Below are 70309 nucleotides of genomic sequence, written 5' to 3' on the forward strand. Positions count from 1 at the left end.
CGAGCCTGACGTTTAATTTACCTTAGCAACGCAGAGGCTGGTGCCTGGTTGGCCGGCTCCTGTCGCGATTGACAGGACGCGACAGCCAATCGCATAGTGGGATTTCTTGTCGCATCAGGGCGGATCGACCAATGAGAACGCTCTAGACCTGTGCGAAGGTGAGAGTTGAACTACTGCTGCATTAAATGTACCGTAGGAAATATGAACATTTTAGTTTATTCTGACTTCAATTACCGGGCATTGTAATAGAATTATTATTACTATATTATTGCTGTTGTTGTTGATAAGAGAACAATGTTTTCTTTCAAAATGAGGCAAGACAGTTTTTAGTGTAGTGTGGTTGAAACTGGTTGTAAATGGCAATGAGTTGCAGTAGGATTTGGGAATATTCCTCTCAAGAGTTGTTGTCATTCGTGGCCCAACAGCAGACTCTGGTGGTCAATAAAGGAAATGAAACATGTAATATTAGAACAGCTGCTGCAAGAGAGGACTGTAACTTGCGAATATAACAAATGAAACCAATACATCAACACCAAATTCACATTAAGTCACATTAACGTCCTGTTTATTAAAGATAGAATTGCTTGATGAACGGGACTATATACAAAATCATGAGTGCTCAGATCAAATACATCTTCTGATCAAAACAATGGGTTGGGTCTTTTTTTTTTTATAACTTAGATTGTATCCTCTTCCCATTTTGTATCTTTTTTTTTTTTTCATATAAATAATCAATTTTTTGAGATCACAAATTTAACATGTGGTTTGGACTATACAAACTAAAGTACCTTGTGTATTCATTTATCATACAATGATCATGAGTTATACAGAGCTCATGCTTCCGCTCGCAGTGTATCACTTTGCAGATCCATCCAAGCGTGCACGCAGTGTGCTCCCATTTCGCAACATTTTCCCCAACACATTTTACACAACCATCACTTTGACATGCTTTTCGCCATCGCCAACATTCTCAGAGCTAAAACATCCTCCACCCATTCGCCGTCGGAGTGCAACATCCTCTGCCACAAATTCGCCTCGTCTGTCGTCGAATCCATCCAAGCGACGTCCACCCCGTAACTCTTCCCTGCACAGAGAGGCACAGAAATGATCTCGTTAATCTGAAGGTAATTAAAATGCAGCCTTGTGTGGGCATTGGAAATAACTTTAAAACGCAAACAACCCTCACTGTGATGGAAGTGTGAGTGGATATTCCGTACCATCTCCAGAGGACACGCATGTGTAAGACAATGGTGTAAATGTAATGCCATCTCAGGCTTGTTCATTATCTTGACAAATGAAATCCAAACACATTACACCCACAATTCTAGACCTCAAAGGGGCATTTGTCCTCTCCAGGCTCCCCTACTGTTTCCTCCCTACACCAGCGACTGTAGGAGCCAGTACAAGTACACAGACGACACAGTTGCCATCAGTCCCCTTCATGGAAACGAGTCATCACATGGGGCTTCGTACAACGGTGTGATGGTCCCTTTCTGGGGCCGAACATTTCTCAACAACCAAAGCTACCAAAACCTTCTCAATACCTACGGACCCCTCACCGAGCCGGCTTGCATACATAGTACCAGCACTTCTAATGTCTCCAATTGTCTTACAGCGTGTGGGACAATAAAGATCTGAGCCAAATCGAGTATAATACCAGGTGGAAGTGGGAGCTCACCTGTGCCTAGCCCGAGCCTCAGACCGCCGATGTAGTGGTTGCGCAGTCGGTCATGGTCCCACACCGTGACCTCCACGCAGGCCTCCCTGAGGTCCTCTGGTCGGAAGCCGTCGTACACCATGGTGTGGTTGAACATCGGGTTGGCCGTCCTCTTCACCACCCGCGTCTTCTGCCGGCTTTTCTGGCTCTTGTCGGGAAGTGCGGTGCTGCGGCAGAGGGAAAGGAAGGGGGTTCATTCGCTTGGACAGACTAAATACAGATACAATCTATCTTAAAACCATTTATTCAAGGCTTTTTCATTTCTAAATGTCCTGTTTTTATATCACAATAATTTCCCAATGACCATTCATTTCATTTCAATGTCACTTTTCATTGTCTCAAGTCTTTTGTGCTTTGTTTTTCTTGATTGACAGACATTTTGAAATAAAAAAAAAGTGCTGGAATAGAACAAAAAAAAATACCCGCAAATAATGATGAAAATCTTATTTCATAATAATGAGTTACACTTTAAAAATGTGTTGGATTATTTCACAATTTGTTTGATAATGTTTGATTTATTCACTGAATTTTGAGCACTTTGGGCCTCCGTAAGTCATGGACCTGACCAGTTTGCAGGGCGTCCTACCATTTCACAAACGGGTCAATAACGACTCCTCTGACTGGGGGAAGATTCTTGCAGTCTTTCACCCAAATCTGCACCTCGCCGGTCTCCGTCCTCTTACCTGTGGATGCGGTCAGACCACAATAAGCGATAAAGCTGAAACTATAAAACGTGCGAAAACTGAGGGGTCATCGAGCTCACTGTGGGACGTCTGCGGCAGGAATCTCAGGGCAACTCTCATCTGCCCTCTGGCGTCCATCAGACTCAAGGGAGACAGCGTCGGAGTTTCTGTCGCCGAGACCTGAAGGATTGAGCCAAGGTGAGCCGAACATCTAATCAAATCGCTTCCACAGTACTCACACGGTCAAGCCTTTACCCTGGATTTTAATGCATATTCGTTTATCTGCGTGTTGCTGAAGTCCCACTCTGACAAATCCAGGTCCACCTCGCCCAGGAAACTGTTCCGCCCAAACATGTCGTTGTGCCACACCGAGACGCTCAAATTCTGGGTTTTCAGCACCTCCATTATGACTTTAAACTATGGAAGGAGAAGAAGGCAACAGAGGCGTTTGTAAAATATGTAACACGTGGAATGAGAAACACGTAAAAAGACAAAAAAAAAGCGGAATTCTTACCCTGAGGATTTCATTGTAGGTGGGGTTTAAAGTCTTCTTTTTTACAGTGGTTTTTCTCTTCCCTAACTTGGTTTTGTCGGGAAGAAGGTAACATTTGACATACCTGCGGAAAGACAGTAGAGTTACATTCCTGTTTAAAAACTAGAACACTCATAGCAGAATGTTAAGGAACTCTCCCAATGCCGGCAAGAGGCAACCGTTTGGCGAATGTGACACGTGTTTCAGCCTCTTTTCTGATCTGCCAGTCCGGTCCCTCCGACCTTTATACCGCAAATCTCATTGAAATGCCATTTTGATACAAACAGTATATATATAAAAAAAACACTTTACGGGTCAGAGCGGTTCTTCTTGGTGTCCGCCACGGCCAGGTCCCGGCAATGCACCACAAAGATGTGAAACTCCCCGAGTTTCTGGATGTGGTTCACGGCGAACTGGATGCTTCCCTGGACTTCGACGTCGCCAAAGTCGGCGTGGTAAATGCTGCTGATGCTGCCGCTGATCTGCTCATTCGTAATAAGACGGAAGAGAGAAGAAAAACGCTATTTTATGTATTGTCTTTCTTTTGCTTAAGCAAATTTTATGGCAGCCATAAACCACTACAGTGACGATGTCAAATGTTACCATACTGCTATATACACCCACTTTTTCCATTCTATTCTTGCACCTAAGCTAGTGACTGGGAGGATCACTCCAACTGGATGACCTTTAGAACATGAAGCATTTTTTAAATCAAAAGGACCAGTAGCTGTTTTAGGAAATTACTGCACCTTTTTTTTTTTTTTTTTTTTTTAAATTGTAACTTTTACGTCTTAAGTTGAGGGCCCAACGGGCTTGGAGCTGAGAGCCACAGACAGGGAATGGGCGGGGTCAGCCAGTACCAAGGGATGAACTGTCATATTGTTGGTTTTGGTCTTTTTGCGGGATTTGTCCACAATAAGAAAAATACAGAATATCACCAGCCTTTTCCTTAAAACAGCGAAGTCATCCAATCAAAAAGTCTGACAAATTAAATTTCAAAAAAATATCTTGTAGTGGTCATTCAACTTTCCACAGATGTGCCTCGCAAGCAACACGCACTGTGTATTTTTGTTTTATCAGAAACATATATCATCTTGTGAGCGGCACGTACGGACGACATGGAGGCCATTCCCGAGGAGAGACTCAAGTTAGATGCGGAGCTGCCGGTGTTTCTCCTCCAGCCCAAGTTGGTCTCCAAAGTGCCGTCGCTGTCTGTCTGATAATGTCAGAGGAAAGCGGAAGCAGAAAAGATCAGTCATAAGAGCAGCTTACGTGAGAAGTGAAGTCAGTTTCACCAATCGTTCTCCGCGTGGGTTCAACGTACAAGCGTCTGTTCAAAGTGATTTACCTCGTCCTGCTGAAGGACAGGCACCGACACGCTGGTTTTCATTTGCTTGGAGTTGGAGAGAGCTGATGGTAGAAGAGAAGCAACTGGAAGAAAAGACACGACTTTGAATCTCGAGCGATGACGCTCTGTTTCTGAATTTCAAAAGCACCACATGTTTACCGTCATCGACACTTTGATTCATTTGTTCTCTTGAGTCATCTTGGGTCCTCTCTTCTCCTAAGAAGAAATAGGGCCATGAGACAGTATCATTCGCATCCTACTCCTATGTAAAATCATACCATGTAACTTGAAATGAGGAACGGGCAATGCAATAAAGCTGTGTGCCCGTCAGCTGTGCTAAAGAAGTACAGCATCTGAAGAAGAAAGAGTTACTGTTACTTGAAGTGAGGTTTTCCAGACTTCTGGACGAGGACACGCTCCTTGAAGATAAGCGTTTCAAAGCCAACAAGACGGGACCAGAAGTCTTATCGTAACCTGCCACAAATGAAACAAAGTCAGCTCTGGAGAATAGACTCAAATGTTACAATTTCTGATTCACGCAGAACATTGGCGGTTTATTTTCGGTCAAGTATAAAGCTTAAATGTGTAAATCTGTTATGGATGTAAGAAAGATAGAATGATCATAGTAAACACTGGGAGCATGACCCTACAGTGTTCTGATTTTATTGTGATTAATTAGCAGGAATATCGTTGTTGGTAAAAAAGCGGTTTGAGTCTCTGCTGCTTCTTACGACTGAAACATTACATTTAACAAAAAACTAAACTAAATAATTTTTTTTTTAACATTGGTTCTACAGTTTTGTATAGATACACTCAAAGAGAAAATAGAAAAGACAAATGAAGGTCAATGAACACAGCTGATTGTACAAACATGTAGAGATTGAGGAATTTGTCTGGGCAAGTATACTAACTCGCAGTCAGATTAGACTGTAACGTTAATGTGTTAACTTGATGTGATTGTTTTAAAAAAATAAAATAAAAAAAACATTGCAGTTTCCATTTCGCAATCATTATCTGGAAGAAATATAAATGGATAGAGGATTCAAAAGCTCACTGCCTGAACTTGCCCAAGACCAGGCACCGGTTGTTGTGTCTTGACCGGAGTCCCCGTCTTTATTTTGCACAATCCAAGAGCTGACTGTGGGACTGTCACTCTGGTTTCCCACAAAGTCTCTGAGGGCATTTTGTGGTCTGTGTACCACACCACTCTCTTCTGTAGCAGCAGCAGCAGCAGCAGCTTTCTCTTGGTGAAAAGGAGGAACATGGGCGTTCTCCTGTGGCCCAAGGTAGTGTTGATAATCCTGGGGGATGAAAGATCGGGCAAGGCGAGTAAAGGTCCCCAACTTCTTCACTGAAGCCTTCTCAGATCGAGGTGAAGTCGGGGAGCTTGAACTAATTTGAGCACGAGAGGTGGTGTCTGTGCTAGGTTTGGTGTCTGTCAGCACTGTCTGCTTTGCTTCATGAGAGGGACTCTTCCTCTGTCTTGGCACAGGTGTTGGCTTCCGTTGTTGCTCTTCATCGGCCTGAGCCTGGGGATTGATGTCTATCGGAAAGGTTTTCAAGGGAGAGCCTTCCAGCCTGGATCTCTTAGGACTGGAGGATTCTCTAGGCAGGACCCTTGGGTGGCAGGTCTTAGATGGACTCCTCCTGACTTCGTCATCCTGGTCTTTTGATCTTGGAGTTTGGGATTTACTAGGACTGAGGGGCCTTTCTTGAGACTCTGTATCAGCCTTGAATTGGTATTGGGGACATGTTGACTGTACATCCCCAGTACTACCAGAACTCCTCAGCTGTGACCTGTCTGGACTCTGACTGACAAAACCCTTGTCTGACACTTTTGATGATTTCAAGACAACATTCGACTTGGTTTCGTATGGAGACGTTTGTGCCTCTACCTCAGACTTCTCTCTGCTATCCAAGGATGTTCTCAGATCAGATTGAGGGGAAATCACTTTGTTACTGAGTATTGAACCACTTGAGGCTTCCATGACTCTTGCAGCGAGTACCCTGGGTCCTGTATATTCCTTCTCCCAGAAATACTTAAGCTCACTGATCTTGGCTGGCCTATCCTCCTGAGGACTGGAACTAGACTGCCTGGGAAGGGGAATTGGAATATCCCCCTCTTGCTTATGGGTTTTGAAGGCTACAGAGGAAGGTACAGGAGTGATGCCGTTTTCCTGCTGCTCAGAAATCTGTGACTCGGTCACTGAACCTGTTAAAGAGTCATCTGTGTCTTCATAGATGAGGACTGGATTTGCTCTATATGTGCCATCATCTTTAGATAAATCCACTAAGTGGCTACAGTCAGTCTGCGATGGCGAACTCTTTTCTTGGGACCTGTCAGCAGTATCTTCAACTGCCATTGCCATTTGAGGTGAGAGATTGTTGTTTATGCTCTCCACATCAGAGTTAGTCTGAGGGCCATGTGAAGCTTCTATTCCTGTCCTGACAATGTCTTTGTGCCTTGCCTCTTCTCTGGTAAATATTATTTTGGGACCACTGTTTTCTCTCTCCCAGAAAGCTTTGAGATTCGATAGTGTCTCTGGAAGCTGAACAACTCTGCTTCCTGTTGCCCCCTGCTGAGTGTCTGCATTTACTGAGGTCATTGTTTCCTTAAACGGAGTGTTCTGCAGGGCTGTAAGTTGGAGTGTTCTGACCTCTGTCATCTCAGAGGGTTTCGATTCTTGTTTGACACTTGCAGCACTGTCCACGGTCGCATCTGCGGCACCCTGGAAGACATTTGGGGTGCTGCCTGGTTCTTTCTGCTTCGATATCTGCACCTCTTCTTTCTGTGGACTCTGTGTTTTATCTTTCTCTCTTCTGAAAATTCCAAACAGGCTTTGGCTAGGCTTCGGCGAAACAGCATGAGATGAACCCTTTGGGATGCCATTAGTGGACAGCTTGGCATCTGAGGTGGCCTCAAGAGAAATGTCACTGCTTTGTTCAGGCAGCTTTTGGTGATGAATGCTGCGTCTGGTTGGCCAGTCTTCGGGCTCGGTCTCCCGGTGAAGAGGCTTACCTGACTCCTGCTCAGCAGAAACGAGTCCAGTCACTGCGGTTCTTAGGAACTCCGAATGACAGTGCTCAGAGACATCTGCAAAGACAGCAACCACCTATTGGATCAGTCATTTACACTATATCTGATTAGCACTGCGGCGTATAATGAGTTAAAATTACTTGTGCAGGATTTTTCTTGGTGTATCACTGTGAAATAAAGTGGGGCACTTAGAATTGTAACTATACTCTACATGCCAAATGTGATTTCTGACAGCATTTTAAAAGGGCACTATGTACAGGATTGGAAATTTTGCAACTTTGTTTCCCCTCAGTGACACCGTGCCAAATAGCAATGCACATACTAGCAGGTCAGACCAAGTGACACTGAAATGAAATGGCTGCAACACATAGAGTGCCCCAATTGTCTCATATTTCTACATACACATGTGCTATCAGAATAATTTTAAATATACTATAAAAACACAAAAAAAAACTTTAGTGGCTTTAAGAATGTCCCTTCTGCACTCAATGTACAACTTATCAATCGAGCGGAAGTTGCATTACAATACTTAAATAAGCCATGGCCTCCAATTGTGGACCACATAAAGCAAACTATTATACAGCTCATGCCGCGGGATTAGCGGTGTCACAGTTCATTTCACAGTAAGATAATAAACCAATTGAAAAAAGTTCAACACGTGGCATGAGACGCGAATGGAAACATTGCAGACAAATGTTGACTGAATGAATGAAACTCTTCAGAATTCTGTGACAGATTACCCGTAATGCCAAAGCAAGGTGCAGTAAAACCCAACAGTACAATAAAACAGATTCAGTTTAAAAAGCAGTCATACGTAAATGCACCAATTTCACTGCATGCAAGAACGTGCACAAGCAGGATGAATTATGAATGATTATACATGCTTGTGACTGCCTATGGATGTGTAGATATTGAAGTCACTGGGTGTTAGTTTGACTTATTGATTGGCTGTTTAGTTGACTCACTGGTTTTAAATAAAACGCTTACCACAGAGGACCTGATGTTGGCCAGCGTCTTGCTCTTGGAGGTAGGCCTCATTTTTGGAATTGAGTACGCCTTCCTGAAAATCCACTTGACTTTGACTGAGTAAAGGCCTACATGTGCCAACAGCGGTACTGCCAGTATTCTCCAGGTCGCTATTATTTTCCACCTCAGAGGGAGTGACAGAGTCCACGTCCAGCAAACTGTGCTCTCCCAGCTCCTTCCCATCCTGCCACTCCGCTCCGGCCTGAGCGACCGTGGAGCTGAACCTCACCTGCTTCCTGTCTATCCAGGTCTCAGTGGGGGAATCCAGGCTAACTGGACCCGGCGGGTCCAGGCGGGAGAACAGGGAGTCTGTGGAGCTAGAAGCGGACAAGTGCTTGAGGATGCCGCGCGGAGCAGCAGCGTTAGTCTGTGTACCTCCTGGCCCGTCTAACTCAACAAAACAGACCTGAGAACTGGTGCCGCCTGCTCTGTTTTCAGGCATTGGAATAGATGCATTCTGGGTGAACGGGCTATCGTTAGGGACTTGCTTAAGGTCACTAGCATAAGAAATGCAGCTGCAGTCGGATGAAGGTAAAGGCTCTGAAAGAAACAAAAACAAATGAACACCATTTTAACCAACAACACATCCGCTGTGTGTTTTCGTCATGAAGGTAACTCTGGAGGACAATTTAAATCACTGCAGCAACTCCATTAGCTAACACATCAAACGCAGAATCATGTTCGTAGCCATCAGAGCCTCTGTTTCATCGCGTATCGCCTCATGTCCGAGGAGAATGTCTCGTCTCGTTGGAATATTCTGAATATTAAATGTTTGCCATTAAGTTCTCAAGATCTTCCTGTTTCACGAGCTCATTGTGTACAACATGGACATCGATGAATCCCTGTACATAACACTGGTAACAGAACGGATCGGTGTTAGGTAACCATTTGACCTATTGTGCCGCTTTGTTTCCGTGTCTTATCGCAGAACTTCTCCCACAAAAAACACAGTTTTCATCGCTCCCGTGAAACACTTCCAGCAGCCACAAGTCATGCAGTACAGATTAAGGCTTCGGAATGTGTTTCTGTGTAATCCTCTGGCTAGTCTGGCAAGCCTCGTGTATTTGGACCTCCCTTCGCTTTGACAACCCCTGGGAAAATCTCTGGAGGAAAACACACTTAGAAATATTTGGCAGAAGCGCAAAGACTTCAGCTGTGGAACTTTGATTGAATGATAAGAAACGCCACTGTTACGTACACTTGGCCAATGGCCCTGGTGCTTGGGTTTTTTTTAATATTTTCACACCAGCACTGTTAACTAACTAATTTGTCACTTTTGCTGTACCACTGTGTAAAAATGGCCTCTCTCAAACGGTCCCAAAAGCAAGTTGGAATGAAGCCCGATGATTAAACTGTTAGAAATGACAAGCCAGCACATGTTTTCCACCGCCATGCAACCGCTGCTCATGCCAACATGCTGTTCACAGGGAAAGGTTGAAACAGCTGTAGCTTAAAAAGGACCCACACACCAGGGCCGAACGCACGCCGCCAGAACCAGACTTACGTTGGCTTGTAGTGCAATTGCTTTCACGATTTGTCCATCAAGACGACGTCCTCTCGATTCAAAGCACAGCACACGATGCATCATTAGAAAATCCACTCACACTCACCATACACGTTTAAAATAGCGCCAGCTGACATTTACATAAAAACCTCACCCTCATTCGCTGTCTGGGTTTCATCCACTGCTCCAGCCAACAACCGACTGTCCTTTTCTTCAAAAGCGGGACTTGCGGTGACCTCAAAGTTGAATGGATTCTTCCTTTGCTTCAACCAGAAGGAGAAGATTGATACACATAAAAAAAAAAAAAACCTGCAACACACCGAGCCACAGCCTCGCACCCGACGTTGCCCCAGACGGGATCCTTACCTTTGTCGGTGACTGTAAAACTGGTCTGGGTGTATCACACGCCGTTTCAGAAGGGTCCTGGTTTTGGTACCTAACAGAGTGAGCAACTTTGTGAGACTTTCTGGGGCTTTCAAACGTAATTCTTAATTTTACAATAACAATAATAATGAACTCAATCTATACTGCACCTTTCAAAACAAAGTTACAAAGTGCTTTACATGGTATAACCAGGAGCAGTACAACAATACAAAATAAAATACCCAAAAGTAATAAAAGAAATTAAAATGCAGAAGATTTAAATGAACAAACAGGACACATTAGAAGTGAAATGGTGAGCTTGCACGGATGAAACATTTTGAGAGGTGATTTTAATGAATCAATTCGTTCAATCTTGTGTGTATTACAATCCCTTCAACACAACAGACACATTTTTGGTCAATGGTCAGTGAAAATGATAATCTCATTATCTAAACAAGGCCTGTTCTCTTGTTTTTGTTTTGTTTTTTTGTCACAGCGAGTGGCTGCAGCGGAACAACTCTCATCTAACGTGTTTCGGGGGGAAATAATTACAGTTCTGTATAGTTGCTTTTAAGAACTGGAGGGCAACTGAAGGCGGTGTCGAACGTGTATGATATTATATGTGTGTGTGTGTGTCTGTGTGTGTGTGTGTGTGTGTGTGATCGCTCCTCAGATGCAGTGGAAAACATGAACATGTGAGACCTGACCTTATAAGGCGATTACTGAGAACTCCGGGGGGCCAATTACTAAGAATCCATTTACTGTGTGCACAACCCCACTCACTAGTAATCACACCCAAATAATCTCCTCTCTTGGCGCTTGAAGCAGACAACACAGACCATATGCATGTTTACACTATGTGGAGTTACTGTTTTCGAAAACGTGGACCAGGTTTGAAATTGTTGAGATTATTTAAAGCTGCGGGGGGGGGGGGGTCTTTTGAATATACACTTGTTTCATGTGAACCAAAATGGAGTTTTGAACTCGCTAACAAGGGCTCAGCTGCCACTCTCCATTTAAACCCCCCCCCCCCCCCCCCCCCCCATTACTCTTCACTTGAAAGGGAAAGTCTAGTAATATTCTACATGTCTCTCATGTATCCGGAGCTCAGTATATATCTGTTCCGTAGAGCTCCATCAATGAGCCACACCATCAAGCTCACTGGAGCACCAATTGTGTGTTAATCCACTGCAGGAAGTAGTCCCCTACAAAATGAAACTATTTCTGCACGGGTTTTGGTGTTTCCCACGGCATTTGTAGACAATAAGAAACAAATAGACACGCCAGCGTTATCCTTTAAAACATGTCGAGTGCATTCCAAATATCCTGTGTTCAGCCATTAGCAAAGAATCCCTTTAAAAAGTGAACACCCTCGCCTGCAATAACCTGCAGCAGAAACATTGCATGCAAAGACAACTTGTCAGCAAACAGCTGCTTGTGTACAGATGCAGCAGGCACAAAGCAACACTAACCGTCTTCAGCAGAAGCTGTAGTTTGGGGGGGGGGGGGGGGGGGGGTAGGGGGGGGGGGTAAATGGGTGACTTCCTGCCCCGGTTCTCCGTACTCACCTTTGATTGCTGAGGTGCGAGCGAGGCTCCTGAAGGAGTCCACAGAGCACGGGCGGGACGAACACGTCTTTGCTCTCACTGCTGACAAAACTGGGCCTCTCGGGCAACATCTGGGAGAGCTCCACTGCAGCACACAACACACACACAGCCACTGTTACAACAACAATGACCTCACAGCCTCATGTCAAAGCAACCCAGATGTAGTTACACGTCTCCATCCCGACCAGAGGAAATGTTAGAAAGTCGAGTTTTCAAACGCGGGGTTGAAACAGGTGCTTATTAGCCTCTGTTACTGTAATATTTTATGATGCACCTATATATACCAAAATAATGCACCTTTTTTGTCTAGAATGCCCTGTGTTGATCTTGGGGATTCGTTAAAAGGATTGGGATCGCTTTTGACACATTTTGTCGGGTTTTCAAGGCGAAGAGAAGGTAATTTTTTGGGTCACATGGGGCAAGAACTGCAGAGAGAATGAAATTAAAGAGCCGCATTAAAAAAAGTTACATAGTAGTGTCCAAGAGAGAGAGACTCACGTATAGTCAGTGGTTTATGCGTGTGTCTCATGGAGGCCCTGATGATGTCGGAGCCGTGGATGCGATCCCGGTGGCGGAGCTGCTTGGTCTCGTAGAACCATTCTCCGCTCATGTACCTCAGCCGGCCCTTGTCGGTCACAGTCTTCTGCAGGCTCCTGAGTACCGGACACGTCAGTGGGAAAGGTCAGAACATTCATTTCTGCATGTCGGCATGAGACTTTAAAAACTTACTAAGCACCTCTACCCAGAGCTGTCGAAAAACATGGAACGACTGATGCAAGGAACTCACTGGACTCGCTGCTCCTCAGCCCTCTTCAGCTTGGCATCTCTTCTCAACACGGACAAGATGGTCTCCTGCTCCTCCTCCGTCAGGAAGCTCAGGTCGATCATGGTGACTTGCTGCCGCCGGCCGCTTCCCTCGGCTTCCCGCTGCTTTGAGTTTGATGTCTAGTGGCTGAACATGATCGCCGCTTCACGCGGGTTCTTCTTGAAGCTACCGAAGGCCTTGTCCCGTTCTACCAGGTCAAGTCAGTGTCAGTGGTCTACACAAAACTGGGTGACGGACGTGCTTTATCCATCGTATATAAAAGCGATCACATCGAGATGGCGGTCAAGGCACTCCTTATGGCTTTCACTCTTCTGCAGCTTTGCTGGCTTTGGGTGCGCTTCGCCTCAGCTGGGGATGTTTCCTGCAGCCATGTTGGACCCTTTTCCGGACCAGTTGGAACCTGAAAGAAACCAGCAGCAGCAAAAAAAAGAATCTGATCTGATATTCACAGGAGAAAGTCTGTTTCTCTTACAGCATCCCTCAACATCAATAAGCGTCAATTCTGATAATCGAGTCTTTTGTGATGACATATTTCATACATTTGGGGTTTGGACTGACATAAACTGATTTCACCGAATGAAACCTGACACAGTTAAACCTGTTTCAACCATTCTACCTCTAAAAACTTGTGTAGGCGCACCCCGTTAAGAGTCCAGAGCAACGGTTTGTGGCTTGATATTCAAGCCACTGCGACGAGGCCTGACAAAACAGGAACGCTCCTTTGCCTCGACATGTACTGCCCATTATTCTCAATTCTCACTAAAGAACACTCCTTTCTGTCTCACTCCTTCCTGTCTCACTCCTTCCTCCCTCTGACTACCACCATCTGAAATTCTTCTGTCTGCCAGACAACAATACCTGCCAGCAAATCGCGAGAATATACACTCCAGAACAACTTCCTTTAAGAGAAGATAGAATCTTTCGGAGGAGTGCCTGCATGTTCTAACAATGTTCCCTGTTCACCCACAACACAAGAGTATTGTAAAATTTCACTTGATTGGTTTGAGGTTCACGTGAGCACACTTGTATGTGCTAAAACCAGCTGCTATGGAGAAAGTGGCAGTTATGCAATTGTGACTTTTATTTTAGGGATAGTCGGGGTCGGACTGGCTCCCATTGTTTATTCATCGGCAAAGTTAGGAAAGTTAGTAATCGCCTCTTATTCCCCGAGTACAAGGTCGCATGAGAACTGGGCTGTAAGACGCCCTGAATAAGTAAGGTCATGCAGGTTTATGGGGAAGAATGTTGCAAATCCTGTTGTACTAAAAAGGGGGAAAGACTGGCTGGAGGACAGAGGACTCATTTCCTCGTTGCGATAGCTGTGATCCACCCCATCACTGTCAGACTTCCTTGAGAAAACTGAAGATTTAACAAGCTCCATTATCCCCTGGAAAAGTCTACTGGAAAAGTGATATTTTGACCTGTAAGTGACTGCGGACACCCAAACAAGCTGCAGGGACAACTTCTGCCTGGTATCTCCCTTTACCCACCCCACCCCATGTCTCTGCAGAACCAGGTGTCAAAGATTCAGAGCTGGAGTGGTGACACAAATCCTTGCTTGCTCTCGTTTGCACTGAACTGAATACTATGAGACCAAATGACGTGTTCAAAAGCAAAGAACAACGTTGATCTTAAAGACTGTAATTGTGATTTCACTGGGCAGTTCGTAGGTGTGAAAATGCATTATGCATTATAGATAAATAGGGAGTTTTAACATGATAAACTGATATTATGTCGTAACAGGAGTCCTGGACTGTAGCAGGAATGTATAGCTTTTGCCGGGATGCTCTGATCAGCAGCAGAAAATGATGATGGTCTCTCCCTTTCGCTGTGGCTTCCACTTGCTGCACTCCTCCCGGTTCTTAACCTTGACAGCTGGAGGAGCAGCAACATAAAGAGCGCAGAAAGTGTAAAGTCAGAAAGTAAGTAAAGTCAGCTCACCTCTCGCTGTTGCACCGCGCTGAGAGAAAACTAAAAAGTGCAACCGACTCCTGAGCTGCTGCTGCTGCTGCTGCAGGTGGGAGGAGCTGCAGGAGGAGGAGGAGGAGGAGGCAGGACAGAGCAGGTCGAGGGGGTTCCGCCTCCAGGTGGCTTTCATCAGCCTGCTCTCCAGAACTTCTCAAATCAGCCTGTCCCACTGGAAACACATGTAGTGCTTGACCTGTCACACTGAAACACTGACAACAAGACACCGTTCTACACTGCTGTACCTTTATATGTGAAGTTTAACTGAAGAACGTTGTGCCTGCTCTGTGAAGACGTAGTATTATACCATTATTAGAGGGTAACCATGACAACATATAGTAAAAGGGTCAGATGTTGCACGTAAACATCAGGTTTGATGAAGAAAAAAAAATGATATATGGTCAGTATATAATTATCCATCAAAATAGATAATTAATATTTTATTAATAAATACAATTATGAACAAACGGCAGCTGGGATTAATAGGTAGATAAATCTCGACTTTATTTCTGCATTTCTCCAGATGTACTTTCATTCATGTCTGTATGCCTGCATGTTAACGAGGTAGCGAGCTCACTGTAAAGAGTGTGGTCCTGACCCCCATCATGGGTCGCCAAAGCTCCACGGGGGGGGGGGGGGGGGGGTGAAGCCCTCTTGATTTTGTAAGTGTAAGGATTTTTATATGTATTAAATATCATATACATTTAACTAATTTCTGTGAAGAGGACTGAATTTAAGGGTTATTTTAGAAGTTTATAACTTGATTTATTTATTATAAAGCCAGGCTGCTTGGTCTATTAAAATGTATGTATATATAACGTACACTATTTAGGTTAATTGTACAGTTAATTGTTATGTTCGTGTTTTTTTATGCAATGAATATAATGAAATATATATGAAGATATTTCAAAAGAAGTAGGCTACTTTATCCCCTTTTTATGTGGGTGGGGGGTGGTGGGGGTCGTCAGTTTACATACAGTGGTAAAATAGGGGTCCCTTGGGAACCACAGCAGGGATGTTTGCTCCCAGAATTCATTAAAATTCGGGAACAGAGGCAAGTGGACACAGAAAAGGTAAGAAAAACTATAAACATAATAATAAAGTGTGCATAATTCAACAATTTACAGCCTACGGTTTCAGCTCATTTCTTACTCATCCTGGCATCCTGGTTGACTCTCGCCGCTCTCATTTCAGCCAAAAAGCTGTAAAAAAAACTAACAACAAAGCCACTCAACACGACCTGCTCAGCAGCAAACGGCAGACAGGCACAGTCAGAGACGAGGAGGTGAACACGGCACCTGGCAGCTGATGAGCCAGAGATTTCCCTCAGGGAATGGCCCACGAGAGAAAAACAGGGCTAACAGAGAGAGAGAGAGAGAATACTGGACTTGCACTCATCAGGTGTTCACCATACTTACACTGCCTCCGAGTGGCCCAAAAGAAAATCTGTTAAAATCAATTCAAAAAAGAAATGAACAAATAAACAGAACAGAGCAACAACGCACAGCAGCACGCTTCACAAAGCCACCAAAACCACAGCCCGGCGCAGACCACAAGGTGGCAGAAGAGCTCCATTCTTTCCCAGCCCCACTGTCTGGACTGTCTAACCTGCACAGCCTTCAGAAGCTTCTGATTGATTGTCATTCAAATGACACGACATTTCCCCAGAAATTAAACATTCAATCTCGTACACATAATAATGAACGACATAAATAAGACATCAGACAAAGACCCCATGTAGCTTCACAACCTGGAAGAAGCTGGAAAAGGTACATTAGGGCCCATTGACAGATACTTCAATATCATTTCGCGTCTGGCTCCTTTTGAAAAGGGGCCTGTTTGCCAAACTAGTTTGGTGTTGAGCCCGCCCCGACAGACTTGGGCACAGGGGACGCACCTGAACACATCCTCCTTTGACAGTTGGGATGGGTGCTCTCGCCTCACCGACGTCACTGATGCTTGGTAGGTACATCAATACCCAATGATGCTGCGGAGCACTCCTGTCCGGTTTGTAATGTTTCCAGTCAGGATTCTTTCTGTTATTTCTCTGTAAAAGTTAACAAGAACTTGGCAGGGAATTCTGCCTTCTGAAGTTTCCTTAAGAAATAGTTGTTTCGGAGCTTTCTTTACCAGCGTGGACATGTGTGACGTCCATGACAGGTTCTCTGTGATGCTTCCACCCGATATGAATTCTGTAATCATACAAGGTACAATCACAGTGAAATGCAATCCCACCAGTTCCTTTGATTTGTGTCTTTAAAAAGAGTTTAAAAAGACTTAGAAGTTATTGGTATCCATGTCAGGGTTGCGGTCATTGGTGTACAGTATGAACAGGAGGGGTTTGAGCACACAGCCCAAGGGTGGGGGGGTAGGGGGGCTCTGGTGTTGAGCAGTAGAGTGGAGGAGGTGTGACCGCCAATCCGAACTGTCCGAATATCCAGTTGGGTAGTACTCAAGCACAGAGTGTCAAAGTTTGTCGATCAGATTGATGTGATGAATGCTGGGCCGACATCAACAAGCAGCATTCGGATGTAGGCGTCGCCACAGAACATCTGGACGGGGACCGGACCAGACTGAGGCTTCGTCTTTGCACCTCAGGGGCCTTTGGGTGCAGCTTGGCAGAAGGAGAAGGAAGAACTCCATGGCACACCATTTCACCTTTTTGTTCAAAAGCATGTCATTGACGATGGCTTTCAGCATATTCAGACTGTTAAAACACCCCCCCATCCAACTCATTTTTGGAAGGGAAGGAATCATCAAATAAGGTTAACTGTCTGAAGATGGCTGTGAAAAGGAAGGCCTCAGTTCAACAGTGAGGCTTTTATTAAGTCGCCAATTAATTCTAGCATGAAAGTCAGTGTTTCTCACACACACACACACACACACACACACACACACACTTGCATCTTTCTGGTGCTGCATCCAAACTAAGGGGAAGCAGCAGCAGCCCAACAAAGAATCTTTTTATTGCTGGTGGAGCGGCTTTGCCAAGCAGGATGTAGCTTTTATATCAAGGTCTTTGTGTGCGTTTATGTGTGTGCGTTGCACATGGATGAGCTACTGCACCTGTGGGTTCAGAAGCCTCCACAATGATGAAGGGTGGGACTCCGGCACCCTCAAGCGCCCCCCTCACCCATCACTCACTTTCCACAAATTCAACACCAGTACTTCCTGAATGTTGACATCAAGGGGGGGGAAACTCCAGTCAGTTTACTCGTCGTAGGTGGTGCGACTCCACAAGTACCTTCTGTGGCTCAAGTCTGAAATAAAACCCAAGGTAGTAAGTATAAACTGGGAGTGTTAAGTTTGAAAAACGGCTATCCCCCACAAATCCCCCAATTTGTGTTTCTGGTCTAACAAGCCACCAACTGAATTTGCCAGAAGGCCTGACAGTGACCCAGCTAAGATGTGGGATAAGGTGGTCAGACGAGACCCAGATGGAGCTTTTTGGACAAGATGCAAAGCGGCATGCGTGGCGCAAACCTGACACTGCCCATGCATCAACAAACACCGTCTCTTCCTTCAGCAGGGACTTGTTAGAACTGAAGGAACCAAGGATGGATGGAGCGAAATACAGGAAGCTTCAGTCCTCTAAAAAAAAGTGAAGGTGAACTTGGGAGAAAGTTCAGCTTTCAGCAGGACAACAATCCCAAGCACAAGGCCGAAAGCAACCCAGGAGAGGTTAAATGCCCCCCAAAAAAAGGGTGAATGGCCAAGTCCAAAGTCCAGATCTCAATTCAATAGAGAATCCGTGGCACTGTTTGAACACACAAGCATCATCCCAACCAAGCCTGAAGAACCTATAGCAAATCTGCAAGGAAGAATGGGGGAAGACTCAGTCCCAAACAGTGAGCAAAGCTGGTACTTACCCCTAAAAGACTTGGAAGGTGGTCCTACCGAGAACTAATGTGAATTGAATACTTTTCAGCTTTTCATTTTCTTTTGCTGACGAATTCATGAGTGCTTTGGAAAATGACTGTAGCATGTGGGTTTGCAATAAGAATACTATGTGAAGGTATCATACGCTTCATGAAGACGCGTCACTATCTATGGAGTCTAAAGTCTTCCTCTGTTGCTAACCTCAATTATTGTTATACACTTCCAATTAAGCTCTCCTGGTTTTTTTGTTTTTTAATACATACATTTTTCATAAATAAATATGGCACCAAACAAGTGTGGAAGCTTGCACTTTATTGGAAAAAAATCAAAAACAAACAAAAATATAATCTGCAGGGACAATGCAGTGAATATGCTCAGTTCATGGATTTAAAGGGCCACTTTTATGTTCAGACCATCTTTCATACAGGCACCCCCCCGCCCCGCCCCAATTCCTGTGATTGGCAGGATAAGTTTTATATACACAAAAGCACCGATCAACAGTGCTCTATTCTCCTGCACAACTGGACTGCCCCCACCCCACCCCTCCGTTACCAGTCCGACCCGAACGTACACCCCGATGGCTCCCCACATTGTTCTAAACGCCCCTGGTGCTAGGCCTATGGAAACATTGATCTGAGCATGAAAGGGACCCCCCCCCCCACCTCCCCAGCACATTCAAGGTTGGCAAAAAGGGGGCAGGCCAGGAGCTTTGTTAAATGTAAGAATAAATGGCATGCCAAAAGCGTCAAAAAGCATAAATGCGGCTTCCTTTCCAAATGCAGTGCTGCTGCCTCGGTCACAACAATGTAGTGCTTTCCTGCTGATGTGGAAAAAAAAAAAACACGTTCCCATGCCAAAGTCATAGAAAATCGGCCCCACCAGTGTGACGGTGCTGATGAATTCTTACGTTCATACACATCCTCAGCGTGACACCCTCCCCCCTCGAGCCCCAGGTAACTGTACAAGGCCTCATGCGAGTACAGAGAATATTTAGTGCCCCCGACAGCAAAAGGTGTTTTCTCTTTCAACTTTATATTAACTTCTTTTTCTTCTTTTATTTTTTAAAAATCATCTCAATCACTCAAAATTCAATTCTACAATCAATCATACTTATGTATAAACCTGAAGACCTTTCTCAAGGAGGAAGTCAGTGACTAGTTACATTTCCCTTTTTTTTTTTTCTACTTTTTTTTTTCTTTAAATGTCATCCTCTCTGAAGGTAATTATAAATAAATACAAACAATACACGCGGAATGTCTACTGCAAACAATACATAACCAAAAAAAAAAGAAAAAAAAGAAAGAAATGTGTCGTCACAATCGTTTGTCCTAATCTGGGGGGGTGGGTGCTTTAGGAAGGGGGTCATGATTTGATAATCGAAAGAAGGGACTCTACCAGCCTCACCTGGGGAAAGAGGAACAAAACAAAACAAAAAAAAAACACAACTCAAACAGTGTGACAACCCAATTTTTTTTCCCCCTCCAGATACATACAGTGATGTCAGAAAGCTCTCCCCTTTTGGGTCTTTCTCTTAGTCCAGGATACAAATAGGGGGCTGCTCCCTGTCCACATGGTTTTGAGTGGCAGCACGCACTCTTCCTTCTACCTTCTGTGACTTTAGACGTGACTAGATGGGCGCGATGTCCACTGCGATGCCTCCCTTCGGGTGGCCAGGTCCCAGTCACTGTGATCTCATCATTCAACGAGTCTTTGTGGGGCCTCTCACTCTCAGAGAGCGAGAGAGAGAGGGCTGAGTTCATCAGAAGCAAACTGAAGGGTTTGCTCGGATAGTTGACGGCGTCGTGGATCATCTTCAAACGGGAAAGACTCTCCCTCCCCTAGCCCCCCACCCCCCACCCCACCCCAGCTCGGGTTACATAAACTGCATCTGGTAAGACAGAAGGAAAACAACAGCGTCAACAAGGAAAAATAGTTGTAGACACAGAAATACATCCGCTAAACAACAAGGCTAAATAAAGAGGATGTGTGAAGCTTGCATTGCAAAGTATCACTGCTCATTTTAGTCCATTCCTCAGATAAAATGATATCAGCCAACTCGCATCGAATCACATCGGCGGCGGACAATTGCTGTGTCTCAATTCGGATACTTCCGTTTAGTACACTTCCATGTAGTGCACTGCGTACACCGAGTACTTACTGAGGTGGAACGTGGATTTTACGACATTGCAGCATTGTCGTCTCAAATCGAATGCGGCCGCCCGTCGTGCAGTCATCCGAACCGCTTCATCTTCTTTTTAAAAATGCCAAAGTATTCCGCCGGCTTGTTTGCTCATTTGACTTCAACTCGATTTGATTAAAAATGTATAAGTGTGGTGTGGTGTGGTGGTGCAGTGGTTAGTGCTGTCACACGGGAGGTAGAGCAAAGTGTCCTTGAGCAAGGCACCGAACCCTAAGTTGCTCCCGATGGAGGCCAGCACCTTGCGTGGCAGCTGATTCGCCCATCGGTGTGTGTGTGTGAACCCAAACTGCAAAGTGGTTTAAGGTTTGAGGTTTAAAAGAGCTACATAAGTGAAGTCCATTTACCATAAAAATGCTTGCGTGTGCCTTCTCCCCTTCTGCTATGTAGCCAAGGTGGCGACCATTTTGGGGTGAGAAGTGTCCAGCGTTTTTACTATCCGGGTACTCGTAGCGCGCTTCATTTTTTTTCATATTGTCAGTGTGAACACACACTATGCACTCAAACTAGGAAGTGTAAGCACAGAAGAACACAAATTAAGACCCAGCAAATGAACCAGACACTCAGTTGTATAAAACTCAATAAAAACCTCTGGAGGTGGCTGAAGAACTGAACACAAATGTTTACAGCGCCGACACGCGGGAGGAGCGGGACCTCCATTACCTGTGCGCCTGGATTGGGACCAAAGGGATTGGCCGACCTCATCACAGGCTGGGTGTACATCATTGTGGGCTGCGTTGTCGTCGTCGTCATCATCATGGAGCCCATGTGAGGAGGCTGACAGGAGAGAAAACAGTATATTAACAGCAATTTATCAAACAAATGTTGAACAAGCAGAACACCAATTTAAATACGATTTGGATTGTTTTGACTGGGCTGTGAAGCTAGCGCTAAGGGGATCTCCATTTTACCGTCCAGAATCAAGTAGTAGTAGTAGTATCCAGGGGGGGTAGGTAAAGATAGCATTAGCATTAGCGTACATTGTTGTTGTTTGCGCTCTCCCTCAGCTCACCACCTCCCCTTGCCCCACCACTTGATAGACTTCTTCCTCGTCGGACACAGGAACACGCACCCACATCCTACGCTGAAACAACACACCGCAACACACCTTGTTCTCTGTCTAGACTATTGTTAATTGTCCTGTATTTGTTTCGGTTCCCCTCGTGTTGGCGGTCAATGTTCTGTCTTTTGTCTCGCATTGAAAAAGTAAAACTACTACTATTATACTGCTACTGCATTCACACGCTGCAGACTAATTCATATGCAAGAAATCCTTTGCCCCGTGTGTGTGTGTGTGTGTGTGTGTGTGTGTGTGTGTGTGTGTGTGCGAGAGTAACAGGACGTGAAATCCTGCTGAACACACAGTCCCGGCTGACTTACCATTGCATATGCCATCATGCCCGTCGGTGTGGTTGCGGGGAAGGCCATGACAGATGGCGCCTGGAGGATGACACGATAAAACAAGATGATTCCTTCTGCAGAAGGAGAACGGGGCGGCCTCCAGCTCGCGCTGAGCTGTTTGCCATGAGATCGTCAACTTTAAAGTTTGACTTCTGCAAACATTTAAGTATTACACTTGGGGGAACATGAACATAGGACTTGCAAGATACGGAGACAAATGTATGTTCAGGATAATGTTAATTGCGAGTAAAAAAGAAAAAGAAAAAAAGAAGCCATTTCTAGAAATTGGCTGAAGGCGGAGGTGCCTAAGGTGGAGGACTGAATTGATACAATATATAATATAGATAAGCTTCTAGAATGGAATTTGACAAATTTAACAGAATGTGGGAAAATTGGACTGACTACATAATCGCCAATTAGGTCAGACCTTTTTACGATATAGGGCGACAGATTCTGAATTGTTCCTTTACTTGTTATACTGGTAACCCATGGAGAATGTCTACTCCGACAGAAGTATGAGGGTACTGTACGAGGTTTAGTAAAGGATAGACGTTGGTGCATTTTTCTGTTGTTTTTTTTATTTATTCAAATGACTGATGACTGATTAGTTAAGTTCATTGTCGAAAAGGTGCCTTGTGGGAGGATGGGTTTTTTTTTTTTTTCCGTCAAGAGAAGCAGACACATGATGAAGCTCACCTTGCTTGCTGACGTTTCACACCTCGTCATTCTGAAACTACGGCGCACCGCATGCCTGCGCAATTTTCACCGTAAATGCGGCTTGCGTGGGCGCGCGACGGAAGACAATGGCAAGCACTGACGCAGGATTCAGCCAATAGGTGGATTTCTGCCAAATTTGTGCATTGGAGTTGACACAGCTGATGATCAATATTGCTCTAAAAAGAGGACGGAGACACTGAAATGTTCCACTGAACGTGTGTCAAAAGACGGCTTTAAAACTTGACTCCTGGGGCCGTATTCACAAACATTGTGAGAATACTCTCAGAGAGCTCCTAACTTTCTTGCAAGGAGTCCTAGCTAAGGAGTGATTCAGGAAAACTCTCAGGGTAACTCTGAGCAAGGAAGGGACAGGAGGTGTGGTTGACCCCGTTGCTAGGTATGACGCGTCCTTTTAAAAAAACGGTGCGATTGGTTGATCAAACAAAACGTCATAATTCCAAGACATTTCTTAGAATTTCGTCACTAGGAGCAACTCTTTCGGAAGCTTTATGAATTATGGGCCCCAATCTCATCAAAGCTGAATCGGGTTTTTGTTGAAGAGGGAAATGATAGACAAGAGGTGAAGGACAGTGTGTGTGTGTGTGTGTGTGTGTGAGTGAGTGAGTGAGTCCTGGGCGGTAGAAGTTGGTGACCAGCAGGTGCAGAGCTCCTTGTGGAACCAGATTAGAGAGGGAAGTACAGAGCCTTTCTCTGAGCACTCCTTGCCTCTTCCAGCAAGCCCCTACAGTGACAACAGACCCAGATTTGTCTAGCGCCCCAGCCCTCTCTGATACGTTTCATTAGCTATTCAGCCGCTTGGCGAGGGAGGCGCGAGTGACTCAGACGCGACGCTGGAGCCAAAATTGGCGCTTTCATCACAGACTGTGTGCTTGTTTCGTCTCGCTGAGGGCTCGCCTTCAGAATGCCTCCCTGGCTGACAGTGTTCGGTTTGTTTCAGGGACGTCTCACTCAGCGTTCCTCAGATAGTCAATAATGACATGATGAGGATTTCTTTCTTTCTTTCGGCATCCTGTTAGGAATTACCCTAATGACGATGGATGGTGTGTAGCATCTGCTTCCCTCAAGTGACCAACTCTTCCTTTCTGGCTTCATCCGAGCTTGCGATCGTCGTCTCACATTCGGCCGCATCATCAATAACTTATGTGTGCTGGTTGTTAGGAAGACAATTCCAGTGAGACTAGAGTTTCTCGGCCCTTTACTGTTAATGCTGTTTTTACATACAGCACATTCTCCATTTACAATTTACAGGAGGCCACAACAACACTTGGGAGGGCGTGAAACTGTCCAGGCTGAATCATTTACGTGTTGGATTATGGAACTCACCAGCAGCTATGTTTTTGGTGGTTTGCTGCTGACAGCCAACAGTGAAGCCTCCCAAGTACAATCAAACTCATTTCAACAATCGGAGACCCAGGGGAAGACCGCAAACACTTCGGTGTAGTAAAGTCACCAATCAATCTGTGGAACAGTTTGGCTGCATTCAGACCAAATTCGGGGAGGTTGCGGCGATTAGCGCGGGGTTGTGTGGCGGTGTGGGAGTGACACTACCCAGTGGCCCATTTGAGTGAGGTTTTAGCCGCAACACCAGGATTAGGTCTGAGTGACACCTAAGGGACAGAGGGGAAATGAGCCAAAGCTCCAGACTATGGAACTCTCATTTCAACAACAGATCAATAGGCAGACACGAGAGGTTGTGGCTGTCACGACACCAGTTAAAGAGAGTAAATGGACGCCAAGAAAGCACAGTAAATAGACAATTCAGGAAAGACTGAGTTCCACAGTCACTCAACATTTTACACAAACAACATGACACTGATATTTCCATATATTTCATTTTGTGTAAAGGTAAATCTACACTAGAAACACTGAACTGAACGCTTATATCCACAATGTTCCGGTTTGTAAAACACTGCGAACGTGTAAGGCAGAACCTAGCACCGAAAGGCTTACAGGTTCTTAAAAGCTCAAATGATGGAAAGCTCCTGGTTATGGGGTCATTACAATCCTGTCGGAACAGTATGAGATTCAAAATGGTGGTCATTTGGCTACCAGCCCGAACTGAAGCCCCCATATTCTTAGGACTTCCAGGACTATGGAACAAATCATTCATGCCCAACTGAGCTGCTTTTCTGGGGTGTGTTGAGCAGACAGGGGGGACACAGTCCTACCATGGTTGAGGGGTTCCAGGTGGTAGGAGGAGCCGTCTTGGGTTGCCAGTTGTTTCCGCCCGTCAGCTTCTTCTCGCCAGGCTGACTCCAGTGAAGATCGCTACAGAGGTCAAGGAAACATGTTAGTCCTATGCAGTATTGGGGACATTTTAATTATTAGTAATTAAGCTTCATATTACTTCAGTGCACTTACTTCTTTGCTGTGCCATTGCCAATTCCCAGATCTAAAAGAGGACAGAAGCAACAGAATGAATGAGCCACGAAAACACACCTTATTTACACAGGACATCAAATAATTCCCTTTATTCTTTGCAAATTGTTTATTTTCATTCTATAATTTTGTAAAAAATACGATTCTCCTTTACTGCTACTGTTTAGTACAAAAATAATCTGCTTATAGCACAATTAGTTCAATGTATAAAATATTTGGCGTCATGGCCGCAAAAAAGAAAAAAAGGAAAAAAAAGAAGGGAGGACTTACTGCCGACAAGATTGGCAAGTGATGAGTCCAGGTCGCTGGACACCAGCTTGTGGGTCTGTTGGCCGTTCAGGGTCATTCCCTGATTGGGCGAGGACGCCACTGTGGGTTTGAGGATGCCACCTAAAATGTCTTAATCAAAAGGGGGCAGGACAAAAAAGGAAAGGAAGGGAAGGGGAAGGGGGGAGGGTGAGAGGTTGGAGGGGGGGCCCAGGAAAGGTGAAGACACAATACAAAACAGACAATAACAACGCAACACACAACACGTGACAGTACATAAAGAAAAAAAAAAGACACACATGGACAGAGAGAAGATGTTGAGCGTGGATGAGGCAGGAAGCAGCAAAAAAAAAAGCCATGACTGTGTGTGTGTGTGTGTGTGTGTGTGTGTGTGTGTGTGTGTCTCTCTCGAGTCAACTCACCCAGTCATGCATATGCCATGCAAAAAAGCCAAGGCCCCCGGGGAGTGTGTTTAACCCAAGGACAAGAGAAAAGAGGGAGGGGGAGAAATGGTTGAGATCGTGAGCAGCCTAGAACCCAGTGAGGGAGGGGTGGGGGTACAAACAATGAATGTGTGAGAGATTCAAGGTGCTTAAAAGGTAGCATCAACTGCAATGTCGCCATACACTAATGAGGCACAGGGCGAAACAGTCGTTAACCTCAATCACACTCCAGTGGGTGCTGTTATTGATTATTAATCACAATTTATGCAGTTTTTTTTCCAGCTTATTTTAAATCACAGGTCAAAAAAAACAAACAAACATCTGAAGTGATTGCTTTGATCAAATGTGGGGCACTTTTTTTTGGTGGAGTTGAAATGAGTTCTACGAGGCCACAGCGAACGCACTAAACACATAGCGAAACCCGAACATGCTAGCAATAAATGGAGGTGACATTCTAATCCTGACTTAGCATGGGATGGTCAATGCACATTATATGTATATAGAGAATATATTTGATGTGCAATCTGTCACCCCAAACCTTCAGGTGGCGGCAGAGTCCACGAGGTCTGCCGGCTACCCCAAAAAAAGGGGGCAATGGGAAGAGAGAGATAAGGGGGCACAACACTTACCGGTGGAATCCAGGTTGTTGGCGTTGGCGTTGTTGCCGAATACGGAGTCGAAGTCGACGTTAAGGCCTCGAGAGTTCTGTGGCTGCTGGGGAGTCGGGGAGGCTGTAAACCCTGGTGAGGCAAAGCAAAAAAATCAGGATCACTGAAAGAGCTCTGTTCCTCCCAACACAACCACAAGCAGGTAGGAAAAAAGAGTCTTCCTTTTAGAAGCAGTCACATACTTACAAACCACTGGATTTTCAGTCTATTGCTTATTGTAGCAATCTCCTTTTTGCCTTAGCACGCCATTAGATCCACACTAATGACCAACACTAATACCTGAGGGCGGCATCACGCGACCCTTGTGGACAGACTGGTGTTGGTTAAATGTGCCATAAGATGCTTCCACTTGGCGACCGTCCTGACCAACAGCAGTAGATTCATGGTGATCAGCGGAATAGAGAACAGAATACTCCCGTTCTTTGACAGTTTTGGGTTTTGGACTGTTGGTCAGAGACGTCACCGTGGGCTTTTTTCACTATTTTCTGGTATGTTTTAAATGATTAATCACGGAAACAATCCACATATTAAATCAATAATGAAAACACATAGATAGTTGCTGCCCTAGGGAACTCCTGCCATTTTCCATCAATGTTTTCAAACAAACACTAGGGCTGGGCAATATAGCTGAAACAATAAGTTTCATTTCAGTCAATAATGAGAATTATTATCATTGTTAATGACCTATTTTTAATGAAGAACGGGAGGGAGAAAAAAAAAAGAAGGTTGAATTTCACCACTTTATTTTAAATGTAACCACCACAATGTAACACACCTGTTGAATGTTTGCGAGTCACTCGCAGCACGCTCCGTTATCAAGGGACACGATTGGCTGTTTATGAGCCAGGGCGTACTCCTTATGTGCTTTCAATGCGGTTTATATTTCATGCATTTAAGCAAAACTGTGGAACTATTTTCTTATTGCTATTGATGGCGCATCTATCGGCGGTACATATCGTTATTGTTTTATAACAAGCCTAAGCTACGCTGTAAAAAAAGCGTCAATGTGGCCGATTCCCCGGGAGATTAACACAAAGCAACAAAAGTAAGGTACGGGACTTGTTACACCTCGGTCAGCCTCAGTGTACCTACCTCTGAATAGACCAGCTACGGCAGGGGGCTCAGATTGGAAGAGAGGAGTGGTGTTGTAAGGGCTTGGCCCACAGAAAGAGTCTGACACACAGCAACAACAGCAGGCAGGCAAAGAACGAGATGGAGAGAGGGGGGGGGGGGGCAGAGAGGGGAAAAGATTATGAAGATACGAGACCAGAAAAAAAAAAGAGCAGTGAAAGAGCAGCAAGGACGCAGGATTTCCAGGACAAAAGCGGAGGAGGCCGGCACTCATCACATGGCCAGTAAATACAGGGCAGTGCGCAACTAGTGGCTAGCAAGCTCACACCCACTGGCCTGTAGGAAGCGAGGAGGGGGGGGGGGATGAGAAGGCGGCATGTTCAGCAAGTCTATCCATATCTACCCACGACAAACTCACGAATGTCACACAACACCTCACTACTCTCGCATCAGCCAGGCAGTTGTGCCACCGCAGTACCTGTGATAAACGCCTCTATCTGTGCGGCCGCGTCGAGGTCAGATGCCGGGGAAGAGCTCGAGTCAAAAAAGGGATTGTAATGATCTGGAGGACAACAAGAAATGAAATGCTGCTGATAAAAAGATGGACATTCATGCAAGAAGAGTTTTGGACCTTGGAAACACAAACAGAGAGGCAAAAAAGCAAATAAAAAGATGAAAAACAGTGTTAATCAAAGAGTGTTAAGAGCTGAGGAAACAAACATTAGGGACTTGGCCTGATTGTGGAGGGAGACAAATATTTGGGAGTAGGGCGGCATGCCAGATCCTTGATGGATGTGAGAAAAGTGTCGAAAAACAGTATGTTCTGACCAGCAACCCTGAACCACTTCAGGCATTTCCTCCACTTGTTTCCCTACTGCTCCGAAATATACGTCTACACAGCAAATCATCAGCCTCGGTGACGTTATGGAGACACAAAAATGAACTCTAGGCTACAAAAAGGAAGAGATGCAGCAAAAACAGTCCCACCAAACACTTCATGGCTAGGTGTCCTAGAGGACAGGCTGCCAGCGTCTGAGGACGCCGCGGACGGGTGGACAGCGTCGACAACAGGTAGCATGAAGAAAGGGTTTGAGTTTGGAATGGATTCCTCCACAACAGCTTCGGCGGCAGAGGTGAAAGGATCTGAAGTGGGCAGAGGGGGAGAAAAGGACGAGAAGAAAAAGGAAAAAAAAATAGAGAGATTATGGTGGAGAGGGGGGGGGGGTGGGAAGAGTTAACAAAGAGAAAGTTTAGTGCATGCAGGATGTCGTGCAAGGGGGGGGGGGGTGTCAGCGATGCAGGTGAGAAGGATTTAAAAAAAAAAAAAAAAAGTTATATCATGCACTTTTAAGACCCCCGAGGACCAGCTTTGAGCAGTCCACAGGCTAAGGGTCTTCCGTTATCGGGTTACAGGCCGGTCGAGATGTTATTACCGTTGCCAGCATTCCAAGCGTGGATGTTTGTCAGGCCTGAATTAGCTAAAATCCAATTATCAAACAATTCAATTATTTTGAATTAGCCCCCCCCCCCCATACAATAAATCACAAAAGCTACTTGAAACGAATGAGCATGGACTACTTGGTCTAATCTAAAACCCACTAATATATCTTACATCTTTTGTCAACCTCCTTATTTACAGACCTTTTGATATGACACTGAAGTGAAAATTTATATAAGAGATATGAGATAAGATAACTGCAACGAGGCACTGCGCACGTCAATATCATACTGCTGCTGTTTCACATACAAATCATGCATCTTAAACAAAAAAGTACTCTGCATGCACCAAAATGTCCTTGAATTAAATTTTTTTATCGTGTTTAATATTCACATAAAAATCTGACATGCAAACAGACGCGAATTGTTGTTTCAGCTTGTGCTGTCGGCAAATAGGATGCTTCGGCGTGCTAATCAAACCCCGTTCACAGTAACACTGCTCGCAGCCACACCTGCCGTCATGAGAATGAGGAGAAAAGGAGGCCATCGTGTTTGTAGGGCCAGTTGTACAGTTCAAAACACTGTATTATGGCCAACACCTCACAGAAACAAGACATTAATGTAGGCAGGCTACCGTAAATAACACTCCGTATCTTGATTTGCGTGTCGAAAAGTGGGCGTGTCATAGCCGACGTGCCGCGCTGTTGCTAGCTAGCTAACTAATGAAAAGCTCTCTTCCATTTCATCTCGTCTTGAATTCTGTTCCTCTGGATGCATGTATATGATATTGAATTTGAATAATCATGCTGCAAACCTCAAGGGTACATACATTCTAAGGAATCATACTACTGCGTACGTGTGTGCTGTAGGCAATGTTTGAGAGGTGTGTGTGTGTGTGTGTGTTTGTGAAGGCGGCAGCCATGTGGATTGGAAGTGTTGCCAAGAGCAGTGGTGGAGCTCTCACCTCCCCATGTGTTGGCGGTGGAGAGAGGCAGCGGCTGCTCGAAGGCCGGTTGCAGGTCCAGCAGGTCATTGGCTGCCTTGAAGGTGCTGGAGGGCAAGGGCAGGAAAAAAAACACGGGCGTTGAGGATTAAATCATTGACAAAACATGAGGTTCTCTCCTCAGCTCAAAAGGTTTCTATTAGAAGAAACACATATGAAGTGCAGTTGTCTTTTAGTTAATCTTATCAGTACTGCTGCTGTGGTGTCCCAGTTTCTTTTCAGGGATCAAAGTTTCATCGTAGAGAACCAAGAATGCGCGAAGCCGTTTTGAAATGTTCCCAACTCAAATTCAAATCGACATCAATCTACAAACCTTTTAGCTGTACAAGCACAACAAGCTTAAACACGTCAGTTGACTCAAAACACAGTGAAGTCATCGAATCTCCAGACGTTAATTTATGCTGTTTAACAAATGAAATTCGAGACATTTGAAGAAGCCATGAAAACCGAATGGCGCACGCTTTAAAGTCCCGCGGCCTCACCTGCTGGTGGAACTCGGAGTGGAGAAGAGGTCAATGGTGGGGGCCGAGTTGATGGTCCCGCCCACCGTGGAGACAGGGGAGGAGTCTGTGGTCGCTATAGAGGGATTCTTCTGGAGCTCTTTCAGACGCTGCTCCTACAATGATCAGGAAGCTAGCATTAGCAACGCGGTAGGCTAACTACTCGTTATGCTAGTATCAAAATGTTTTTCTTTCAAGACTTTTAATAGCATTTTGAGTTTAGGTCACTAGGGGGGAGTCCGAATGGCATGACTTCATTAGTGCGCCGAGCCTAGTGAGAGAAACATTTACTTTAAGAGATTTTAGGCGAGTCTGCTCCTCTTCCAGGGCAGCCTGCTTTTCCCTCTCGTCCACTTTGGTGAAAGATATGCCGGTGTTGGCCAGGGAGGAGACCGCATTGGAGAGGGTGCTGGCCCTGAATTCAAGGGACGGACACAGAAAAAAAAAAGTGAGTGGCCGAGAATCATTTCAGGAGCAATCGCCAAAAAAAAAACAAGTGTACCACTTTTACGCCTGGACTTTGGTATGCTTCTTGCATTACCTCTCTGTAGTGTCAAAATTGACTGTCTACTGTGTTCTGAATTATACTTTTATCATCTTGCATGCTGGGGGAAAAAAAGGACTCTGCTCTGAGCCTGGATGTGCAGGGAGCCAGGTCAAGCGAACAGAGAGGAAGCAAACCTACCTGCTGGCTGCTGTAGAGTCTTTGACTTTCTTTCCCTCCAAAGAGGCCAAGTGCTGCTCCAGGGCATCCAGCAGGCTGCTGGGGGCCTAGTGTGAATGGCATTTGACACACATTCAGTTTTCAAAGGCTGGAGGAACACCTAATACAAGATGTCTTCTGAAGAAAAACACTGAAGCATGCCAAGTTATTGCCACACACACACACACAGAGAGCTACTCTCAAATACCGAGACAGAGAGAGAAAAGGTTCAAGATACTTACACAAACTGTAAACTGAAAATGAAGAGATAGAAGGAAGGGAAGAATACAGAAAATAAAGGTGGATACAGTCAGGATATTGTTAAGAAAACTTTTGGGAGAAAGCTGTCTAATTCTGGTTCTACTGAACACAATGGATGAACAGGGCCACTTCAGCAGGTCACCGGTCTATATACTCTAAAACCCTTTAATTCACACCTTTATTTGCTGTACGACGTGCAAGGTCAGGAGTGAATGTGAGTTGAAAGGTGTTTGGAAGTGCAAGAGCGGGCGCATGCACAGCACTTGGGTGTTAAAACGTGTTAGGCCTGAAGCTGCGGGGGGGGGGGGGGGGTGTTAGCAGCCTGTGAAAAGACAATAATAGCCACATTTTGGAAGTTCATTTTATAGAGGTCACCCTAAACCTACTTGAGCACACACAATGACCCGTAATGACGCTGTGCCAATGGTCTTAACACCGTAAACCATTCAATTCTTAAAAAAGTGCCACAGTTTACATCTTACTAAGTTAACCAAGAGTTTGTACAGTACTGCTAACAGTGTTACTGTGCTATTAGATAAACCAAAACATATACATAACCATACATTTCACGACCACTGAAGTCAACTGCTTGGACTAAGTATAAGCTTCAAAGTGATTTACAAATCTGACAATCGGGCAAACCACTGATAAAGCCTCTAGGTCAGCCCAGTTCTTGGGACGGATGAAACTAAGATCAACCTGTACCGGAACGATGGGAAGAAAGTAAGTGTAAAGAAGGCTTGGATCAAGATCCGAAGCATACCACATCATCTGTGTCACTTAATGCTATATTGTTGATGGGGACAAAAAAAACAGAAGCGGCCGGATGGATTCCTAAGTGTCTAGGGATATACTGCCTCCTCCGATGCAGCCAAATTGATTGGACGGTGCTTTAAAGTACAGATCGATCATGACCCAAAACTGCGAAAGCAACCCAGGCAAAGACGTGAAATATTCTGCAATGAGTCAATCACCTGATCTCAACCCGATTGAGCATGCACTTCATTTACTGAAGAGATTAATATGTACGATCACATTTGAGCCCCTGAAAACAGGGGGCCAGGTACACCAAAGGTGGCAATTCCTTACGATATATATGTATGTGTACGTATCAGAGTTGCGGACGTAGTCTCAGCGGTGGGTATTCTTAAAACCTCAGCACATAAAACAGAAACCGTATGGCTGGGTACCAGGTGGGTTAAATGACAAATTGACCCTTTCACATACTTGTACCAATGGCAATAAGTGGGCAGGCAGCACATTCAGTGCTCACTCAAAGGGAGAATCAGTCATTTAAAGCCGGTATTACTGCACATCGACAGTATACATCATTTTAGCCATTTTTCCATGACGATTTGCCACTTAAAAGCACGTTTGTGTGCCGTTTCATTGCAAATATGTGCGTGTTACACTGTATATTCCAGCAATATATACTCACATTATACAAATAATGTTACATACACCATTAATTCCCCCAAATTTGGCCATTTTCATCTTTTTAGTTAAGCAAAGCCAGCAAAGAGGTGAGGGCTGTAAAGCTAAAACAAGTCCAATGTATTCAAAGTAATTGTAAAGATGTCAAATGGTTATCTGTAGAATATGCTTACCTGAGACAGATCTGGGATGTCCCCTCGATCAATTCCTACTTGCTGCGGGAAGAGACCAAAGACCATCAGAATTTGGATGGGAGGGAATAAGCCAGCCACATCTAAGTGATCCCAGGCCCCTTCGTAATCCCCGATTGGCTGACCTGGGGTCCTGGCTTACCTCCGCAACTTTGAGGAACTCAGAGATTCTTGTCATTCGCGTAAGGAACTTCTTGTAGATGTCGAGTCCTTCTTTGCACTGGATTTTCTTCATGTCAAAGTATTTCTCTGTCAGTGGGGCAAGAAAATAAGCACAGTTTTTAACGTTTTAATGTTTATATTTTCAAATCTAATATTTTCCGGTAAAATTCAAGACCCGAAGCCGCCTTTGAAATCTTGGGACTCATGAGCAATGGGGACCATTGTACAACTACAGTTTGAAGTGATCTGCCCTATCTTGGTAGTTTTCCATTTCAGGGTATGCAAACAAGGCCTACTGAAAAAAAATTTTGTCTTCAAGAAGGTGAAACAAAGGTGGGTAACCTTGCCCACTAGAAGCTGAGCAGTGCATGTTCATGCAACAAGAGAAAGGAAAGCTTGCTGCATATTCATTTTAGGCTTGTGTAAGAAAATAATTCATAAAAAAAAAGGTCTGTAGGGAAATAATTTGCCCTCTATACACTTTCTTTGAAATAAGCTTGTTAGGGGTCTGCAGTTCCAGGAAGCGATTTTTCTGTTAATTAAAGACTTGCATGAACTGTTCCGGAATGCTAACAAATGTTCTCTTTGCACGTCCTTGCTTTCAAAGCTGAATGCAAAGTATCAAATGATTGCAAGGACGTCTGCAGTAATTCATCTTTCACCTCACGGTCACTGTCCCTCATCATCTGTCGTGCCCTCTTCAATCGTAATGCACGGAAGCGGTAAGGCCTACGATCCAAATAGTGAATCTGCGAGGCAACACCAACACAAAAGCTTGTTTTTACCCAGGAGGTTGATTATGCCCTCGTTGTACGCTGCAAACAGCCGGATCGCATCTTTGAACAGAAGCATGAAGGCGGCATTGATCACACCATTTGTCAGTTCATTAGCATTGACCTGGAAGAGAGGTGGAGGTGTAAGGAGCAATCGGTTTTAAGCTCGTCAGCAATCGATTTAGATGCCAGCCGGCGCAGCCAATACCGAGTACTCACATTGAAGTCGAGTAATACATCCATCTGATTTTGGATGATGGGGATGGTCTTGAGGAGTTTCTCTGTATTCATGGTTCTCATCACTCCATCAGACCTGCGGAAAGGACAGCAAATAGAATGCTTCAGCAAATTCAGTCTAATACAGATATTTTTAGCCTGCTGACACCAATGGAATTGTGCTGCCTAGTCTTGACCTTTTATTTACTGCAAATGGACATGGCTAGAGCTTCACAATGTCTCGTTTGACACTGCAATGTAGGCAGGTGCAACAGTTCCACTGGATGACGTGGAGTAAGAACGATAGTTACACTACCGATACGAATCGGAATCCGGCTGTAACGTTAAAGATGCGACCACATCGGTATGCGGACCCCCGGATCAATTTAAAAGTACAGCAAAGCGGGTCAAAAGGCCCGATTCTAAAGTTTCCAATGGGTTGACTGAAGCTTTGATGCACGACATATCTCAACACTCACCTGGTGAGACGGCATGGTGAAACCTATGCGGGTGTTGCGGTTTAACGAGTGACCCTGTTAACTGGTGACTTTCAGCCAAATGTGTTGAAAACAACAAGGTAATACGTAGCTGCCCTCATAAATGCCTTTGTTTAGTTTTTCATCTAAACATACCTATTTGATTAGTCTTTGGAGTCTTGTTTGAGCAACAGAAATACTTGGGATTCCCTGGTCTTTTATGAAATATACAGTATTTACTCGAAGGTAAGCAATGCTACTTTTATAGAATTGTCTTATTTTAATTTATAATAGAAAACGAATGCCTACATTAAACAAAGGTTAAGAATTGTATCAAATTGCATCGTATCACACGGAATCTTCTGTATTAAAATGTATCGCCCCTGTATCGTATCCTAGTCCATGTATCTAGATATGTATCGGATCGTCTTATAAGGGAGAGAGGCACACCCCGTTACACTGCAATAGATGCAAAATAATCTGTCAAATCAGGCCCACTACAGAGCTTGAAAAAATAAGAAGTTGGTGAAAAAAACCCTGACATCTGTTGTGAAGTAAAAACAGGAACTGTATGATCTAAATGCTGCAACTTTTACCGTAAGTGTCACAATGTATTTTGCAGGAAATAAAGCTATTTCAATGTTATTTCGCAGGACCAGATCAGACGCCCTTCCTTAGGGTGTCAGACGAGACCAGGTTTCCGGAACAAGAACATCAACCTTTGAGGCTCAGCTACAAGTCAACACCAACAGTGAAAGCCAAGAAATGAGAGTGAATGCTCCTTACCCTCTTTTCACTTTAGTGAAGTCAAAAGCGACTTGTCTGTAGGACACAGCCTTTTCGTTCAGGTAGCGGCTATACCTCCTTATGAACGTTGACATATCGTAGCCTGCATCATAAACAGGAGAAGTGAGGCACAGATGAATATTGGCACATTGAGTATTCAAAGGTTTATTGGTGCACAATGTGTACAGTGTTTGGCAATATACCTTGTAGGCCACTTTTGTCCAAAAAATTGCTGAGGTTGAATAGTGTGTTCCTTGAAGCCAGATACTGTATAAACCTCTGCAAGAAAAACATATGAGGAACTCTTTATGCTTGCATAAGGGGTATTATTTACCACAAGTGAGGCTTTTGGACCAGCTAACTGTTGCGCAATGAACGGCTGCACTTGTGGGAGTGTACCATTTGGCGCACTACTCTGAGATGATACCAAGCTATCTCATACCCCATGCCAACACACTGCATGTTGTTTGTTAAATAACCTATGATGTTTCCATCCAATTCAGCAAAAGGTGGAGAACAGTTATTACTCAGGTCCTGACCTCATTGCCGTAGACCATCAGATGGTGTGTGGTGGTGAGGGACTTGAAGACAACCACCCAGCTGGTGTTGGTGGTCCTCTCAAACAGCGTGTCGGCCAGCTGAGGGATGTTCACATTCATCTCGTTTGTGCACTGAATCAAGTCTGAGGGAGGAGAAAGAGTGGGGGGGGGGGGGGGGTAGATCAATGAGCCAGTGTGGTACTAAGGCAATCAATGCACAGCATCTCAAGAAGAAGCACACAAGTTCACTGTTGAGTGAAAGCAGAGGTTTTTCTCCCTGTAGCATCCTCATTTTCTTTTCACGTGTTCCTTCGCATAACACCATGCTGACCAGAATCAATAAAATACGGGGGACACTTCTGGGGAGCTGCGCTACGGGAACGTGACAAACTTTTCCCGGAAGTGGATGGTCTCATCATCATGGCCCCTCCCCTGATCGGTTGCTACACACAAAAAAAAAAACTGGGATTCCTACAGATCACACTAAGCCGAAAATGACGAAGTCAGGCAAGAATGGATACAGATAGCGGAAAAGGGGGAGACAAATTGATGTGATGAATCTGAAAAATCCAGAGCAGTAAAACTCTGAACACTCACTGTTGAGGATGATCCCAGTTATCCAATATTCATACCCATCAGATGCCAAAAAAAAAAGAGGCCTGGCAGACAGCGTAAATAAATATTTAAGCGAATTTTACATTTGAGGGGAGATGAATGATCCTCTCCAGGCCCTAAAGATTCCTCAATATGTGAAATCGAGAGTAAACACTGACATGTTCTATTTTATGTCCCAGTTGCATTTATATAATTGTGTTTAATGGGCTTCAATTCAGATTACAATTGAAAAAAAAGTTCAAGTCATTCCAAAAATATTTAAATTAGAATAGAAGAAATATAAAAGTAGAATATATACAGTTACTGATTTACGTGTATAATATCAGAATCAGAATCAGAAATACTTTGTTGATCCCCGGGGGGATACAAGGGATTCAAGGGAATGGGGTGGTAATGTGCAAAACCAGCATAGCAGAAAGTTCCATGTCACTTGCAGCCACATCATGGCTGGTTGACATTAACTGTTGTGCAGGAGGCGGCTGTGCTGCGCATCAAGGCCTGTTTACATGGGTGGTCTATGAATCCTCCTCAGTGTTTGTCAAAAGCCACACAAAAGGCTTTTTTTTTTTGTTTTGTTTTTACATACACAGCGGGCCACCCATGTGACAACAAAGGCCTTTTCAGACGCGACTGAAATGTGCTGTGGGCTAAGTGCAGGCTCGCCACCAACTTTCTCCGCTGGTGTTCCTGAAGTTTGCCTTGCATGGGGGACAAAAAAAAAACAAAACAATCATAACAAACTCACATCAGATGGTCTTAAAAGCGTTCCGTCTCACGCGTGCTGGTTTTCCATTCGGCGGTTGTGTCTAGCAGGGTTTGTATTGCAGGTCGGCATTCTAAAGTTCGCCTTCAACTCACTGATCAATGTTGAGGACCCCCCCCCCGACCACCACCACTACGACAAGCTGTCTGAGTCTGAGATATGTCTTAAATGGCCAAATGTACAGGAGGTCAAACCCTTTTGATTAGATAAAACATGACCTTTCCCCTCTGGTGCAGGCCAAATCTTATAGAATATTTGTGGCAACAACAATCTAAGAACACTGAACATCTAATTTTGTTTCCCGTGTTTACTTCATAGAAAGACGTAACAGCGATGATTTGTTTGTTCTGCTGAACGAGTTCAAAAGACCAGTGGCTCGCTTCTACTCTCGTCTCTGCTACTGAAACGTCGCTGAGCTGGGTTCAGCTACCTTGTGGCATTCTGAGAATGCGTCTAAGTCAAACCCCCCCCTCCCCCCCCCCCGTTTGTGAAATAGCCATTGTGCGGACTGTATTCGAAAGCCCACCGACTTCTCTAAAAAAATCTACTGTTGCTGAAACAGAACTGAACTGAAAAGTCTGGGCAAAATGCATCTCCTTTCTAAGCTTGCCCAGATAACACACAAAAAAAAGACATCATCTCCTGCTTTATTTATTTATTTATTTTTACATGTTGGCTTGGCCACTATAAGCACACATTCAAATGTCACTAAATACACTGTAACAAGGAGCTTAAAGAACCCACACACAGGCCGTGGGCTGGAATGGCCTGCATGCGTTCGAGCTGGCCAGTGGGTTCATTTTTGCCGCCAGTGTCTTAAGGCCTGCGTAACAAGTCAAACGCACGTCTGTGCTGCGCATGGGCCATTTGCAGGGGGAAGCATTGGCCCGTAATTGTAGATTTTGCTTACAACACACACACAGTCGTGTTTCTATCACTTCAGGACGCCTTACATTAATTTCCTGGAGACTAACCCTAACTTTAACCACTACTACTTGCCTAAACCTAAACCTAACCTTTAACACTATTATTTCACCAATACCACAAATTGAAGATTCTTGAATTTACTGTAACTGCAAAAGGTAGGGTGATCAGAGTGGGGACTTTAAACTACAGTTAAACTAGAAAGAAAAAGAGGGAAATTAATCATAATAACAATAATAATAATTTGCCCCTAAAAAACAGATATGTGCGAATCAGAAACATGATTTTACGAGCGCGGTGAGCGCGAGTAAATATTACAATCTACTGCTACGGATGTAGATTTAGCCAGAGCGCCAATATGTGCTCCTTCAAGCCGGCCTCCGCTTAAGAGCAACACATTTCCCCCTTGTTCTATTATACTAAAGCTATGGTCATAAATATTATCTTGTTTACTTAAAGTGCGGTGTGGGTATTTTCCATTTAGTGTACTCCTCGAGGAAAAAGACGTTAGCGTAGACCTCTGATAATATTTGTTTGCAACCTGGTGGTAAAGCCCTGAACAGAGAGCACGGCAAGCGCATTTGATGCGACATCTTACGGCAAGAAAGCTTGTGGCGCACTGCATGTTGGTGATCCGTTTGAGCTCTGCCAACATTCTCATAGACGGGCTTAAATGGAATTTTTTTTCTTGTCAAAATAAAAGCCCTAAAAGTTGGTAAGACGCAAGGGTTTTCTCAGGGTTTGTGTCCGTGGAGGGTTTCCAAAAATGGGGTAGCGTGACGTGGATGGAGGATTTTAAGTAGCTCAGCGAGGATGGCTGCATTATCAGATGGAGACAGTATACTGAAAACACAAGACTGGACGCGATGACTAAACGGTTTCACAAAGAGGATTTGGGATTCATGAACTGGAAAAACACTTCTCTTCGTTTCAGCTGTAACTTTAACGCTAAGATCTCAGGGCAGAGGACTTATAGGGCAATCCAGCTGTGGCAACCACGTTTTTTTGTATCGAGCGCCACGATGAACGATGACACAGCTGCCTGACATGAAACGGTAAAGGATAACCCTAGAGAGGCACTGGAATTATACAGTAAAACTCTTCTGTCAAATATATTACTATTAAATATACAATAATTATGCTGGGACTGATGAAAACCACAGTATGTTTAAAAAAACTGTTTTATTCACAGATGTATGGCCTTTCTACAATCCTTTTTTCTATCGTGCTGTAAAATGTAAACATGTAGTCTGTGTGCAGATGAACTGCTAAGCCAGAAGATTACTGGTATATCATTATTATTATTATAATAATAATAATAATATCATATTAACAGTTTCAGAAATGCCACCAAAAACATTTAATGTCATGTGCCATGACTCATGATGGCCACTAGGGGCAAGCAGGTTGACTGCGAGCACGTGCGATGGAACTGCACGGAAGCAAATGTTTAAATGAAACCTTTTTAAAAAGCACCATTAAAAACTATTTTCTGGCTTCAAGATGTACTTTGCATCTTCAGATACAGCTGAAGTGTTTTGATCTGGTCTGGGGCAAGGTATTATGGTGTGAAACGGGGGCCACGCTAAACCTGCACTGTTGCACAAGTAGCTTCCAATAAAGAGTGAGATTTAATTAGGCCGAGCTCCTGTCAAGTGCGTCTGCTAAATAAGAAGAGGTCGGCTGGATAAAAGCGGCAAAAGCTTGTCACGTTCAAGGCTGCAGATACAAAATATAGAAACCACAAGAGGAGGCGAGATTATACAAGGACCCGCTGACTTTTAATCAGTGATCTGTGGTACAAATTGCTGCTTTATGACAACGCAGTCGGGACTTTTTAATTTGAAGCTTCTGCTTTAGCAGCTTTGCCAAATGCGTGTACTTCCTTTCTGGATGACGCCCAAGCAATTCCCAAGCCACCTCAGTTTGGATATCGGGTGGAAATTTTAAGATAACATGATTACAGCATGTCTGGGGTGTTGGGGGTGGGGGGGGGGCACATTCCAGTGGCCAAGTGTGGTCACTGGAATCATGTGTGCTTGTAATCAGCGGCATAATTGGCAGGAAAGGCGCATCAAAAAGTATCCCGGGCCAATCTCACGTTTTGATCGGCTCTGCTCCGTCCGCGCTCTGGGAAGGGGGTTAGGTTATGTAATGACTTCCTGTTGCCTGTTTGCTCTCGGCGATCCGAGGCTTGTTTTAGGGACTGGAGGAACACTTCCTGCTCCAGGAAATGTCTGATGTGGGCTAAGGCGCACATGGGAGCCCCTGAAACTTTGCCCCACGTCGGTGCAAAAACTCAAGACACTTGGTGAGGTTTGGTCGCAGGCCACAGGAGTGCGAGCGTGCCCCGGTAGCCAAGTTTCGAGTTGTGCCACTGAATCTCGCAGGCCTCTCGGAGTCACAGTGGGCTCCATTCAGCTCAGCTGGTGGACAGGGCGTTAGCACTCTTCTTTTTTTTTTAAGGGCTGTCACTTGATGCCAGTCACATGCTCCCTGTGCAGCGCTGCGTTCAGCACGGTGGGGGGGGGGGGGGTATCTCTGGGAGGGTGCAAAGGTACAGATGTATGTTAATGTGCCTGCCACCACCTTCACCTCTGCTGGGAGGCCAAGATATCATAAGACCAGGTAAAACACTTTTATTACAAAGCAGTGTTATCACCCTCTTGTCTCTAATGATTTACCCAATATTGGGATTTAACACACGCAAGCCTCCTCCACTAATTTAATAATACTTCATGCTGCACCAGCAGGTGCAAATAAAATCGCCAAAGCAATAAAAACAACTCAAATTTTGACTCCTCAAATAAACCTGCTCTGTTCTCGACTGATACCCTCTTGGTTTACGCTGCCTGAATGATGTCCCCCTCTTCAGTAAAAACTAATGGTGTAACAGATTCCCAAATATGCAATTTTTGCACATTTCTTGAGATCAAATTTAATGACTTTTAAGACCTTTTCAATATCTCTAAAAAAGGAAAAAAAATACCATTCCTGCAGCAAAAGGAAATGGACAAAGTAGGCCACAGTATAGTAAAAAATAAGTTTGGCCAGTCAATGTATGGACATGTTCTTACACAAAAGCCTGATTAGGTTTCAAACTTTGCCCTCTGCTCGATCGATTGATAACAGCCTCAATCATTAACGTGCCTTTAATGGAAATAAACCACACACGTATACTTGCCAAACCCTCTGGGCCCTATAAACAGGAAGTGGCGCCAATGTCTTGTTGAAGGTGTATAACCTGTGATAAACCTCGACAATCAACCAACCCCTTTCGCAAGGCGAGTGTCATTACTGTAAGGCTACGCCAACATGACACACAAAAGTGGGTGTACAGCAGTGTTTTAACACTCGTTCACTATTTTTTTTTTCCAGTGGCAAAAGTAATAAAAAATAACACTAACAAATATGCTACTATTTTGGGTGTCTAACTTTAATGTAATATCCACACATGCAGCTTCTAATTGAATGCACCACAGACCAAAAAGGACATTATAGGGCCCCATGCATATGCCATAACAAATCCTATGGGAATTTCCTCTTGAGTCAAGGAGGTTTATGACAGGACCAAAGGCCAACAGCCACTGCTGATTTCATACATTCATTACCTCATGAAGGAGACCTTTGAGCAGTTTAACAGCAGTGTGTGATGAACAACAATGGCAATCAACCTGCTGCCGTACACTTGGGCCACCCACTATTCAACAGCCTCGGTTGCTGGGGTGTAAAACTGCACCAAAACCCACTTGGCACACGTTTTCCAGGAAGTCATTTCACACTTACTTTAAAACAAATGCGCGAGGCCGATTTGTCCACCCTTTACTTATCCCCGTCTGGTAATTGTAGGGTCTCTTCGAAGTTTACGTGACCGAGTTTATCTAGCACGCCCGTGTCAAAAGAATGCGAGCCGCGGTCTGGCGCAGGACTCTTGACGGAGACAGCCGTATCTCACCTGCGATCCAGACGGGAGGGACAACACAGGGATGGCAGCTAAGACACATGGGGGCTGGTCGCAAAACTCTCAAAAGCACAAGTGCACCCTTCAGCCTCTTTAAATACCTCAGAGCGGAGTGAAATTCCTTCTAGGCGGAGGGTCTCTAGATTACCTCAGGGAGAGAGGCCTCGGTTCAGGAGCTCCACAGAGGAGCCACATATCACTTGGTTGTCTGGAACCAGGAAGGTCATTGGGCCATGGCCTCATTACATCCATCAGCTGAATGCTGCTGTTATTCAACATGTCACAACATCAAACATGGGGCTGATATTCAAATTAAAGTGCACGGACCAATTTGCATAGTAGGTGCATGCAATGTTTGCTGTTTGTGGACCAAAGTCTCACCAAGTCCTGGTGGCCTGGTGTGCCTCATTTCATTTATGAGGCTGATAGGAGCAGGCCAAAATCTAAAGATAGACATTACAATACTTTTTTTGAAAGACGAGTAATACGCACAATTTAGCCAAATAACCAGGGCTGCAAGTTGTCACAGGTAACGAAATTGAGACCCAAAAGTGCCAATATGTGAAAATATAATTGGGGGTGGATTACTTTCACTCTGTTTCTACATTATGGAGAGGAGCAGCATATCCACTTGGTCAGCTATTTTTTTTACATTGGAAACAGGGTTGACTTCGCTGCTCTGACTATGATCAAGCGGATAGTCCATGGACATGACGGAAATTAGTCATTTTTACACTTCCGGTTCCCTTGTCTCGAAGTCAATGGTTTTTTTTGAATGGGTTTTTTGTTAGATGCCCAAAATAAGGTCTGTGGTTACACACAAGCTTATTTCAAAGTTCTGTTCTACAACATAAAATGCGTCAATAGATACCCCCCCACTCGTGAATTTTGAAGCTTTTACGCGTCTTAAAAAAGGCGGTTGCTAACAAGCGGCTAAATGAGACGACAGAGGTTGTCGCAGACATTAAACGTCTTCATGCCGAACACGGAAAGTCATCTACTCACTCGTCCGCCTTTACAGCCGCTTTGCGTTTATGCTCTCTATCTATCTGTCTATTTAGTTATCTCCATCTATATTCTCTTAAAAGTGAAGCTCAGTGGTGGTGATGTTGAAGTAATGCGACCGTGGTGTAGTTTGCTTATAGCCTAACGTTTGGTTTGTCTACAAAAATACGTCATAACTGCAGCACTCTTATATTATTATATTAGGACTGGTAAGCTCCATGTCCCCCTATGCATGCAGAGTATGAACTACTAATAAAAATAACAAAAACACTGTGATGGTTTTGCAGGAGTGCAAAGATGGAGAAGCGGCTGGATGGTATACTTCTGAGTGGTAGGTCACCGCTGCAGACTACCGTGTCAATATTGTTCCTACCAACAGATGCCAAACTTGGAAGCCCCCGACAGCACCATGGAGGTCCATAATAATAACTGGAATAACTGTCCCAAGTCCATGCAGCGGGACAGATCCCTCAGCACTAACACAAGCTTATTCTGATAGATGGCATAGATGGATGGTGTCTGTGACCCTGCTGGATATTACTTCACTTGCGTGTGCACTTGAGAAAAGCTGTGCGTCAAAGTCCACAACAAGTACTCAACGGGCACCAGAATTGCTGGCCTGCAGGGAACACCCTACTGAGCTTATTGTGAGCCTACTGAGACATAACACATTATACCCATGTCATTTATATATAGTTAATGGGAATCTGCTCAGTTAAGCCAAAGTTATGTTTTGAATCAGGAAGCTAATATTTCAAAGTTAAACTCTGCTGGCTACTTGATGCATTATATGTCTCAGCAGGATAAGATAGTGGGACCTGTTGGCCATTATAAAAGTAACTGAGAACAATTCAGGCTGACATGATCATTTCATGGGCGATATAAAGTTAGCCTCTGCAACTGGTCAAGTTAGCTCAGAATTGCTGGATTTTTTTTTTTTTTAAGGTTAGTCACTCTGTGGCCATCAAGAGAGTGGGGTTAACATGTCAAAGCCTTCATGATAAATCCGAGCTGCTAAAACTGAGCCCAAACTGGTTCGCCTTGCTGCTATCTGCCATAAAATGGGCCTTTTCTGTCTATTGAATGCCTGTAGAAACTGCTAGCGGTTACAATAGCAGACTACCACAGTAACCTATGGCTAAATGAACGCAACGTTACATGTATGTGCAGGCCTTATGGCCACAGACACAGCGCCCAGACACCGGCGTGAACTAAAAGGAAAGCCGAGCCGTATTGACATGTAAGAGCCAAGTTATGTCGACGACCAATAAATGGGATACTTACAATCCAAGTGTTTCTTTTTTGGCCCCATTATTTCGTGCGTGGTCGCCTTGCAGACCGTTTTGGAAATCGCCGACCCGGTGACACTATGCTGAGCGGCGGTTATCCTGTCTGTAATGCTCTGTCCAGACATCCTGTGTCGACACGAATGAAGCGTTCGCCCCGTACAGAAACGTTTCCAAGGCAGCCCGGGCTTGTACGGACGGTGTCGGTTTTCAAGGCTCTCCGTGCCACCTGACAACCCTGGAGAGACAAGAGAGAGAGAGAGGAGACAGAGACAGGGGATAAATAATGAGACGACGGCAGGCGTCGCGTTAACGTTACATGTCGCTTGTCTAGCTAGCTGGCTAGCCAACTACACGGGAGACACATTCGCCCGTTAAGACTTTAGCTGGAGAACGCTAGGCTGAACCTGCAGTGAGAGTCGTCCATATTTCGTGACTGTAAGATACGAACCCAGTCTTTTAATCGGTCCCTGGCGTCTACCGTTACGGTCTCTGCTCCTCTTCCCCGTACAAGTCTTTCTCACATACCGGAGCTACATGGAAGGAATAAAAATAGATACGACTTCCGGACACATTTTTTCACAATAAAAGCTGCAACGAGGGAACTAAGAAAAGTCCCTCCACCCTCCCACCCCAACACACGAACAAATACACACATACACACCACATCCACCCCTTCGGTATTCTTTTCATATTTTGAAGGCAGGTAAAATATTAATGCAATGTTCTGTGTGTCTCTTTAGTTTTTCATACGCACACACTTCGTAATGTTTGTTGGGCTGCTACACATTCAGTCCCCAGTGATGTTTCGCTAAACAAGAAGCCTGAAGCTTTATTTGTGGTAAAATAAATAAATAAATAAATATTGTTTTTGAAAAAAGTAGTCTAATTGGGTTTACCACCCTATCATTTTAAACCAACAACTGTGGGACAATTGAGATCGAGACTCTTTATTTTGGAGTCCACATACGTCAGTTCCGGCGATGTCGCGATTAACTGCGTCCACCTTGACGCGGCTCTCGTTCTCGCTTTCTTTGGTTCCCACGCTGAACTCAGTCCAGTTCATTGCAGCGCCCCCCCCCCCCCCCCCCCCTTCCACCCGCTGGCTTTTAAATCATCGTTTAAATGGACAGAGTTTTGAAGGAAAATGGCGGGGTCTATTTCCTCACACCTCACAACTTTCGCATACACATGACAGCGATGAACTTTGATTATTTAATTAGTAGCCTTGCAATTACAAATAAGAGACATATTGAAAGTCAAAGACACAATCTGTTGCATTCTCCATGTGTCTTGTTGTCACATATATGTGCTTTATTATCCATATTGTTTCTATTTCAGATCAGAGGTGGGGTTTTTGTTTTTTTTTTGCGATTGATATTCCACTACTTTGTGAAGCTTCTCTGTCCTGACCCCCAAACGCATCTTGTGACAAGAGGTAGCCTTGCTCTCGGGCCCGCTTCCGGCCAGTGTTTGCATATGAAGTGGTACAGAGCTATTTTGGGATCCAATGGGAAAAGCACATGTTCATTTTATTTACCATACACAGAGGTTTTGTTGTCGCAAGAGTGGAAATTAGAGGAAAAAGTCAAATAGTCTTTTGATTGTCCAGGGACCTACACAGGATGTGTCCTGCGTTGCCTAATTTGGCCCTAAAAGCGGGGCCCAGCGATTGACTCACTTTCGGGGACTGACTGTGCCCTCTTCCCGTAATGACTTCTCGGTAATACAGTTAACACTTTGTTGGCTCCCCCGTGCGTTCATGAAGATCGAGTGTGGTATTTCCGACAGCACTTGAACGCGCACTTGAACACGCTTCCCCCCCAACCCCTACCATCACCTCATTTGGTATAACTTTGAGGACATCTAGTGGTCGACATTGACAATGATGTTCACTGCATGCACAGCATCCACAGACCTCTTCAGGTTCTTGTGGATCCAGACAAAACCTCAGACCCAACTTACAATTGTGGTGCAGTTTAACACATCCCACATTGGGATAAGGTCACGCTACTGCACACCATCACTCTGTGAGGTTCACTACATTCCTGGAGAGTGATGAATTGTTGTCACTTTTGCAGCAGCAATATGATTGGCTGGATGGAGGTGGTGGTTATGCTTTGCTCTTTGATGAAGGGGGGGAGGGGCTAACATTTGCTGTTGCGCTTTAGTAAACCGAAACTCAAAAACAACAATTGCTGCATCTATGTATGCGAGTGTGCCCAACAAAAACAGACCTGGGAATGCGGCGCACATCGCTAGCAGCTGGTCATGACGGTGAATCAAACTTTTATGACTTAAAAAGAGGCAACCTGCAGCTCGACCATTGCTGCAAATCACAAATATAAATTTCATCTGGACACTGACAGTGTTCATTATCTGACAAACGAGATGTGATATTCAGCTGCACATAGGTATGCAGAAGGTCGGTAGCTGAAATCGAGCGTTTCCGTGAAGCCCTTTTAATTTCAGATTATATTCGTCAGTGGGTCAAATCACCACAAGCCCCTGAAAGTCTGGAAAGTCAGTTTGCCCACTTTTCCCGGTTGGTAATCCAACCTTGGCACTCACAAATAAACACAAAACACACAAAAACAATGGTACACTGAACGGTATAAACTCAGTGGACACGCCGTCCTGGCCCCCAAGGCTGGGGCTGCCTGCTTCCAACTGAAAACAGTAGAGAGACATCACATCTACTTGTTATATTACCATTCTTACGGATTGTGGATGTTGTGGATGTTATGGATTTGATCGATTATTACACATTTATTTTATTTCCTTTAAAATGTCCACTGTAAACAATGCAGTTGAAAAGAGGCTGAATGACTCTGAATAGGGTTTATTTCCTCTTCCATCCATTTTCTTATTCCGCTTATCCGGGGCCGGGTCGTTTCAGCAGGCTAAGAAAGGTAGGCCACACGTCCCTCTCCCCAGCAACGCTTTCCAGCTCCTCCTTGGGGATCCCGAGGTGTTCCCAGGCCAGATGAGATATGTAACCCCTCCAGTGTATTCTGGGTCTACCCCAGGGTAGACGTCCAGCGACCCCCTACGAGTTGCCCGGAAAGACCTCCAAAGGAAGGGCGCCCTGGAGGCATCCTGATCAGATGCCCAAACCACCTCAACTGGCTCCCTTTAAAATTCGACTCCGAGCTCCCTCCTGATTGTCTGAGCTCCTCGCCCTATCTCTAAGGCTGATCGCGGCCCACCCCGCGGAGTGGTCCGTATGTCAAGATACCAAATCAAAACTGAACACGCTTTCAGCGAGTCGATATGTGAGGGTACAAATCAAATTTGATCCCCTGTCCGTGTTATAGCTCATTTCAGCATACAGTATGATAGTGTGTGATTTACTGTAGCCATAGTTGGATTTTTTTTAGCTTTCCCTGCAACAGCTACATTGCTCAGGAAAAGAACGCATCCTCTTCTGAAGAATGTATATGTCAGGTATATAATGGCTGTGTCAACAGGGAGGACAAAGCTTATGCCGGGATACTCTCCGAGGGACACCGAAAATGATGCAAAGACTTGGCTACTTGTATGCGCGCCAAGTGATGACATTTTAGCCGACAAAAGCCGAGAGACTCGCCCTTTCATTTTGTCAAAGACGCAAAAATGATTTGTGTGCCACTCAAAGCGCTAAAGAGAGCTCAGTGTGACGGCACCCAGTCTGTATTCATTTCACTCCAGATAAAGGATCCTCAGATCCTTTTCCTGCTGAGAGAGAGAGAGAGAGAGAGAGAGATCATCACTCGTTTTTTTATTTTTTTTTATCATAGTTTGAACCAAGTACCAGAGTTGTGAAAAATAGGATGAGTCATTGTCTTCTGTGACTTTATTCAAGTGGTGTGTTGCCACCAAAACTGGGGCCATCGATACGTTTGACCTACTAACATTATCATCTTATATACAAAAACTTGATTTGTCAAAACGCTCAAGAACCTGAGCCCATTCTGGACTGTGTGTCACACCTCATTATCGGTCTAATACACAATGCAAGAGAGACAGCTGGGAAGGTGTGGATTCAAGTCAGCGTCATCACCGTTGAGTTCAGGTTAGCTTAGCATATGAAATGCATATGTCGTTATACAACAGTGGAAACAATGAGCTCAGTCAAACGTCGGCTCGTTGTCTATATCAATGCATGCATGGTTGTTATGAAATGCAACAATGACTTAGTTTCAAATGAAGCAAAAATAAAATCTATTTAAAAGCAAGTAAGAATTTCTACAATTGCAGTAGTAATGAATCCACCTGTTCCCCAGAAAATTAATCAAAAACATTATTGTGAAAATTATGACAATTAAAAACTAAATGATTCATTTAGAAAGACGTTCAAAGCAGCTTTATTACCACTGAATATAACTCAAACCTGGACTAAATGACGAAACTATGTAAGTGGTTTATTGTAAGGATGATATGCCAACAAAAAGACTTTGACGCCACGGCACAAAATTATGATTAGTTAGCTTTATTTCTTCTTTCTAGGCTGTCTCACTGGGACAACAAATGACATCTACATGTATACAATATCGCAGCAAGATGAGTCAGTCACACAAAAATCTAAAATACTCACCAGCATTATTAAATATATATCGGTGAGTGTGACATTAAAGTCCCTCAAAGGAATGAGTGTCTCTTACCTCAGTTTGTGTTGCAGTTCATCTCAGTAGTTAAAGCTCCATGTTACTGGAGGCCAGTCTGTCCCAGCACCAGAGGTCTTATGGTCTTACCTTCAAAATGAACCTGTCCTGTGATCGCGATCATTGGCTGTGAACTTACCCGAGGACGCTAAAGGTGCAACATGTCATTTTCTGCCGCTATGGGGTCTCGCAATCAAAACAATAACAAAAGACGGCGTTGAAGCAGCTTGGGATCATGGGAGTTGTCAATACATATTCGTCCAATCGCCCAACCATAGTATAAACCTTTGCTTCGTACCATTACATCATTTATCGTTGGCTAAAATCACCACCGTTTGTCATAATACATCATCTCAGCGTCACATTAGCTGGTGAAGTAATTTGGCAAGATAGCCAAGTAACAGACCCACTCAGATAGTATTTTGCTAGCGCTAACGTTAACAAGCAGCCAGCTAGCTGTGACTTAGCTACGCTGCATGGATTAGCACGTAAGCTTTACTTGTTAAGGTCATTTGCAAACGGCAAGCTCGTCAATTTACCAGCCGGATCAGTATTTTGTTATGTCGCCCATGTTAGCAAGCAAGCTACACAAACTTTGTGTTGGACTCTGTGTTTTGGCGCCGGCCGTTTGTTGATGTCAGAGGACTCCGTTTTTGTAAGCAAAAAGTAACTAGTGTTGTCCTTTACATAGAATTCAGTCCACAGGCTCTTGCAGACAACTGAGAAAGTCAGGGAGGGTCTCATTCTTTATGTTTCATATAGTACCTTTAAGTGTATGATTTGTAGACACACTAATACTTGTTGTTGCACAGTGTTAGGATGGCCGGGCAGGGGCTGGACTTGAAAAGCAGGAGGCTTGAGTCAGCGGTTGGATGCAGATCAACCAGGCGTTTATTTCACCCACAATGAAGACAACAGTAACAGTCATACTTCTCCACATAAAACACTGTGGCCCGCTGGCAGCATGTAGTCCTGACAGCAGCAGTGCTTGGTGGAACCTGGCGGCCTACTGGCAATGACCTCGACCCCCCTACTACAGTAGAGGGGAATCCACCCGTCACCTGACATCAAAACTACACAGAAGCACAGACAACGCATTGAAATACAATCTATTCTTCACCAATGTCACAAAGTCTGCATAATCTTTAATTTATGTGAAACATTACAACAGAATCATAGAAAACCTGAACAGCGGATTAAAGTACACCAGCCCGAACACCCTGAGGTCAATAGGACAAACTGTAAGGAGAGGACCACTGGCATGCAAACAGAACTGAAAATGATGTTCCCAAGGAGAGTCTCTATGTTCACCGTGTTCCTGGTGCAGAGTGAGAAATTACAGGTTGCTGTGTTGTCAGGTAAATCTTCTGCCTGTTGTTACTTTGTTCCGACTAGGGTGAAAGCTCAACACTGATGAAACTAGCGGTTAGCTATCAAGTTGTCAACAAGTCGGCCAGTCCATACGTTATTTTGATGCTTTTGCCAAGGGAAGTATCTAGAGTATCTATTACCGTGTATCCATAGATGTCCTATGACATGACCAGCCATTAACACACCACAAACGGCCAATGGGAAGCTATGCATTCACATACTCTACAAAGAGCACTCAGGATTTCGTCGGTAAGTAAACCGGAGTGCCGTGGTTTGACAATGTCAATCTGTCTGTTTGAGCAAGGTGATGAAAAGTTCCAAAAATGGTGTCTTTAGCTTCCATGGTTGCCATGTTCCATGGATTAAGATGCTCTCCAACTGATAAGACCAGCTGGATCTGACTGATCGGGCATATAGAGTGGTGAAATGAGTTTTGGATAATTGAGGTGCTGGGGCACTCAAGATGGCTATCAGTCTGCAGTGAAGCGCTGTACTATCGCCAGGTTTTTGGCCAATTACAATTTATCTGGATTAGCAAAAATCCTTAGAAATAAGAAGTTGCCTTTCCCCAACTCTCAGTGCTCAATTTCCTAGATGCCTACAGTGTAGCGAAGGAACACAGCTGCGGAGGGTCACTGCGGTCCGGTAGTTTGCAGTGGCAACTTCAACAGGATGTTTTATACAGGAAGACCTTATAGTGGGCAGAGGGATCCCAAACGTTGCCTGAACACCCTTGAACAATGAATTTGATCCGAAATCATAGTGACCGCAGAGGCTTTGACGAACTGACGAAAACACCCAAGACGGAGGCCAAGGATAACCTTCATCAGGTGAGACAAACAAGTGAAGGGCAGATTACACCTGATTAATGGTCTGATGAATTCAGGCAAAATACAAAATGTCAAATACTCTACGTTGTTTTCAAGACAAGATATAGATAGATAGAGACAGAGGCACACCTTTACTGGGGCTAGAGTGAAATTATCTTGGTGATGACACATGTGGGTGGACGGTCAGATGACAGAAACCAAACAAGTGCCTCTTTTGTTTTCCGTCGGACCTAAAGTGAGAAGTTTGCTCGAAACCGCCACTGCAATGTCCTTTCCATCTCATGTTCCATATTCACAGGATCCCGGTGTGCCCCCTGTCTGGTTCACACTGCGGCGAGCCTGTCACATATACTGCTGTCCATATGGAAGATGGGGACAGTGAGGACCGGATAATCCCTTGAAACTCCATGAACTTTGCTTTCTTTTTCTTTTGCTCTCTTGTTATGTGGTGGGAGTCCTGTGACCAGGAATCAAAGTTTAAGGGATCTGCTCGGAGGCCCGGCAGCAGCTTTGCAGCCCCACCAAACAGATTGCCTGCTGCTGTGCTGACAGAGGACCGCCGCACACAAAGCATGAAAAGCGTGGATTCCCGGGGCCAAGGGCCCTGCGTGGTGGGCTCTGCGCTCCCCGGGCCGGCCTGGGCAGAAAGGAACGGCTCAGTCAGCAGGCCAGGGCCACTGGAGCGATGAAAAGATAATTCTCCCCCCCCCACCGCTGCTGGACCTCATGCGGCGTCAAACCATTTGTGAGCAGTGACACAGCCAGATTGGGCCGAAAGGATATGAGTGGGAAACTTCAAAACCTGCTCATGTTTCCACGAACGTGAAAGGATTTGTATAACACATTCAGATTTGATGGACTTTCCCATGTTCGCCCCGGACAGCCCTTTTTTTTTTGTTGACATGTTCAAATAATGAATCTCTTATGTGTAGGATCCCTTTTTTCCCCCCCTGCTCCTGAGTCCTCTTTCTAGTTGTCGGGTAGGGATGCTGCACGGACCATTCCGTCGTCTGTCCCAAGCTTATGGAGAACCGCTGACTCGCTGGCTTCCAGGAACCAGGGTGAGTGGTTCTACCTCTCCTTTTCTCTACCTTTTTTTTTTTTTTTTTTTTTTACCTCAAGCCGTCAGGAACAACACCATCTGCAAACTTTGTGGAAACTACTCCTTTTAATTTAGCTGTTTCCTCAGGACCGACCGAGACTGCATCTGTGACTGACAACAATTATGCGATAAGAGGGTTTTCCACGGGACAATGAGATGTGCACGGAGCGATAAGCCATTATACTCTGTGAAACGACGGTAGTCATCGGCGTATTATGTAGCGCCGTTTCTTATAACTTTGATGCCAAAGCTGCAGGTGTTCAAAGATAATTCAATGTGACATTTGTCTGCTTTGACTCTGCTTTGGCAGGGATAGGAAAAATGTCCCTCTGAAATCAAAACTGCTGCGAGATAACTGAAATCCTTTGGAGAAAATCTTCCCCTCTGACATTAGCACACTAGCAGAAGAACATCTCGGCAAAAATACTTATATGTTATATTATTATGTGTTACATATGATGGATTTCACCTTCTGTTTTCTCCACCTTGTAAAGGTTCTGCTTTCTGAAGTTGACAGATGACGCGCACGTAATGTGTTTTTCTTATATTAAGTGCAAATTCCTTGCTCTGTTTCAGGTGCTGAAATGGAACATATGTTTTTGATTCTTCTACTGTTTAGTAAGGCCTCGTCAGTTGCCGCTCAGTTCAATGGATACAACTGTGACGCCAACTTTCACAGCCGCTTCCCTGGTGAGGAGCTCAAAAGAAACTGACACAGATTCACACTTTCTTTCTTTTTTTTTGTTTGTTTCAGAATGACTGAAAGGAATTTTACATATGGATATCTTTTTTTTTTTCTTTTCTTTTTGTAAAAAAGGAAAGTTCTACATATTCCAAAGAGGAGATAATTCCAGTTTTGTCCACATACCAGTTCCTAATTTGTGATTTGAAACAAAATTTAAACTGATGGTTCTCAGACCGTAATGTGTCCCAGACAAAAAAAGTCAATTTCATTTGTATAACAAAATGTCTTGTGACTCATTCTCATGTCTGTTTGCACCTGTGTGTGTGTGTGTGTGTGTGTGTGTGTGTGTGTGTGTCTTGCAGCGGAGAGGGACATCAGTGTGTACTGCGGGGTGCAGACCATCACCCTCAAGATCAACTTCTGCCCCGTCCTCTTTTCCGGCTACACCGACTCGGACCTGGCCCTCAACGGTCGCCACGGAGATGCCCACTGCCGCGGCTTCATCAACAACAACACCTTCCCCACCGTCGTGATCTTTAGCATCAGCCTGGCGACGCTGGAGTCCTGCGGCAACTCCCTGGTGGTAAGAGGAAGAGGGATGGTGAAACCGATTTGTTTTGCAGATTTTGACAACTGCCAGCGTCACTGACACTGCACACTGTGGATGATGAGGCTTTAACTCTTAAGGCAGGTAAGGCCAAGCAGAAGTATCATAATGTGAAAATATGAGAAAATACCATTGGCGCTAAACGATACATAGCGTACCGCAAAGAGTGGACAGTGCAAGGTTTGTGCTGGGCCTTTCTCGCTGAAAACTGTCATAGAATGATTCCTAGGCAGAGCAAATACACTCTGAAGCTGAAAACTTTCAAGACAGCAAAAAGCCTCCCAGCAGTCTGAAGAACAAGAAGAAGAAGAAGAAGAAAAAAAAGATCAGATGTCTCTTTTATTTCAGCTGGTCTCGTTCACAGTATCCTTTTATTTCTATTTTTTTCTGATGTCGACAAGTTGTGTTTATGCTGCGCGGGGATGAAGTCCAGCACTCGTTATCTCGGCGAAGGGCCTCTAACTGTGGGGATCCCAGAGGCCCCTGTCAGGATGATGAGTGAAAAACAATCCTTTAAACCAGTTTAAAGTGAATCTTTGAGCCCTTGAGCGAGCTGTCTCTCCCCCATGTTCTTGTGTGAGCGTTGAGCCGGATGGAGCGGGACAGTTCCTGGTGGGTCTGTATCTCAGACGAGCAGGGCCTGAGTCGGGGATTAGTGGCTGTATGCTCAGCGGCGTGGCTGATGGTATCAATCCCCTGTCCAGTGTGCCCACAGTAAGCGGTAAGTAAGGTGGGACCGGTTAGGGAGCCAGGAGCGTTACCCACCCTGACCTTGTTTGCTACAGGTCTCCACGGCTCAAGGACCCAACGCTTACGGGAACCTGTCGCTGGTGCAGATTGGAAACATATCGGGGTACATCGACACGCCGGACCCCCCCACGATCATCAGCTACCTGCCGGGCCTGCTGTACAAGTTCAGCTGCAGTTACCCACTGGAATACCTGGTCAACAACACACAGCTGGCCTCGTGAGTTCAGTTCAGTTTTCTTTCTATGACGCCAAATCATAACAGAAGTTATCTCAGGGCGCCTTTTCATAAGGCCGCGCACAAATGATCACTTCCACTTTGAAACTGGTTTGAAAGTGCCCTAGTGGGGTACTTCTTCATTTTTAATTATTCCAACTGGGCGAACTCCAATATACAATTAATAGTACCACAAACTAGTACTGATTTTCTGTTATTTCATCTCCCAGGAAGGACTGAATATTTTTGTATGATGCATTCAGACACAACACCGACACAAAATGCCGCCCAATCAACATGTCTCAAAAAGATGACTGTGTCTAAAATGTGTGAAACCAGGTCATGTGATCTGGCTGGGAAAATAAATAATAAATACATTCAAATGAGCAGACACTGATATGAAAATAGAGATTTTTGATCAGAGTTTAAAGATTATAAAATGGGGTCTAGATTCAGATATGGCGTGAAGATCTCGTGTATGTCTGCAGCAAGTAAAACAACTTCTGTGCTTACAGAATGATCTGATACCAAAAGATGCAAATGTCACATGAAATACTGGAATCAATCTTTTTTTTTTTTCTATCTTCACTGAAGGTCAGCAGCTGCAATCTCAGTAAAGGACAGCAACGGTACTTTCATCAGCACCTTGAATCTACTGCTTTACAATGTGAGTTCACTTCATCTGTTATTTTGCCGGAGCTGCACTTAGTCAGCATGCATAGAGCGTCATAAGTTAATCTGCACCTTTTTATGGCTGTAATTGCGATGATTTCTGAGAAACGATGATGCATATGCAAGACGGGGGGGGGGGGGGGGGGGTAACCAAAGGCTCGAAAACCCTTTTATGCAGCTCAAGTAGGCAGCAAATTAGCTTTAATCCCATAATTGGGGACGATTATACTCAATTTACCCTTCAATTCATTTCAAACCTTGCGTTAGATTCACTTGTCCCGTTGGAACTGAAACACGTCGCTCTCGGTGGGGGGGGGGGGGGGGGGGGCGGAAAGGGAAAGGAGTTTGCGGGGGAAATGTGACAAACGTGCTGAAATACTGTGCTTTCGCTGCAGGACTCGTCGTACGTCCAGCAGCTGTCCATCCCCATGGCGGGACTGACCCTGAAGACGCGAGTGTTTGCAGCCGTGAAAGCTTCCAACCTGGATAGGAGGTATTCAGTCCAACATCCGGCCATTCAATCTGAATGGATCGCAGGGCTGTAAAATGACCACACCACTGAACTATATCTAGGTGCTGTAGAGTAGCAGAGTGGGGTCAAAGAGGTCGGCGCTCCGGCAACGCTTGTAGTATAAAGAACAACTCTACTATCCCCGATGAAGGCCACAAGCTGAAACGTGTCGGTACAAATGAGTATGAGCTTTGAAACCAGCGTGGTCTGTATACCCATGGGACTTATTTTAGACTGTTGACTGTGTCATTTTGCTGTGACACATAGAGGACAGGGCGGCGCCACGAGAAAAGCCTGGACTTGGGGGGGGTGGAAACCCCTCGACTTTTCCATGACTTCCTGTAATTATGTTTCATGACCTAAACATGTCATTCCTGACTGCTTTGTGGATGATGCTCTCTCTCTCCAGATATCAAGGGCCCTGCTTGAAATCACCGTCTAATGTAACGGATGTGTGAAAGAATGAATCTCTGACTGGAACACACGTCTTTAAGGGATTCCGTGACCAACAGCAACGCTTGCATTTTCTTATCGCTTCTAAAACTTGCTTATGACTTGCCTCAGTCGGAGACAGACGTGCCTTCCATTTGGGTTTTAAACATGACTGAGCTTTGACTGTGTGAAGCCTTTGTCCTGCGGTCATTCGATCTTGCCTGTTCAGCTGATGGTGGGTGGGTGGGTGGGGGGGCTTTGCCTGAAGGGAGGGTGTAAACACAAGGGCCGTACTTATTTTGGGGTGGGGGTGGGGGGTGTTTGGCTCATTGTGTACCATACCACCTTATACTTACCTCCTTAGTCACCAGTAACTCATTAACTCAGTGTATGCCAATGTCCAACCCTGTGTCTTAGAAATGACGTGTTTCAATTAGCATAATGACGGAGCGATTAACATACAGGACAAAATCTTGAGACTTGTCAAGGTTAGGGAAAGATTTTGGTCTTGGTTAAAGATCCCCTCCGGACATGTTCAAAGACACAAAAATACTCTGCTTGGAATAATCATCTGATACGTTTTTTTCCACCCAAAAAAAAAAAAATCATCACCACTCCTTCTGCCTCGTTGAAAAATCCAGAATCAGTGAATTTTGCAAACATTGTTAATTTCAAAAGTTGAACTGCTGGACACAAGTTGTCTCCCACCTACTACTGAAAAGTCCATTCTTAGTTCTTATGTTCACTGGAGGATTCAAGCTTCCATATCACACTTGCAGAAGTTTGAACACTGGAATCATCAGACCTCATTTTGTTCAGGTGCAAAGGAGTCCTAAAAGTAGGTATCTGTCTCACAAGGACCGTCTCTGGTGCCAAAATCCGGAATTTTGTGCGACCACCGTCCACCCTGACCCTCTCGAGCGGTATATGATAACGCTTCCGACACTAGAAAACTATAAATTAGTGGTATATCAATGTCATTTCTAGGAGACAGGGTTTTAATGCCACGTAATAGTTCTAAAGTCCCTGAACTCACTGCATCCTTCATGTTAAATAGATGGAACATTCTAATGGACTACTGTTACACGACACCCTCCGGAAACCCTAACGATGACCTCCGCTACGATCTTTTCTTTAGGTAACTCAAATTCTTTTGACAAACGCAATCCATGATTTTGTCCAGTTCTGACTTTCCTCCCGCTAACCCTTTTCTAATAATCCTTTCCAATCCCCCCCCCACCCTGAGCCAGCTGTGAAAAAGACCCCCAGACCAGCGTCTTTGAGAATGGGAAGAGCCAAATGGGCCGCTTTGCCTTCGAAGTGTTCCGCTTTGTGAAGCACAAGAACCAGAAGATGTCCACCGTCTTCCTGCACTGTGTCACCAAGCTGTGTCGAGCAGACGACTGCCCGATGCTCATGCCAGTGAGACTTTGACACGTGACACGTCACCAGCTATTGGGATAAACAGTATAAACCCATCTGCAGCTTCATTTCCACCTGCTCGGCTTTCAAACACTCACTCACACATGCAATCACCAGCGATGGAAAGTAACTAAGTACAATTATTCAGCCACGGTTCTAATTTTGAGTATTTCCATTTTCTTTTTTTACTTTAATTTGTACTCCACTTCAGTTCAGAGGGAAATATGGCACTTTTTTTACTCCACTCCACTTATTTGACAATTATAATTACGAGTCACGTTGCAGATTAAGATGTGAACACTAGCTCCGCCTCATCCAGCTATGTTGAAATAAGGAAATTATAATATACAACAATATAACACTTGGTCATTCTTTACTTTTGATACGTTTGTTAATACGCCTGTACTTTTACTTTGGGATTTAAACGCAGGACTTTTACTTGTTGTATTGGTACCTTTACTAAAATAAAGGCTCTGAATACTTCCTCCACCACTGTTAACCTCCAAACCATACAAAACCAATTAGCAAGACACAATGCCAGGCTAGCCAGAAGTTTCTCGTCATTGCATCGTCATTTGTCACAACATAAATTGACCCTATTGTACGAAAACGGCACTAAAAACAAAAAATGTATTTACGCGAAATTTTGATCTTTTCTGTCAATTGTTGATGTTATCACAGAGCGGGCCATTTCTATGTATATGTTTCTATAAGTGACTGGCTGTATTCGAAACCTCCTACTACATACTACTGACAGATGCAGTATGCAGTATGTACTACACACTACCGGCCGTTTTTTTCGGTAAAGCAGAAGTAATAATGATGCAGGTGTTACACGAAATTATGCGAAGGTCAGAACTCAGAACTTACAACATCCGGGTGTTTTTGACATGCTGCGTATTTCTACATGCTACATTTTGGCCAAATCAGTACGTACTGCTAATGTAGTGGCCATGGTCCGATCCCATTTCCAAACAATCCTTTATTGGGGCCTGACTGACGGCAGCTGAGGACCTTCAGTCAATATAGTCCCTAAAAGGACGCTGGACTGTTCCCTCATCCCACTTTCGTTGTTTTTTTAATCATAAATCACTAAATAGTGGAGCAAATAGAGAAAAATACATGTAGTCTATTCTGTTTTATACTCTATTGCAGATTGATAATTCAAATCACCACGAGACACATCCAGTGGGTTTTCCTGAGATTTCAAAATCAAAGCCATACATCACATCTCAAATGACAATATATCCTAGAAAAGCGCAAAAATACTGTAAAAAGGCAACATTAATGGGCCATAATAACCGCGAGTGCCGCCACCATCCCTCTCTCTTTTCCCCATAGATCTGCGGCAGCAGGAAAAAGAGAGACGTCTCAGAGGGGAAGGAATCAAACCCGGCGTCTGGGAACGCTGTCCTGACTGCCGGCCCCATCATCACTCGGAGTGGTACAGTTATTCCTTGTTTCCCCACCAGCCAGCTTCCTGACATTATCATCCAAAACGGCACTGTTCATGTCTAAAAGGAGCTTAACTTCTTCGTTACCTGAAGCATAATACTCAAGAGTAGATTTCCAGATTGGATATATTAAAAAAACTCGTCAAACTTATCCGGGGCGACCTAGATAGTCAGAGAGCGCCTGAAGGCATCCTGTTGACTCATGTACTGTGCAAGTACAATTAAGTTTAGTCTACTGTACTGAACACAATGTCTTGCTGTTACCCTTAAATGCCCTTTTCCTTTCTCCCCCCCGCCCCAACAGATGAAACGCCAACCAACAACTCTCAGCTGGGTAAGCCTTCACATTCCGCCCATAGTGCCGACTGACACTTTTACATGCATTGCATTACCTTTAATAATATGAAAGGGAGCCATTTAAAATAGTAATAGTAATGTCTCGTATACTCTTATACACTATTATTTCTTATCCAGTGATCTAATTGCACTTCAATGACATTTTCCTACTGAACACAGAATGACAATAGGGAACTAAAACCCGGCGGAGCATTTTTTTTGAATGGGTTTTTGGTGAGGTGCCTGAAATAAGGTCTGTGGTTACACACAAGCTTAAGAGTTTTCAACGTTTTTGTTCTATGACATGAAATGCGTCATTCACTGGTGGATTTTGAAGCTTTTTACGCGTCTTAAAAAAAGGCGGGTTGCTAACAAGCGGCTAAATGAGACTACAGAGGTTGTCGCGTTCATACTCACCAGTCCGCCTTTACAGCCTCGTTGTGTTTATATACTCTACATCTATCTGTCTATATATCTATATCTATCTATATTCTCTTCAAAGTGAAGCTCAGCGGTGGTGACGTCGAAGTAATGTGACCACGCCGTAGCTCCTTTATAGCCTAACGTTAGCTTTTTTACTTCTACGATTCCATTTACGCTTCATACAAAAAAAATCCTAAAAGTGGCGTTCATTAGTGAGGATCATCTTTCTGAACAAAAACGTGTGAGCATCGTAAACTTTTGTTTCGCCACAGAGCTTACTTCCTGCAATAATCCCAAAATCCCGTGGAAAAATCCCATTGGCTTTTTGTCGAGGGAACCGGGGAGGGGGGGCGATGCTAACTTCCGGGTCGGCCAACAAAAAATGCATCATCCCCGCAGCTCTCCCATTGAAAACTCCCCCAGAAACTATTGCATTCACACAGGCGGAGAGCGCAAGGGCAATTGATTGTAATTAAGCGAGGTACTTTGCGAGCTCTGTCATATTTTGATCAGTCTAACTCATGTCAGGGAAGAAATTGGTATCTCTGTCTGTTATGGTGGGTCCTCCTTTCCCCTGACTTTTGAACCCTCATTTGATCCCTGCTGTTTTGAATGGCGGAACCATTTCTACATGTAAAAACTGTGTGATTTTTCTCAGGAACTGGGGAAAATAGTGCATCACCAATAGCTGTTTGTGTATGTCTCCTTGTGCTTGCGCCGCTCTAGCCCATCCGAAAGCTCCGATGTTTCAGATGAACACAGTGACGAGCGCGCTCATCTCGGGCGTCATCATCCTGGGCGTCATGAGCACCTGCTTCTTCGTCTTCTCCCTCACCCTCCTCAAAGGCAAGGGCGCCCCCGCCGGCGCCCTGTCCGGCGGAGTCCGCAACCCGGCCTTCAGCTGAGCGCCCGAGCTCCGACCCACCAGCAGACACTCCTCCATGGCCGGCTAATGCTAAGCAAGAGGCGGGCAGCAGATGTGACATGCTTGTGCACGTAGCATTTTTTTAACGGGAGAATAAAGGTGAAATGTTGATTTAGATGAACAGGTCTGTACAATGTGCACTAGTGTAGTGAGTAAAGCAGGACTTTTTATATGTTGTTCTGTACCTATGTGTTTCAAACATGCGATGTGGTCATTTATCACGCAGCTTCAGCCCACATAATGGGGACACTCCTAACTTAATTCAATACCTCAGCTATACAGCTTTCAATTGCAGGGTATAGGTATCAATTACGAGGTTTATGGTAGTTCTGTTATCGCATAATCTGCTGGTAAAACTGGCATTTCTCTGCTAAGAGGCCGAAAACATGAGAACACTTCATGGAAAACATGACTTGAGAGACGGAGGGAAACTCGTCTGTGTAAAATTAAAAACCTTTGATTAAGTTGAGCAAGTGAGCTAACGGAGAGCCTCCAGGCTCTGACTTTACATCCAATCTGACTTTTAAGCGTATTGAATATATAATAATAATTGGAATAAATCTTTAATTTATTAATATTGCTACATATTAGAGGGGTAGTCTTGATGATTAATCCATTGATAGGTCTGCTGTTCTACCTAAGTATGTAGTTCACTTCCTTTCATTTGTACATGAACCCGATAATGTAATTGTGTATAACGTTTCCCGAAAAAATGTGTTCTTTAAAAAAACGCCACTGATGATCTTACTCCTGAAATGTGCAAATTGTGTACAATTGTGTGCGTATTGCAAACATTGCACTTTGACTTGTGATTAAAACTTGGCCCGGTGTCATATTTCTAAAGATACGGCATGAATTTACCTCGTGAACTCGACTGGAGAATTTCAGTCAATGGCAATGGGGGGGGGGGGTCAAATAGCCCATATGACCAAATATCGTGAATATCTTCCCTTGAATACATCTTGATATGCTACTTCCTCCGTAGGCATAGAGCATTAAAGAATTGGTTTGAGGAAAGGATTTTCATGGACAGCACATTGTATAAACATAGTATCTATATATATATATATATATATATATATATATATATATATAAGATATACTATAGTGTCTGTATGGGATGTAGATTTGTTGAAGTATGGAATAACTTATATTCACCAACAATTAAGGGATTGATCAACTCGCTAAAAAAGTCCAACATGCTCCCTTTGTCATCAAAACTCCATTGGCAATTATGTCCACGCGTTTCCTGACGCTCATGTAATGACATGACCCGATATTTTGCGCAACGTGCTGCAATGGGCAGCAGTCCCCATGAGGCCACGGCGGGTTAATCTGCTGGAAAGGTCGCGGACGCCGTCAGTCGTAGAGAGAGCTACGCCCACCCTTTATCTTCAACAAGGCCGTGGGTCTCACGCTTTCCTTTATGTACATTCACACGTCTGACATTTATTGGGATTAAGGTGGCGACACGTCGATACACCCTGAGCAAATGACAGCAAGACAACTTTTTTTTTTTTTTTTTTTGCATGATCTGTGAGGAAAATTGGAGTTTTCCGAAATACCTTTTGTTACATGCTCAGCAGCATGACATTCAAACAGCTTGAACTGAGCTACTATAATGGGCTATGTATGGTCCTTTTGATAACAATGACTTCTGATTGAATTGAATTGCCATTTAACCACGTGTTCATTTAATTTGAACTTCATTTAAAAAGGCAAAAGAAAAGAATGGCTGGGAATAGCAACAGAATGAGCTTATGCAACGGTGCCACCAGCGTGGGTCCCCGGAAAGGTTTGGTGACGATGACTTCTCGGCAGCCCATAGGTTTCCTGATGAGGGGAACCTTGGATTACAATAATAATAATAACAATACATCTGTTGTTGTTCAAAGCCATTAAAGCTGCAGGTTTTTCCCAAACTCCAGTTGACTCTGACATATTATTCAGTTCCCACTGACTCAAAGCCCGTACACCAAGAAGAGGTCTTCCCTTGTCAGGATTCTTTCATTTTGCTTATAGAGGAACAGCTATTGTTTACTATTTACAGGCATTTGGAGACACCAGGCACCATTTGGATTCTTCCTCACAAATGCGTTCATCATAAATGCAGTGGATTTATACTGAGTATATAGACATCTTATGTCTTGATGTGGCTCAAAAAACACAAAGTAGACAACGAATGACTTCATCTCAGAGAAATGGCATGGGACCAACAGTTTAAAACCCAACGAAATGGATAATGTGTCAAAACGTTTTGGTCATCAAAAGGACTGCAAATACACTATAGAGAATGAGGTACATTGCTGCGAAGCCATATCAAATACATGCGATTCAGCCCAGTCAAGAGAAGGCAACAAAGAGCAGCACCCCGCAACAAAGACTGAATGGATTAAATATGTGAATCACAATCAAACAACAATATTGAAGGAGATATATATATATATATATATATGTACTTTGTTTCTATAATTATATTATTTTTCACTATAAAATATATAAATATTGTAAGAATGTTATAGGTATGGACAACACGTAAACGATTGCACTCCTGCAATAAAGTATAAAAACAAAAAAACCCCACACAAAGTAAACCGTTATCCCTGTATGACATTTTGAACAGCTGCCCTCCCTGCTGGTTTTTCCCCCATTATTACAGGATTACTCCTGTCTGGTTTAGCTGGATTCCGCACCAGACCTGTGCGCTCTGTAAGCACCTAGAAATGCCTGGTATTCCAGCAGTTTGCAGCCTTGTGACAATGAACCTTGCGGGTCTCTAAGTACGGTGACAGCTGTTGCACCGCAACATTAAAGAACGCCTTCTTCTCTATGTTAAGAAGACAAAACTGGGTCCCTTCGGCCAGGATGTAGGAATTACCAGCTTCTGTGATGCTAAACTCATTACCTGCCACAGATTCATGTATTACACCGCCCAGAACGGTGTCCTGGTTAAAAGGCCCTTACTTACATGGTATGACTGGTTGGACACTATTTTTTACATTCCAACAATCGTCTTCATTCAAACTGCATTGTGTCATTCTCACTTGGCAGCTAAAGATATTGGTGAACCACTGGGCGGACCTCCACAAAGAGTCCTCCGTGCCAACGTAAACACAGCGTCCTTGGGGACATGGAACTATCCCACCGGATCATCTTTGGGTCATGATATTGCCATTATTGTTAATACACAGACTCTCACCTAAAAAGGGCATCAAAGTATTGTGTATGATCCCCAGGGATATAACACTTACTTCATGAAGTCTCATGTTAGCATTCTGAGGGAATCTGTATGATAAAGAAAAAGGAGCTAGGTCATTGTTTCTGGTGCCTCATAAAGACTCTGGCCGTGTAGGGTTTCACAAATCACCCTTAAGGTATGGTCCATGGAACTCCCTGTACAAAAGGATTGTTCCCATATAGTGAAGTTAAGGTGGACACACCAAACTACACTGACCTTGTTTCTGTCCAATCGTAAAAAAGAGTCACGGCTATATAAGAATCTCCCACAACTCGGCAGGCATTGTTCAAAGCAGCACAAAAGCAGAGAAAAGGGCGACAGCAGCAGTGGGACAGTTAAGGTAGGTGCCAAGTAAGGTAACGACGATAACATCTGCAGAAACCTTGGGTTCTTTTGATGCACCATTATCTTTTGCTATTACAGACAAGTCCATACCAAGGAAGGAAACAATGAACCTTCTTAGCTTTCTCTTCTTGGCGTCCATGGTGGCCGACAGCAGTCAGTTGGCGTGCCAAAATGACCTTCGGCGTCCAGGTACGGTCTGCTTTTTTTTCCTGATGTGTTTATGGATGCACAACTTCTCTTTTCAGTGAAAAGGTCCTGAAAAAGGCATTTGTGTTCCCATCCATTGTTTATGTCAAGCTTATTATTTCATTTTGGCCTCAGGACTTGTAAAGAAAAGCAGAAAATTAGAAAGAACACAGTTATAAAGACAAGTATGTCCAAGTTTGGCGTGTTTGTCCTTTCAGACTGTGAATGAATAAGATGTAAAGTGACAGTTGCGGAAAAGGCTTGCTGACGTACATCTCCCTGTCTCATAGAATACACTGACATCTCAGTTGAATGTGGCACGTCCTCAATCGGCCTGGCTATCCAGATCTGCCCTGTCGTCTACACCGGCTACAACGAATCTCTGCTCATCCTCAACCACATGTTCGACAAGCCCGAGTGTAAAGGAACCCTGGACGAGTCGGCCACGCCGCCCGTTGTCAGGTTCACCTTCCCTCTCAACATGACCAACTCCTGTGGCAGCACCTTCCTGGTTAGTAGAGGTCGGAGGACATCCGTATGTTTTCTCAAAGCATTTCCTTTCTCTGTGCTTGACTTTGCCGTCAATGTCGCCTCCAGACCACCAGTGCAGCTGGCACAGGGATCTTTGCTGACTTCTCCAACATCCAGACGGTTAATGTAAGCGGTGTGGTGCGCTCCCATGATCCAACCACGGGGGTAGTCACCTATAACGCAGAGCTCAAATACTATTATTCCTGTGCTTACCCACTGGAGTATCTCGTAAACAACACCCAGGTGGACGTGTAAGATCTTTGCTTGTATTCCTCCTATGACCTTTTTTTTAATAGATGTTGTTACATGAAAGATGATAGTTTGGTTCTTGAGGCATTTTACAAGTTTTCCTAATTAAATAGAGTCAGGCAAAGTCGTGAAGGCACTTGCCTTTGGTGACATACATCTGTCCTGATCCTGGGCAGTCCTGATAAATTAAGACTTGAGGATTTTCAGACTGTTGAAGTATATTAGCTTATTCTCCCACTGTTGGTGGAATTCATCTCCTGGTGTAGAGTAACATGTTTCATACAGCCAACTAACCCCCCGTTTCTGACATCACCGCTGGTCCCATTTAGGTCAGCATCTTCCATTGCCGTGAGGGACAACAATGGGAGCTTCATCAGTACTTTGAGCATGGAGCTCTTCAGCGTAAGTTGAGACGGAGATGTTTTATGGAGCGGTGCCGGGTGGTGTTACTGTCAACATTTAGTTGTATTTCTTCTTGCAAGTCCACACGATCCAAAGTGTTTTGTTCCAGACATTTATGCAAATATTTTATCGTGCAACCTGTAGCAAAAAGAGCAAAAGTCAGACGTGGATTTCACTCCGGCTCATCGGTGCTGTTCAGTCCAGATGAATTCAACTCACTTTAACGTTCATATCAAATCAGTTCTGCGCTAAAACACAGCAAATGCAACACCACGTACAAACGCCATACAAACCACAAACAGCCAATGAGGGCAAACAACCTTCTTGTGTGATGGACTGTGTAAAATGCGGACTAGCTAACCAAAATACATTTCTGTTGACAGGATGCCAACTACACCACTCCTCTGGTCATACCACAGCTGGGCTTAGAGCTGAGGACTGACGTCTACGTCCAGGTCCAAGCAGCCAACCTGACCGATCAGTAAGAGCATCCACCTGCCGATATCACACATTCTTGAAGCTCTACAACAAATTAAGTGAATGGTAACAAATGTCTTATCAGTATTTTAGCAGCGCCTCTGATGCCCATTGTTCTTCCCCCCACCAGGTACCATGTCCTCATGGACCGATGCTATGCTTCCATCTCTTCTTATCCCACCAACTCCTCTTTCTTCAACCTGTTTGTCTCGTAAGTCCTCAAATCTCATTCTGAAGCGACAGTCAAAGTCCAAAGTCGGGCCAATGCTGTTTTTTTACCCCCCTGTGATATCAAACAGGTGCTCTCAGGACCAGATGACCACCATGCACGAGAACGGGGACAGTCACCACGCCCGCTTCTCCTTCCCGGCCTTCAGGTTCGTTGAACAGCAGAACCAGACGGTGTCCACCTACTACCTGCACTGCATCACCAGACTCTGCGAGATCAGCACCTGCAGTGACTTTAAGGTCAGTGAGGGATCAGTCATGAAAAAAAAACATTCAGCACCATTTCTACCCTCAACGGTGGAATTCCTCAGTTATGAGTTACATTCCTTCTTCCTTCATCTGCAGCAATGTACCAACAGGAGGAAAAGGGATGTCCGTTCCGATGGCGTTTCCGAGGCCACCACCCTGTCCTCGGCGGCCCCCATTGTCACCAGAAATGAGAACTGTAAGTGTGGCCGTTTGGTAGCACTGGACATTAAACGCTGATCACGAGGCATCATCAAAATGAAAAGACAAATAAAAGAATAGTGCAGAAGCACTTCAGGTGTTGATGCGATGTGGTGCGGTGACAAAGTTGATGTAAGTCAACTTTTTAGAAGGTGAGCTTTGCTTCACAATAATCCATTGTCACGAAATCGCAAAGTAGTCTGCATTGGCGTTCCAAAGTGCAACCGAATGCGTGCAATTCGAACATTTTAACATCCCAACGGGTCATTTAAATGCACAGTAATGCAAAATCCCACGACACTGAGCTTCTGTGTTCATTCAGATCTCCTAATTCTGGGTATATTGTCATCCTGATTCAGGGGGGTAGATAAATCTGAGGGGTCACTCGATGATTAAGAGGATTAAGGACAGCAGGAAAAAAACATGTCTGTACACCAAATTCTTCAGACTTTCCTGTAATTTGCTTTGTCAATTGCTAGATCATTTTACTTTGAATTATTCAGTTTTAACGGGTCACAAGATATCGAGGAAACAATAATGAAATATACTGTGTAATATTACGGATTACCTTTACGGCTATTTGAATATTTTGTAAATCATGTAATATGTCTTTAAAGCAAGGCTCTCAACACATGTATGTTGCACAATAGTAAGCCTATCTCAGACTCTTTAACTGAGTCGAGTTTGAAGGAGCACAAATGCTCAGAAATGACCAATTCAAATACTAACGGATTTTCTCCTTGCATCTCTTTCTTTCAGCATTGACGTCTAAGGAGGAAGGTATGCTGTTGTATAATTCCGTGTAGTGTATTCCTTATCTCTATAACAGTGAAATTCATTATTAATTAGTGAGACCATCGGTTGTCTAATGATTGCCTGAAGGCCATTTCTGTCTGATTGTATGCAGATGATGCACATGTTTTGTACTCTGATTGCTTTTTTTTTTTTGTGAGCAGCCATGTCCGGCAGTGGCTCGGACTCGGACCCCAGGATGGGTCTCGGGATAGCTGTGGGCATCCTCACTCTGGCCGTGGTCGTGGTTCTGGGTGTAGCAGCCGTCCTCTACAGAAGGCTCAGGCCCTTTTAAACAGCACAGGAGACGCCTGCACGCTCCCCTCTGCATGTTGGATGAATTGGTGTACGACGACCTTTCTCACAAGACCTGGGGGGCGTCATTTATAAAAATGACAAGTCTAGAGTTTCTGTAGAGTCAAAGTAAGGTATTATAATAAACTACTTATGTATGTCGTTTTCTGCTTAAGTCGTAAGTCTGTTTGAAAATGAGGCCCCCTGTGGCGAAGAACTAAGCTCAGAGTAATGCCGCTCTTAATGTGTTTTTTCTCATGTAGCATGTACGTATGTGGTTTACTGGTCTTATGGCTGTAGATGTACTAGAAATGTGATGTATGGACTCTATACTGTGTTATATGACGAAGAGCTTAAGTGTTGCGCACTTGTTGCGCCTTGCCTTTGAAAAGCATAAAAAAGGGAACCACTAGTTTGTAGCGAGGGTAAGAAAAAAAAAAAAAACGTATCTAGAGCCTTTGGATATATTTTATAGAAATTTGCACAGAAGACTGGTGACACTGACTGAATGTTTTTCGGGTCACACAAATGTTACAAACAAAGTTTGACATTAAAGAATGCGAAGAGCTTCGAGAGTGAAGCCGCCGCAATAAATCAACAGATTCTTTTCATTATTTATTCGTTTTTTTTTTTTTTTTTTTGCATTTTCCTTTTCCTGATTGGACTGCCACTTTCATTTGTTCCATCATTCGTTCGTTTGAGAGTTTTGGTTTTTCCTTTTCGAATGGTTGTTTGCAGTGAAGTAAGTCGGCGGGGAAGTCAATACAAGTAAGACGACGAAGACGGCAGCAAACAGAGGACAAAAAGTTAGTGATGATGTCTTCTGCTCTGTCAGTGTGTTTCGGGTGTTGTTGCTTTGTGTGTGTGACAGTGACCAAGAACATGTGTCTATTCTCCTCATGACCCCCGTTAAATCCTCAAACTATTTAAGGCATACTTGTATAGAAAATAGAAAAACCTCTGGGCGGTTCACATATCACTGAAACCAGACCCTGTCGCTTTCTGTACAAGTCGTTCTTTGACCTGACCTTTGTGAGGAGTCATTAATACAAAAAACAAAAAAAAAAAAGCATCACACACAATGAATAAACTCCAGCGCCGGTTTCTTTATTTTTTTGAAACGGAATACCGCTCTGTCAGAGGCAGGGGTGTCAAAAACAGCTGGTCAAACAAAGGAGATGGGACGGCCTTCATGAAAAGATGAGAAGATGTCACCACACCTCTTTTAAAGGTGCGCCAAATAAAGAAAAAAAGAAAAAAAAAGAAATTAAAAAGGTCAATGTAAATAATGCGGGGTATGAAAATGGTGATGACTGACTTCTATTCTAAATTGGGATTGCGCGTCGAGCCATAAATTACCAATAAATGCACAATGACTTTTGGTGTGTTGGGTGTGTTCTGTGTATATATCTTCAGGGTGGCCATGGGAAGAGGGGACAGCGGGTGGGGGGGCACATGACCGCTATCCTCTGCTGGAGCCTGAGAGAGCTACCAGACAGTAGAAACAACAACATGGTGGAATGGTCCGATATGGGTCGCCAAACTTAAATGGAACCTTAAGCCTTAAAAATGTGTTCCGCTCCTGCTTAGAGAGGGACCCAAAAGCAGAGCGGAGACGGTGGTGGTGGCAGTCCGGGGCGGGTGGGGACGGCAGCGTGGTGGGACAGAATGGCAGGATTGGAGGTGGCCCGTAGGGAGACGGGCTTAACGCGCGGGAACCCGAGGCACAGGCAGACAAGAGTTAGTCAGGAACGCCAAGAAACGAGACAAGAAAAGTCCGGCCTTAGCGTTATTGCCTCTTGAGGGACTGAACGAGCAACCACACCACCACAGCTCTGGAGCACAGAGCGACTGAGCTCTTGGGACAGCCAAGTCCTTCGACAAAGTTGTCGGGTGTGGGTTTTAAAGCTGGTATCTGTGATGTCACGTGCGTACCAAGTGTCACATTTTACCAGAGGGTATACTTTCGCGAGTGCCATATGAATCATCCCTCACCGTTTTTCTTAGCTTTCAGGCTAAATTGGGATGCATCTACACAGATATTCCATGACGTAAAT

At 44.4% G+C, this 70309-nt stretch overlaps 4 protein-coding genes across 11 annotated transcripts; 2 read left to right on the forward strand and 2 right to left on the reverse strand.

Annotated features, from left to right (window-relative positions):
• Window positions 1-537: 537 nt before the first annotated feature.
• sytl2a (synaptotagmin-like 2a) lies at window positions 538-14598 on the reverse strand. 5 transcript variants are annotated; one of them, XM_070916792.1, is made up of 19 exons: window positions 14585-14598; window positions 12605-13043; window positions 12316-12470; window positions 11779-11902; window positions 10214-10283; window positions 10002-10110; window positions 8305-8883; window positions 5335-7374; window positions 4659-4754; window positions 4440-4496; window positions 4281-4342; window positions 4044-4148; window positions 3245-3414; window positions 2915-3017; window positions 2656-2817; window positions 2481-2580; window positions 2304-2400; window positions 1679-1884; window positions 538-1084 (listed from the first exon to the last, which is right to left on the reverse strand). In XM_070916792.1, the coding sequence occupies exons 2-19, from the start codon at window positions 12703-12705 to the stop codon at window positions 936-938; spliced, it is 4485 nt and encodes a 1494-aa protein (XP_070772893.1). In that variant the 5' UTR covers window positions 12706-13043; window positions 14585-14598; the 3' UTR covers window positions 538-935. The 5 variants fall into 5 exon arrangements, with proteins under 5 accessions (XP_070772893.1, XP_070772892.1, XP_070772895.1 ...); XM_070916791.1 differs by having other exon boundaries at window positions 4281-4363; XM_070916794.1 differs by lacking the exons at window positions 5335-7374; window positions 8305-8883 and having other exon boundaries at window positions 4281-4363.
• A 5755-nt stretch (window positions 14599-20353) lies between these two features.
• Window positions 20354-45199, reverse strand: picalma (phosphatidylinositol binding clathrin assembly protein a). Of its 4 annotated transcripts, XM_070917550.1 has the most exons (23): window positions 45138-45199; window positions 44685-44924; window positions 36133-36275; window positions 35797-35872; window positions 35594-35696; window positions 34335-34428; window positions 34128-34239; window positions 33323-33429; window positions 33163-33204; window positions 31277-31362; window positions 30883-31006; window positions 30574-30707; window positions 30053-30138; window positions 28639-28794; window positions 28130-28213; window positions 27673-27753; window positions 26542-26652; window positions 25473-25601; window positions 25185-25215; window positions 24992-25091; window positions 22065-22124; window positions 21348-21461; window positions 20354-20375 (listed from the first exon to the last, which is right to left on the reverse strand). In XM_070917550.1, exons 2-23 carry the CDS (start codon window positions 44812-44814, stop codon window positions 20361-20363), a joined length of 2118 nt encoding a protein of 705 aa, XP_070773651.1. In that variant the 5' UTR covers window positions 44815-44924; window positions 45138-45199; the 3' UTR covers window positions 20354-20360. The 4 variants fall into 4 exon arrangements, with proteins under 4 accessions (XP_070773651.1, XP_070773654.1, XP_070773653.1 ...); XM_070917553.1 differs by lacking the exons at window positions 27673-27753; window positions 28130-28213; window positions 28639-28794 and having other exon boundaries at window positions 25473-25571; XM_070917552.1 differs by lacking the exons at window positions 27673-27753; window positions 28130-28213; window positions 28639-28794 and having other exon boundaries at window positions 25473-25592.
• Window positions 45200-53216: 8017 nt separating this feature from the next.
• On the forward strand, window positions 53217-61043 carry zpld1a (zona pellucida-like domain containing 1a). Its single transcript, XM_070917821.1, has 10 exons — window positions 53217-53322; window positions 53680-53900; window positions 54710-54891; window positions 55483-55555; window positions 55956-56053; window positions 57561-57641; window positions 57754-57925; window positions 59267-59369; window positions 59684-59713; window positions 60865-61043. The coding sequence occupies exons 1-10, from the start codon at window positions 53217-53219 to the stop codon at window positions 61041-61043; spliced, it is 1245 nt and encodes a 414-aa protein (XP_070773922.1).
• A 3740-nt stretch (window positions 61044-64783) lies between these two features.
• LOC139295524 (zona pellucida-like domain-containing protein 1) lies at window positions 64784-68253 on the forward strand. The gene is made up of 10 exons (XM_070917719.1): window positions 64784-64835; window positions 65123-65343; window positions 65430-65614; window positions 65942-66014; window positions 66398-66495; window positions 66622-66702; window positions 66791-66959; window positions 67065-67164; window positions 67926-67946; window positions 68123-68253. The coding sequence occupies exons 1-10, from the start codon at window positions 64784-64786 to the stop codon at window positions 68251-68253; spliced, it is 1131 nt and encodes a 376-aa protein (XP_070773820.1).
• Window positions 68254-70309: the final 2056 nt, after the last annotated feature.

This window comes from Enoplosus armatus, chromosome 13 (genome assembly GCF_043641665.1).
Source record: "Enoplosus armatus isolate fEnoArm2 chromosome 13, fEnoArm2.hap1, whole genome shotgun sequence".
Lineage (NCBI taxonomy): Eukaryota > Metazoa > Chordata > Actinopteri > Centrarchiformes > Enoplosidae > Enoplosus > Enoplosus armatus.

Coding starts and splice junctions, on each gene's coding strand:
- zpld1a (XM_070917821.1), top strand. CDS start 53,217: ATGGAACATATGTTTTTGATTCTTCTACTGTTTAGTAAGGCCTCGTCA. Junction 54,892..55,482: donor AACAACACACAGCTGGCCTC/GTGAGTTCAGTT, acceptor TCTTCACTGAAG/GTCAGCAGCTGCAATCTCAG. Junction 59,370..59,683: donor CCCCATCATCACTCGGAGTG/GTACAGTTATTC, acceptor CCGCCCCAACAG/ATGAAACGCCAACCAACAAC.
- LOC139295524 (XM_070917719.1), top strand. CDS start 64,784: ATGGTGGCCGACAGCAGTCAGTTGGCGTGCCAAAATGACCTTCGGCGT. Junction 65,344..65,429: donor CCTGTGGCAGCACCTTCCTG/GTTAGTAGAGGT, acceptor TGTCGCCTCCAG/ACCACCAGTGCAGCTGGCAC. Junction 65,615..65,941: donor AACAACACCCAGGTGGACGT/GTAAGATCTTTG, acceptor GGTCCCATTTAG/GTCAGCATCTTCCATTGCCG.
- picalma (XM_070917550.1), bottom strand. CDS start 44,814: ATGTCTGGACAGAGCATTACAGACAGGATAACCGCCGCTCAGCATAGT. Junction 35,697..35,796: donor GGACAAAAGTGGCCTACAAG/GTATATTGCCAA, acceptor TTTATGATGCAG/GCTACGATATGTCAACGTTC. Junction 22,125..24,991: donor CCTGGAACCCCTCAACCATG/GTAGGACTGTGT, acceptor GTCATCCTCCAG/GCGCCATCTGTCATGGCCTT.
- sytl2a (XM_070916791.1), bottom strand. CDS start 12,705: ATGATCGACCTGAGCTTCCTGACGGAGGAGGAGCAGGAGACCATCTTG. Junction 7,375..8,304: donor CCAACATCAGGTCCTCTGTG/GTAAGCGTTTTA, acceptor CTGTCTTTGCAG/ATGTCTCTGAGCACTGTCAT. Junction 2,581..2,655: donor AATATGCATTAAAATCCAGG/GTAAAGGCTTGA, acceptor TCAATCCTTCAG/GTCTCGGCGACAGAAACTCC.